Source organism: Chiloscyllium plagiosum, chromosome 37, assembly GCF_004010195.1.
Source record: "Chiloscyllium plagiosum isolate BGI_BamShark_2017 chromosome 37, ASM401019v2, whole genome shotgun sequence".
Taxonomy (NCBI): Eukaryota; Metazoa; Chordata; class Chondrichthyes; order Orectolobiformes; family Hemiscylliidae; genus Chiloscyllium; species Chiloscyllium plagiosum.
In genome coordinates, this window is record NC_057746.1 from 2,270,495 (window position 1) to 2,322,989 (window position 52,495).

General features: G+C 42.8%; 1 protein-coding gene across 4 annotated transcripts; it reads left to right on the forward strand.

Moving 5' to 3' along the window:
* The first annotated feature begins 10,592 nt into the window (after positions 1–10,592).
* Positions 10,593–37,219, forward strand: LOC122541593 (zinc finger protein 271-like). 4 transcript variants are annotated; one of them, XM_043678447.1, is made up of 4 exons: positions 10,593–10,613; positions 19,311–19,451; positions 20,966–22,284; positions 35,369–37,219. In XM_043678447.1, exons 3-4 carry the CDS (start codon positions 21,357–21,359, stop codon positions 36,547–36,549), a joined length of 2,109 nt encoding a protein of 702 aa, XP_043534382.1. In that variant the 5' UTR covers positions 10,593–10,613; positions 19,311–19,451; positions 20,966–21,356; the 3' UTR covers positions 36,550–37,219. The 4 variants fall into 4 exon arrangements, with proteins under 4 accessions (XP_043534382.1, XP_043534378.1, XP_043534380.1 ...); XM_043678443.1 differs by lacking the exons at positions 10,593–10,613; positions 19,311–19,451; positions 20,966–22,284 and adding exons at positions 31,154–31,188; positions 32,363–32,501 and having other exon boundaries at positions 34,751–37,213; XM_043678445.1 differs by lacking the exons at positions 10,593–10,613; positions 19,311–19,451; positions 20,966–22,284 and adding exons at positions 31,154–31,188; positions 32,363–32,430 and having other exon boundaries at positions 34,751–37,213.
* Positions 37,220–52,495: the final 15,276 nt, after the last annotated feature.

The window sequence follows — 52,495 nt, forward strand, 5'->3', positions numbered from 1 at the left end:
TCCTGAGCCTTCCGGATATCACTCGCTCAAGCCGCGCGGGGCGACAAGCAAGGAATCAGGGACTGCCGAACTCGGCAGGGTGCACCTTCTCCGATGTCCTTCCTCAGCCCCCCTCGCGGCCGGAGTGTTGATCGGACGAGCCCCCAAGTTTGTTAGAAACGAAAATCGCTTCTCAATAATCGCTCTCGACAAATTCAGGAAAACAAAGTTTTATTAGCAAGTCTGCAGAGTTGGGCACCCTTGAAAAAAAAGGCGCGCCAGGCTAACAATGTTTCTGATTAAATACAGTACAAGTCCCTCCCCTCTATAGCTCGAGTCACGAGGTTCACATTCTCACAAAGTCTGCAACAGTTTCCCGAGTTGTTTTTCTACCCTGTAGTCTTATCAGTCAAGGACTTATTCTTCTCTGTCAGAGTTAGTGGTCTTATCAATCAAGGACTTGTTTTTCTACTCTGTAGCAGCAGGTGTCTCGTCCTTTATTATAGAGAAGCATGTTTTACCCTACCCCTATGGCTCTATTCCCCTTAGACTTTGGGGTCATGCACATCTCAATTGTTTGTACCGAAATCGTCTCTCACAATCCCTTATCACAAAGTCTGCAGCAGACGTTTCCCGAGTTGTTTTTCTACCCTGTAGTCTTATCAGTCAAGGACTTATTCTTCTCTGTCAGAGTTAGTGGTCTTATCAATCAAGGACTTGTTTTTCTACTCTGTCTCGTCCTTTATTATAGAGAAGCATGTTTTACCCTACCCCCACGGCTCTATTCCCCTTAGACTCTGAGGTCATGCACATCTTAACTATTTGTACCGAAATCGTCTCTCACAGTGTCCAATGTCTATTGTTGTCCCACCAGATAAATTACATCCCTATGCTAGTGGCTCAATAAAAACCAACAACTTGTTGATGAGGTTTTATGCTCAATGTGTCTTTTTAACTTTCTTGTGGAGGGTTTGCACACAGATCACAGAGAACTATTGTTATGTATTATTCAGAGTTTGCTAAGTTCAGTCAGGGTGATTTTTTTTGGTTCTGATGTTTTTAGGTTGATTTCTCAGAATCCAGAAACGTTTCTACATTTGGAGTATCAGAAATGGTGAGTCTGTTGTTAATCGATTCTGAAGGTTTATTCACAATGTCATTCAGAGGGTAAGGTTTGCCAGTCTCTGCTTCTGAAATGTTTATGGGATTGTGTATTGAGAACTTGATGGAAGTCTGTTTTCATTCCTATAGATAACCCTCAGTGTCTCATAGATTAACTCTAGTGGTTCCTATCAATTACAATTAATGTTTCCAACAGACTATCATCAGTGGCTCCTATAGATTCTCACTCTGAGTTCCCATACCGATTATACCCAGTAGTTTCTATAGATTTATCTCCGTGTCTCATGCAGATTTCCACAAGTGGGCCCTAGATTACCCACAGCGGTTTCTATTGACTGAAGTTGTGGGCACAGCTTTTATCGAGATATGGTCAATGTCTAATATCTGTTGTTGCCCCACCAGATAAATTTTGACCTTTGGTGTTGATGACACCTTCTATCACTTTGCTGATGATCAAGAGTAGAGTGTTGGGGTGATAATTGGCCATTTTGGATAGATCCTGCTTTTTTCATGTGGACATTCTGGGCAATTTTCTACATTGTCAGATAGATGCCAGTGCTGTACTGTGCTTGGTATGAGCTTTGGAGCATAAAAGTCTTCAGTACTATTTCCAGAATGTTGTCAGGGCCCATAGCCTTTGCAGTATCCAGTCCCTCCAACCGTTTCCAATTGTAGGCATGCCTGGTGCTGCACTCCTCATTCAACCATGTCTGATCTCCTGGGCTTCCTGATAATAGTACAATTGGAGACATATAGAGACAGAAGGTTATAGGTTGCAATTGGATGTAATTTTGCTGCTGCTGATGGTCCACAATCTTGAGCTGCTAGAACTGTCTGAAATCTGTCCAGTTAAGCATGGTGTTGGTCAATGAGTGTCCTTTTAGTGAGTGCAGACATTGACGAAATTCAGCATTGCCACAGTCTGTCAGCACAGTCTTTGGCCATTTGAGGAACAGGATATTTGATGATAAAGATAACTGGTCTAACACCATGTTCACAGTTTGCAGGGCAGCTTTCCCTTGGTAAATACCCCCAGTGATGCCTTCACAACAGTGTCAATCTACTGGTAAGAAAGGTGCTCTAATGTTAGTGTCCCCTCAGGGTTCCTAGCATCAACATACTGGTTGCAGTCAATCAGTGTCATTAGGTGGGCCACATCATCTGTTTGCCAGACACAAGGCTCCCAAAACAGGCTTTCTACTCTAAGCTTTGTCACCTCAAGCAGTTACCAGAGTCATAGAGTCGTACAGCACGCAGCTAGGCTCTTTGGCACAAATTGGTCCATGCTGACCAAAATGTCCATCCATGCTAACCCCAGTTCCCTGCACTTGGCCCATATCCTTCTAAGGAGAAAGTGAGGACTACAGATGCTGGAGATCAGAGTCGAAGAATGTGGAAAAGCACAGCAGGTCAGGCAGCATCCAAGGAGCAGGAGAATCAATGTTTTGGGCATAAGCCCTTCATTCTTGTTGAAGGGCTTAGTCCTGAAACGTCCATTCTCCTGCTGCTCAGATGCTACCTGACCTGTTGTGCTTTTTCAGTGCCGCACTTTCCGACCCCCATAACCTCTAATCCTTTCCTATCCATGTATTTGTCCAAATACCTTTTAAATGTTATTAATGTACCCACCTCAACCACTTCCACTGGCAGCTCATTCCACATGCATACCACTCTGTGTAAAAAAAGTTGCTCGTCAGGTTCCCTTTTTTGTCCCTTCTAACCTTAATTCCTTGTCCTTGATTCCTCAACCCTGGGAAAAAGACTCAGTGCATTCACCCTATCCATGCCTCTCATGCTCTTATACACCCATGTAAGTATCCCCATCAATCTCCTACGCTGTAAAGTAAAAAGAGCTAGCTTGTCCAACCTTTGCCTATAACTCAGACCATTGAGTCCAGGCAACATATTTGTAAATTTCTTCTGCACTCTTTGCAGTTTAATAAAATCCTTCCTATAACAAGGTGACCAAAAATGAATACTATACTCCAAGTGCAGCCTCACCAACGTCCTGTATAACTGTAATGTAACTTCCCAACTTCTGTACTCAGTGCCCTGACTGATGAAGGCCAGTGTGCCAAAAGCCTTCTTTATTGACCTGTCTACCTGTGACTCCACTTTCAGGAGGGCAGATGAAACACTTCAAGGACATTCAGATAGCCCATCTAAAAAAAAACCAACATCTCCACCAAGTTCTTGGAACCTCTAAAATTGCTCAAACTGAAAAAGAAGCATCTGTAAAGGTGCAAACCTTTTTGAGCTTCTCCAACAGGCCCAGAGGCCAAGTGTGAACATTAGAAGGAGAAGGTGAAAATCCAATCATCCACCCACCTTCAGCAAATGCCTTCAGTAGTATCTGTAGAAAGAAATCATCCTCAATCCGGAAATGCCGAAGAAGAATGATCTTAGAAAGAGACACTTCACAGATGTTGCTGGCTGAATTCACCTTCATGTCATCCTGATCAATGGCAGCATTTTTTAGTATTTGCTCTGGGACATGGGTGGTGCTGGCTGGGCCAGAACTTGTTGTTAATTTCCAATTGCCCTGGAAGGTGGTGAGCTGCCTCCTTGAACTGCTGCAGTCCTTGGAATGTAGGACCCCCCACAATGCTGTTAGGGAAAGGCTTCCAGGATATTAACTCAGCAACACTGAAGGAAAAGCAATATATTGCCAAGTCAAGATGATGAATGAATTGGAGGTGAACTTTCAGGTAGTGGTATGTCTGCTGCCCTTGTCCTTCTAGATGATAGAGGTCACAGATTTAGAAGATTATGCTGAAGGAGCCTTGCTGCAGTGCACCTGTAGATGATGCACACTGCGGTTACTATGTGTTGGTGGTGAAAGGAGTGAATATTGAAGGTGATGGATGAAGTGCCAAAGAAGCAGGCTGTTTTATCCTGATTGTGTCAAGCATCTTGAGTCCTGTTGGAACAGCACTTGTCCAGGAAAGTGGAAGGTATTCCATTACACTCTGGCTTGTGTCTTATAATTGGGAAGTTAGTTGCTCACTGCAGAATTCTTAGTTTCTGATTTGTGCCGTAGCACTCAATTTTAGCTCAGTTCTACTTCTGAACAATGGTAACCCATAGGATATAGAAAATGGGGGAATTCAGCAATGGCAATACCATTGAATTTCAGAGATGATGGTTAGATTCTCTCTTGCTGGTGATGGCCATTTCCTTGCACTTGTGTGGCACAGATGTCACTTGCCACTTGTCAGTGCAAACCTGGATATTGTCTTGGTCTTGCTGCATATGGACACTGACTGCTTCAGTACCTGATTCTCTAGACCTGCATCATATTCCTGTTTTTAATTGGCTTTATAGCAACTGTTGATAAATGTTTGGTTGAGGGTAGTTGAGAGTCAACTATGTTCTGCATTAGACTCGAGTTGCATGTGGACCAGGTTCCCTTCACTGAAGTGGAACTTACATGTTTTGAAGATAATCTAAAAGTCTTCATAGAGCCATAGAGTCATACAGCTTGGAAACAGACCCTTCAGTCCAGCTAGTCCATGCTTTTATTTGAACCTATTCCATTGATTCCAAATGTGTTGAGTTTATTGTCACAGCATGGAGCAGTTGAGGTGAAGTGCAGAGATGCCTTTAAAGGAAAACTAGATAACCTCATCAAGTAGAAAGGATCAGAAGAATCTACTGTTAGGTTGAAATGAAGAGGGGTGAGAGAAAACTCCTGTGAAGCATAAACACCAGTATACACCATTTGGATCGAATGGTCTGTTTCTTTCTGAGATTCTGTATACCTGTATATAATTTTCAATGTTTGGGTTTGAACTCTCAATCTCTGGATTGTTGACCCAGCAAATCAGCTGCTGTCACACGAGACACATTTATTGAAATGTCTTTAAATGCCTTCTTTAAAGGCTTTGGCCTTTCCCAAAAGTCTGGGTTTAGATTTCATAGTACAGGCATTGCTGTGCATGTTAGCTGAATTCGAAATATGTAGTTTGAATGTATCAAAATTCCCAGGATAAACCAGAACCCTTCAATCAGCTACATTAAGCAATGTTTTCCTTAGCTTCTAGCATTTACTGCCCAATGTGTTTTCTAAAAATAAGTTTGAAAAAGAAGGGAAGAAATTTCACAACCTCCAATGAATTAATTAGCAATTTTTCTGTCTGATATTTTTATATAAAATATGTATCCTGAGGGTAAAAATTGCTGTATTTAAACACGATTCAAGTTCATTGTGAATTGAGAGCCTGTTTTACTCTTCTCCTGACTTTCCTCCTCCTCCTCCTCCTTTCACCACACACAACAACACCAAATGGACTTGGAGCCAGGTCACCTATTTTCATTGCACTGAGAGTTGTTTGTGTTGTTTCCCCTCCAGTGCTTACAAATGAGGGAGCTGTCAATCCAAAGCACTCTCTGTCTCAACAGTATCGGTCTCAAATTCCTCCCACCACCAGACTAATGATTTCAAAAAAGTCACTTTAACCTTTGTCATTCTGTATGGTCCCTTAAATGTTGTGGGCACTTATGGGCACTAGAGGTTGTGGTGAATTCCTTTGGTTTGTTGCAACATCTGATCGCTGAAGAAACCAACAATCTGGGTACTGTGTAGACGGTTTTGAGAGATTTGATGGTTGACTTGCAAAGTTCCATTCTTTTGCGAGGTTTTCAGGAGATGTGTCAGCATAGTTCAAGATTGGTGAACAGTGGACTTTAGGCATATGGACAGAAGCAGAAAAAGAAGAAGGTTAATACCTTCAAGATGCCCAATAGCCAGATACTTAGGAGCATAGAAAAGAAGCTACATACTGAAAAGGTCCTACTTCTGACTGTTCAGAGGAGCCATGAGATGCAGCTAAATGTTGGGGTTAGGGGTCAGGAAAAGCTCTGGGAGATGGGGCACTCAGAACACACAGTGTTCTATTCAAAGCACAGTACAGCTGAGAGCAAGGATGAAGGAAGCATGAGCTTCTTTGTGCAGAAAGAAATGTGAGAGCTTGGAGAAAAGCAGTTTGATGAAGTTAGTTGTCTGCAAGAAGATTGGAGTTGTGCCCATGAGTAAATTCTGGAGTACAATTTCAAGGAGCTTCATGAGTGTAGCCCGAGGAGGGGAGGGTAAAACACCAGAACATGAGCAGTCACTGGCACAGTCTGTGGTGGAGTTCCAAAGTTAGGTCTTTGTGAAAGGAGAGGTTGGAATCCCTTGTAGATTTTGAGGGAGATTAGCTAAGAAATCTGTGGGATATGTCTTGACTTCATTTGCTGTTTGGTATGCTTTTTATCTGTTACCCTGTATTTACTTCGTGCTAATTTTGGATATTGGAATATAATTTGTGAAGATAGTTTAGATTGTTTCACTTTTCTAATTTTGGACAGTAACGTTTATTGCTGAAGAATTTATGAAGAAGGATCACTTGACCTGAAAGGTTAATTCTGCTTGATCTCCACAGATACTGTCAGATCTGCTGAGTTTTCCCAGCAATTTCCATTTTTTGTTTCTTATTGCCAGCAGTTCTTTTTTTAAAATTTAAAATGCTGTTCATCCATAACCATGGAATCTTGTGGCTTTATTATTTTAGTAAATATCTTGGGTTTCACACTTTGTAAACTTGAAATAAAGTTAGTTTAAAGTTAGATTGGAGGGAATGTGAGAGGACAACAACTTGCACTCATACCGTGCTTTAATGTAGTAACACATCTCAGTGTTTCACAGAGACATAAGATAAAATGAACACCGAGACAAAGAAGGAGATATTGGGAGGCTATGGCTGTGACCAGAAATAGGTCAAAGAGTTGAGACTTAAGAATGATATGATAGGAAGGAAGAGAAATAAAAAATAGTGTAGTTTAAGGGGAAAATTGTAAAGCATGGAGCCTAGATGACTGTCAATAATCAGGTGAAGAAATGGGGCTAGAAGGTATGCACTAATGGCCAGAATTGGAGGAATGCAGAGAACTCGGGTGGAGATGGACTTTATCAGGACACATCTTATATTTTCCTTTTATTTTGGACTATTGACCAAAATGGGAAAAGGACTTCACTAACACACAATCAGAGCAGTGCGTAGCACCTACATGATGCTTTGCAGTACCTTACCAATGCTCCTTTGACAGTACCTTACAAATTAGAGAGCTCTAACACCCAGAGAACAGGGCAGCAGCTATATGGAAGATCATCACCTGAAAGTTCCCCTCCAGGATACTCATCATCCTGACTTAGAAATGTGTCGACATTCCTTCACTATCATTGGGACAAAATCCTGGAATTCCCTACCTAAGGGCATTGTGGGTCTACCTATAGTACATGAACTGCAGCGGTTCAAGAAGACAGCTCCCACTAACTCCTTAAGAGCAACTAGGGATGGAGCAATAACAACTGTGCCAGCCAGCGGTGTCCATGCCCCATGATTTTTTTTTAAAAATCCCTTAATCTCCTTGCCTAATAATAAACCTATCAATATCAGTTTTGAAATTTTCAACTGATTCCTAGATTTTTGTGGGGAGATGGTTACAGATTTCCAGTCCTCTCTTTGGGAAGAAACATTTGCTGACATCATCCTGAACAGGCTCACTCTAGTTTTAATGCTCTGCCCTTTGACTGGACTCTCCGAGCAGAGGAATAATTTGCAAATTAATGCTTCTCAAACCTTTTTACTCTGCAATCCTATTTTGAGGTGTGAAAATTGTCATGACCCTCTGAGTTAGACCTGTGAGTGTAGGGAGAGGTGGTGGGCCTGTGAAAAGTGGGAGGTCAGCTGTTATAGCTCAATGAGAGCTTTACAGAGCAATTGCCATCTTGGAGCTTGTGACTCCACATTTTCAACTTGTGACACATAGGGTTCCAACCACGACTTTAGGAAGTCTTGCTGTATCAAGTCAATTGATAATATTCAACATCTCAACTAAATTATCCTTTAATTTCCTACATTCAAGGGAATGCAAGCTCAGTCTATGCAACTTGCACTCATAGTTTAACCCTTTTATTCCCAGGAACGTTCTGGTGAATTCACACTACACTCCCTCCAAGACCAATATATCCCTCCTGAGATGCTGTGCCCAGAACTTAACACAGTTCTCCAGATAGAGTCTAAATAGAACTCTGTACAGCTGGAACATAACTTCCACAAGGACACAGTTGATTGTGGGGAGAAGTTGTGTTTTTTCTTTTCAGGATGGTATTCTTTCTTCATCAATGTGTTTGAAATATCCAGATCTCACAAAGAATAAAATTTTCCTTTGAAAGTCAGAGAAAATTACATTAATATATTAACTTGGACAATGTTTTGAAAATCATTGTACTTTTTCATGTATAGTCACTGTTGTAATTTTGGAAATATGGTAACTAACTTATGCACACCAGACCCTGACAAACAGCAAGTCATGATGATCAGATGATCTGATTTTTTTTATTGGCTTCATACTGACAAGAGCATCAGGCATAATCCCCTTACTCTTCTACATTGTAATGTCATGGGATCTTTTACATTCACCTGAGAGGAAAATAGGCTTTGGTTTAATGAATCAAAATATTGGTATCTCTGACAGTGTAGTAATTTCCCAGTGCTACACTGGACTGTCAGTCTAAACGCTCAAGCGTTTGGAGTGAGACTTGAACTAAAAATCTTCTGTCTCAGCGACATGGATGCTAACTAAACCATGGCTGACAATAGTTTCCATAAATAAAAACAAAAAACGGACCCGAAACGTGTGCTTGATTTCTCTTCATAGATGCTGCCAGACCTGCTGAGCTTTTCCAGCAACTTCTGTTTTTGTTTCTGATTTACAGCATTAGCAGTTCTTTCGGTTTTTCATAGTTTCCATATATTGGTTCTACAGGCAGTCCCCGGATTACAAACGGTTCTTAAATTGAGTTGTACGCGAGGTAACACAATGCAAGACAATTTGAAACAGTCTTTCATTAATTCAGTGTTAGTGTTGGACCTATAAAATTACACCCCGTATGGGATTGCAGCCGTAAGTAGGATCGTTTACAAGTCGGACATTGGTAAATTGGGAATCCCCGTGTCAGTTTTCAAGCAGAATTTTAAATATAATTTAAGACAAGTGTATTTTTAACGTTTGTGATCTTTAACAGTTGTTTATTCAACATCAGCCAGGAAGCTGGTATCAATCACAGAAACGAGCACGACTCCAGAGTGGTGTAATGAGTGGTGAGTTTCTGCTGATTGCGCCTGTTTGAGGCGGCTCCGTCAAATTACATTCAGGGGGTTTTGAGGATTCGGGCACCAACTGTCGTTTTCATGACATAAGTATTGCAGTCGTCAATTATTTCAGCAGACTACAGAGAAGAGTTTATTTCTGTTGTCTCACATAGATCGGAGAAATAGTTACAATTAACATTATCATAGAATTCCTGCAGTGCAGAAGGAGACCATTCGGCCCATTGAGTCCGTACCGACTCTTCGAAAAAGCAGCCCACGCAGACTCAAGCCCAACCCAAGACCGTATCCCACAACCCCACATTTACCACGACCCATATAGCAAGCTTCCATATGCCTCGATACAACAGAAATTTTCCGCATGGCCAATCCAGCTACCTTGCACGCCTTTGGACTGTGGGGAGAAAGTGGAGCACCCGGAGGAAGTCCGCACAGATACGGAGGACGTGCAGATCTCTCAGACATCTCTCAGGGAATCGAACCCGTGCCTGACGCTGTGAGGCAGCAGTGTTAACCACGGAACCACTATGCAATCCCAAAAACGTATTTATTAGAATTATAATTTTCCGTTTCTTTTACTCGTCTATCTGCCTCTGCTTTATCATGCTGGAGAAGGAGAGACAGAGGGGAATAGTGAGAGAATCAGAAAGAGCAGTTCAAGAGGAGCACAAACAAATTTGGAAAGAGGAAAGTAAAAGGGAAGAGAGGGGAAGGGAGTGAAATAACCAAATATAGAGGAGGAAGGGGAAGTAGAAAGGACAACAATGAGGATACAGATGGTGAAAGGGCAAGTCGAAAATGTAAAAGGTAGACATGTAGAACAAGTAATTCCCTGTCACCAGTGCTATCATCCCCTGTTCCCCCGACCGTGTGCCAATTTCCCCTGAGCACCTGCTTCCCGTGCCCCGCCATCCTGTTAATGTGCTGATACGACTACAGCACATCATTGGATGCTGTGGGTGTTCTTCTTCTCATCAGCTATTAAATACATCTGAGGATTCACAAGCCCACACTGCTGTTGTAAGTTTGAAAGTCTCCGAAGATGAAGAATGCTATTCCCACACGAGAAATCTCTGTCAAACATTTACCAGGGGAACTGAGACAGCAGCTGCAATAAGTGAGGTTTTATTCAGATGGGACAGTGACCAGTTTAAATCCCCACCTGATCTGCTGCTCAAAGTCACCTCCGTTTCCCCGGTCAATTTCCCAAGTTTCAGGAAACTCATGTTTCTCCAGAAATATTTGGATTGACTGTGAGAGACGTCAATCAGAGAGCCCACCCACTCTGCCCATTGTCTCCTCTTCCTCTTCCAGAGCTGGTTCACTTCCTACAGGGACTGAAAACCAAGTGAGGAGATGGTGAGTGAAGGAGCAGCTTTTATACAAATTGTATCCCATAATATCCACACCAATCTTCAGGCAGTCTGACTATCCTGTGGGCAATCAGGGTTGGAAATGTCCCTTATGCTGTCTGAGAAGACCCAGTTGAGAGAGCTGTTTACTCGGTGCTTTGTGCTGAACTGTTTGACTGGAGCTGTGTGTTGGATATTGTGTGTGTTTTATTGGAAGCATTTCCCTCTGATTTCCAGGCTGAGTTTTGTTAATGGTTCATTCCTGAATATGAGAAAATGAGGTATAATTATCTGGGAGGCGCAGATTGTCTGAGGATTCTTACTGATTTCCAGTTGCTGCGTTCTGTGTGTGCGCTGGAAGCTTGCCCTTGTCCTGTGGACTGTGAATGGTCAGTGTGTTGAGATCAGGACTTTGCTTGTCTTTTCAAATCCATCCAAGGTGTATCTGTGACCCTATATTTGTAACTACCTCACCGGATATTCCGGAATACTTTACTTCCAGTTAAGTACTTTTGAAGAATGGTCATCTTTGTTATGGTCAGTGTTGTAATGCAGCATGTACACAGCAAATTCCCACAAACAGCTACTTCAGAGAGAGCAGAAGGGACATTTTTTCAGATCTTCTTTCAAGCTTGGGATCTCTTGAGAGTACAACACTCACTGTTTCATTCTGTCATCCTGTTTCCGTATCAGTCTAAGCAAATGCTCAGAGACACAGTATGGGTCTACCTTCTTCATCTATGTTCCAAGCCCTGGAGAAAGAGTGATCACCGACGTACACAAAGACATGAGTTCTCGGTCTTCTGTCGAACAGCAGATTCTGAAGGAATTATATAGTCACTTACAGGGAGCAGCATCCAAATAAGAAAACATCTATGTTGATTGGGTGACTGTTACAATCAGCAAGCATCAACAGTAAAGATTAAACCATCTGGCATTACACAGTAGATGTTCTTCACCTCGTTAAACCATCACCTATGCCTCCAGCACCTCATTGTTTACTGTAAGTTCTCATCTGGTCAAAGTCCTGCTAGTCGAGCCTTTGTCATGGAACCCTAAACTTAACTCCTTCTGTACCTGCTCATGCCTTATAGACTTTCTCATTCCCTCCTTTTACCATTCCATGATAACCCCCTAGATGGCACGACTATCTTCTTCATATGAATCTTACTGCCAGTATTTAAGTAAATTATTGACGCACAACATGCAATGATTATAACAACAAAAATTATATGTCCATGCAGTAGATAGGATCTGCAGGATCCTCCCACATTGAAAAAGTTCACTATTAAAGTTCTTAAATCCACAGTACTTAATGACCACTCCGCCCTTTCGAATTTGAATGTAAATGAGCCAGTTATCCAAAATCTCTCTCGGTAAACTCCAACCTGAAAACAAAATCCAGTCTGTCCTTGCACATCACTCCTTGGAGAAATCTGAATTCTTGGATAAGGGCAGTTAAATACTTAACAAAGCTGATGAGACTTCCATCCTTGCGGAGATGCTTCAGATGGAGGATACCAGCGCATCTGAGCATGAAGTGGAGCAGCTGCAGCAGAAGGGTAGGCGAATGCAGCATTCTTTGCTGCTTCAGCTCTCGCTCTGCTGTCAAATGTAACAAAATCATCTGGCTGTTTTGATGTTAGCTTGATCAGTGAACCTTCATATCCCTTAAATGATCGAAAGAGAAGGTAAAGTTCACGTGGTGTAATGACTGTAGGAAAGCCACTGACAAAAAGCATATGGACCTCCTCCTCACCATTGTTAGCTTCTTCACTTTCCGTGCTCATGACTGGGGAGCTGATTGAATCCGTTGGATCAGATTGTGGAGGGGTGGGCGGTGGTCCGAAGGTGTGCTTTACCTGTGAATGGAGAAACTCTAGAGATGATGATAGCTCCTGAAAGTATCTTTGCATTTCCTCTTTCATTCCTTCCTTGCCGAGGTGGGTATCAGTATGGAGACAGTCACACATTTAACCACACTAAATTGTGTCTGCCTATTTCAACATTCTCAGTTGTCTTGAAGTCTCTTACTCGTTCGCTGTTTATGACATTATCAAGTTTTATACAATCCATAAACTTCTAAATTGTACTGCCTAAACAATTCAGTCATTTATAAACAACAATCAATGGTCCTAGAAACAAACCCTCGGGGGACCTCATTCAGGTTATTCAAAAATTATTTTCCTTTAAAAAATGAATACTTGGCTAATGTGCAAGCTGTCAGGAAAATTATTACAAAAATCCAGAGCAGTAAGAGAACAACAAAATGTTTCCTGTGTTTTAACCATTGAAGAGGCAGTTTCAGTTCAGATTTAAATCTTAAATATCTCAAATCAAATTTCAAACAAATGCAGAGTATATTTTAATATGTTCTCCAAATGAAACTTCCCAAATAAGACAGTCAGAATTACAGAGGTTACAGACCAGGAACTGTGTGACTTTGGTAGAGATCAACATTGTTTGAATTTACAATATGAAGGGGGGCAATGAAGTCTTAACAATAATGGACAGAACTGACACAGCTCAGCCTCAAGTTCTAATATTCTCTAAAATCTGAACAAAACATCAAAATTAAAATGGACTCTACTTTTTGTGAACACTCTGCATTAAAAAGAGACAAAGATATTTTAGTACTGGCTAAAGCATGACCACTGACACAATTGTTTTTTTTAAACAGGCATTGTAGAATATCAAACAAATCAGGGGTTCAAAGTCCCCAATCAATTTGTTTTAAGGTTACATGTTTGATAATTTTAAATGGGTCCTTATGTTGTCTAATATTAATGTAAAAACAAAATCTGCTCTATTACATAGCCCACAAAATACAAATCTCTCGACATCTCAATTCAATGTATCATCGATAGTCACAGGTGAGGTGCTGGAAGACTTGAGATTGGCTAACGTGGTGCCACTATTTAAGAAAGTTGGTAAGGACAAGCCAGGGAACTATAGACCGGTGAGCCTGATGTTGTTGGTGGGTAAGTTGTTGGAGGGAATCCTGAGGAACAGAATGTACATGTATTTGGAAAGGCAAGGACTGATTAGGGATAGTCAACATGGCTTTGTACTTGGGAAATCATGTCTCATAAACTTGATTGAGTTTTTAAAAAAAATAACAGAGGATTGATGAGGGCAGAGCGGTAGATGTGATCTATATGGACTTCAGTGAGGCATTTGACAAGGGAGACTGGTTAGCAAGGTTAGATCTCATGGAATACAGGGAGAACTAGCCATTTGGATACAGAACTGGCTCAAAGGTAGAAGACAGAGGGTGGTGTGGAAGGTTGTTCTTCAGACTGGAGGCCTGTGACCAGTGGAGTGCCACAAGGATCGGTGCTGAGTCCACTACTTGGATGTGAACATAGGAGGTATAGTTAGTAAGTTTGCAGATGACCCCAAAATTGGAGGTGTAGTGGACAGCAAAGGAGGTTACCTCAGATTACAATGGGATCTTGATTAGATGGGCCAATGGGCTGAGGAATGGCAGATGGAGTTTAATTTAGATAAATGCGAGGTGCTGCATTTTGGGAAAGCAAATCTTAGCAGGTCTTATACACTTAATGGTAAGGTCCTGAGGAGTGTTGCTGAACACTCTGTTGCACCTTGGAGTGCAGGTTCATAGCTCCTTGAAAGTGGAGTTGCAGGTAGATAGGATAGTGAAGAAGGCGTTTGGTATGCTTTCCTTTATTGGTCAGAGTATTGAGTACAGGAGTTGGGAGGTCATGTTGCGGCTGTATAGGACATTGGTTAGGCCACTGTTGGAATATTGCGTGCAATTCTGGTCTCCTTCCTATCGGAAAAATATTGTGAAACTTGAAAGGGTTCAAAGAAGATTTGCAAGGATGTTGCCAAATTTGGAAGATTTGAGCTATAGGGAGACGTTAAATAGGCTGGGGCTATTTTCCCTGGAGTGTTGGCAACTGAGGGGTGACCTTATAGAGGTTTATAAGATCATGAAGGGCATGGATAGGATAAATAGACAAAATCTTTTCCCTGGGATGGGGAAGTCTAGAACTAGAGGGTATAGGTTTAGGATGAGAGGGGAAAGATATAAAAGAGACCAAAGGGGCAACTTTTTCCACACAGAGGGTGGTATTTGTGTGGAATGAGCTGCCAGAGGAAGTGGTGGAGGCTGGTACAAATGCAACATTTCAAAGGCATCTTATGGGGATATGAATAGGAAGGGTTTGGAGGGATATGGGCAGGGTGCTGGCAGGTGGGTCTAGGTTGAATTGGGATATCTGGTTGGCATGGACGGGTTGGACCGAAGGGTCCGTTTCCCTGCTGTACATCTCTATCACTCTGTGACTCTAAATAAGGCAAAACAGTTACTTAAAAGGATTTTCTGAACCAGTATTTTAACAAACCAAAATATTTAAATAGCAAATGCTTTCAGTAAGGCATAATTTGTATTGAAACTTCCTTTCTCGACCCAAGTTTTAGTGCAACCTTAATTTCAGTGTTTCTAATTTTTTTCTCACATCCTCTTAATGAAATTACATTTACACCACACGGCGCCGCAGTCCATGCCACTTCCATCCCCCAGAAGAAAGACTCACGGAGTCGAGTCCACAGCCCAGAAACTGACATTCCCACAACAAAAACCTGAACCAAGCTTCCCTAGCAGTTAATGCACTTCACTGTCGGGATTCGAGCGGACCAGCTCCATTTGCTGCCCCTTTTCCTGGTGACACCATGTTGTTCTCAAAGTCCTTCTGCGGAGAGGTGTGTGGGGAATAAAGGTGATAACTTTAAGAAGTACCAAATTTTGTTTAGGTGTTTTTCTTTGAAGTTCCTGATTTCTAACTTTCTTTTTTGCTCCGGAGCATCAAACCTCACTACTAGAGGACTTTAACTCAATTTTACTAAGGGGACTTAAAACCCCTTCTCACTTTACTTCACATGGGGACTCTAACCCCTTTTCTTACTGTGTATGCCTGGGGACCCACACCCCAATAAAAACCTGGGGGCTTGAACCCCAATTAAGTTCAGGGGACTCGAACCCCTGTTTGTCAGCGCATTTACGAAACTGTCTCTCTTGACTGACTGTTTACCGTTCGAGGAGTCCGTAGAATAGAAAGCGATTGAACGAGGAGACCGTTTCCGACACACAGGAATATCTAGACGGACCGAGTTTTAAAATCTTACCTTGTGGGCCTGTCTGTCTCAAGATACTGGTCTTCCGGGTGATCGCTGACACCATCCGATCATAACTATAACTTATAGCGGCACGGTGGCTCAGTGGTTAGCATTCCTGCCACACAGCGCTAGGGACCCGGGTTTAATTCCCGCCTCAGGCGACTGTCTATGTGGAGTTTGCACATTCTCCCCTTGTCTGCGTGGGTTTCCTCCGTGTGCTCCGGGTTCCTCCCACAGTCCAAAGATGTGCAGGTTATGTGAATTGGCCATGTTAAATTGCCCGTAGTGTTAGGTGCACTAGTCAGGGGTGAATGTAGGGGAATGGGTCTGGGTGGGCTGCTCTTCAGAGGGTCAGTGTGGACTTATTGGGCTGAAGGGCCTGTTTCCACACTGTAGGGAATCCAATCTAAATCATAACTATTTGTTTGTACTCCTACCTGTCTCACCAATATTATTGTCCTGTTTCTGTATCAATTGAAACAAACACTCAGAGACACAGTATGGCTCTAACTTCTTCATCTTTATTCTGAGCCCTGGAGAGAGCGCAATCGCCCATGTACACAAAGACATGAGTTCTCAGTATTCTCTCCAATGACAGATTCTTAAGGAATTATATAGTTACTTATAGGGAGCAGTATCCAAATAAGGCAACATCTATATTGATTGGGTGACCGTGACAGTCAGCAAGCATCAACAGTAAAGGTTAAGCCATCTGGCATTACACAATTTTTTATTTCAAAAATATACTTTATTCAAAAAATAATTTGATGGTCTGTACAGTTGGTCATGCCAGACATACGTAAACATGTACATACAGAGATCAGAATTTATCATTTTTATATACACGTCTGTACGTTTATCAATCATATGCCCATATATTTAGCTGAGGCGTCAGCAGAGCCCAGTCCATCTGCATCAATGATACAGTTGAAGTCTCCGGCCAGAATGACCGGCCTGGACGTAGCCAGCAACAGTGGAAGCTGCTGCAGGACGGCCAACCGTTCACTCTTACCCACTGGGGCGTACACATTAATCAGTCTCAGGGGAACATTCCTGTGCATGACGTCAGTGACGAGGAGACGTCTGCCCACCACCTCCTTAACCTCGGAGATGGTGAAGTTGCCTCCTCGCAACAGGATACCCAGGCCGGAGGCGCGGCTATCGTTGCCCCCCGACCAAACTGACGACCCATGGGCCCACAAGCTCGACCATCTCCTGTAGCTGCTGAGGTGCAGTATCCCACACTCCTGCAGGAACAGGACGTCGGCTTTAACGTTGGCCAGGAAGGCCATCGTAGAAACCCATTGCGTAGCCGATTTGATGCTGCGCACATTGATGCTGGCAATTCTTATCCCCATTTTAACAGTTTACGAGGTTAACAGTGTCCATTTGCTGCTGGTCTTGCCTCTCTGGGGTAGCTGTGTGCATCCCTGTGGTGATGGCAAACTGCTGGACCCTCCCAGGGCTGAGGTAGCTGTCCGGCTCCACGCTGGAGCCATTTCCCCGCTCTGGTGTCTTCGGGTCGGGCCCAGGGTCTGCACCGTCCAGTTCTCCAACTGACAGCGGGGCTGTCACAGGGCCGCTGCTCCCAGTTACCTGGAGCTGTGGGCCGGTGGGTATCTCTTGGTTCTCACTGGGTGGGGGGTGGCCTTTACCCGTCCCCTCAGAGGGATCATCTTTTCCTGTTTGGGCGGTGCTGCCCTCCTTTTTCCCCACGGCACTCTGTCTCTTCCTCTGGTGATGACCCTCCTTGCCCCCATCCTCACCGTCGGAAGGGCTGCCTGTATCCTCGTCGTGTAGGTGTCGCTTCCCTCTTTGCTGGGTGGATTTGGGGGCCTGATGAGGTTTCCTCTTCCTGCTTTTGACAGTAATCTAATCCTCTGCCTCCTTTGTTCCCTCCTCTTCCATTTCCTCTGTCTATCTTGAAGGAGCTTGGATCGGCTGCTGCACCTCCCCGCTGTTTGCTGTCTGCTCCGCTACAGCCTGCCCTTCCTTCTGGGTGCCTCCAGACACCGTTCCCGAGTTGTTTTGTGGTACTTTGCTGGTCTTAGGCAGTCCACGGCTCGTGTTGCCACCTCCGGCCATCTGTGCATAGGTGGCGGCCCCTCGTCTTGGGCAGGCCTTACATACACAATAGATGTTCTTCACCTTGTTAACTGGCATTACACAATGGGTATTCTTCACCACGTTAAACCCTTGCCTCCAGCACCTCATTGTTTACTATAAGTTCTCACCTGGTCAAAGTCATGCTAGCTGAGCCTTTGTCATGCAACCCTAAACTAACCCTTTCCCTATCTGCTCATATCTTATACACTTTCTCAAGTGGATTTGAGCTCATATCCTTCCGTTCTTTTAAAAAAATTATTCATGGGAGGTAGATGTCACTGACCAGGCCAGTATTTGTTGCCCGTTCCTAATTGCCCAGATGACAGTTAACCATAGTGCTGTGGTTTTGGTGTCACATGTCAGTCAGCCACATAAAGACAGTGTTTCCTTCCCTAAAAGGCTTTACTGAACCAGAAATATTTTATGACAATTGATGGTCATCACTGAATTCCAGAATTTTCATTGAATTCAAATCCACCATCTGCCATGGTGGGATTCAAAGCCAGTTCCCCAGAACATTACCTGGATCTCTGGATTAATAGTTGAGAGTGTGTTGCTGGAAAAACACAGCAGGTCAGGTGGCATCCGAGGAGCAGGAAAATTGACGTTTCGGGCTGGAGCCCTTCATCAGGCACTCAGTCTTCTGTGCTTTTCCAGTGCCACACTCTCAACTCTGATCTCCAGCATCTGCAGACCTCACTGTCTCCTCTACTGATGTTATTATTGGATCGGCTCCCCTAGAAGTGGGTCTTGAACCTACAACCTTTTAACTCAATGGTGAGATTCATACCTCCTGAACTGGGGTTGTAAGACAATGCAGTCCTTCAACCCTCTAAGATATTTCCATCCGTTCAGTTATAGTTTCTTGAGCATCTGTGATTTTGATTGTTGGCCGTGCCTATAGCTGCCAGAGTCCTTAGCTCTGACTTTTTTTACTGATCATCTTTGTCTCCACATTTCTTTATCCTTCTGCAAGGGTGCTAAATAAATGCACAATGTTCTATATATATTAGAGACAAAAAAAACTGTAGATGTTGGAATCCAAAATCGACAGGCAGAATGCAGCAGAGTCAGGCAGCATCCGAGGAGCAGGAAAATCGACGTTTCGGGTAGGAACCTTTCCTGATGAATACCTTCATCAGAAATCAGAGGCGAGTCATAATCTCGACTCTGATTTCCAGCATCTGCAGTCCTCATTTTTGCCTCAATTCCCTTTAATCCTAGAGGACTCATGTTTCTGTTAGTCCATCTCTCCCTGTCATTCCCCTGTCACAGATCTTCCTTTGTCGTTGTCCCACTCAGTCCTCACTCAAAATTTAGTCCATCTCCCATTTTTCCCAGTTGTGCTGGAAAGTCACCGACCTGAAATGTTAACTCTCTGTTTTTCTCTCCAGACAGATATTGGCTGACCACCTGAGTTTTAAAAGCATTTTCTATTTATATTTCATATTTCCAGTACATGTAGAATTCTGCTTGTTGATGATGATGATGGAGGAGTCTGGGATGTTTCAGATTGATATGATTCAGTGAGTATCACTGCCACTTGACCAGTCTGTGGGGCAGCTCTCCTCACTTGGGAAGTTCTCCTCAGACCTTGGTAAGAGAGACGTTTACAGATTTCACTAGGCTGAGATCATCTTCATCTTATACTGACACGATGTCAGGATTGTTTCGCTCTCTCTCATTTTCCTCTTCTTATTGGATTTTGTATTGTCAACCATGTTGTTTTGAGTTACATGAAGACCAGACCAGATAGTTGTAGCAGGTTTCTTTCCTGGATAGACAATATTTGGGGTTTTAGAACCATATGAAAATGTTAATGTTTTGTTTTGAATCTGTTTCCAAAATGTCTCAACAGTCAATAGATGCGAAGCTGGAGAAGCACAGTAGGTCAGACAGCATCCAAGGAGCAGGAAAGTCCTTGGGGAGGCAGGGGGACCCCAGAAGTATGTAGAAGGAATGGGGTGGGGCTGGAGGAAGGATAGGTGGGATAGTGACAGGTGGATGCCTGAAGGGGGTTATTGTGATTGGCCAGTGGGGAGGGTGGAGCAGGTAGGTGAGTAGGAAGATGGACAGGTGAAGTCAGGTCAGGGAGGTGAGGAGGAGGAGTGGGACTGGACGTGGGATAAGGCTGGGGATGGAGGGAGTTTGAAGCTGGTGAAATCAATATGTGGGCTCCCTACCTCTCCTCAGTCCTGACAAAGGGTTTCGGCCTGAAATGTTGGCTTTCCTGTTCCTCGGATGCTGACCTGCTGTGTTTTTCCAACTTCGCATCTATTGACTCTGACTTCCAGCATCTGCAGTCCTTACTGTCTCCAAATTTTATTAAGTTGTGTTTCACAACATGCAATGGTTGAGCTGAGAGCAATGGCGTGTTTCAAAGGAAATTAGATAAACGAGATGAAGTAAAAAGGAACTGAAGGATCTCTCGATAGAATAAGTGAAGAGGATGAGAGGAGGGTCATGTGAAGTCTAAATACCAGCATGGACGAATTGGACCAAATGGCCTGTTTCTGTCTGTAATTCTATCTCTGTAACTTTTTGGGGTTGGATTTGAGTTCTCAGTCTCTGTATTGTAATCTAGCACCATTATAATTCAGCTGCCATAGCCGGAGATGCATTTATTGAAATGTCTTTTTAAAGGTTTTACCTGAAGATCTCAATCTTTCCCAAAAGCCTGGGCTTGGATTTGATCCTTTCTTCCAGTGCTGTGGCCGATAGCTGAATTTGGGGTGTGGAGTCTAATTGAGTGCAGTGTATCTAATATCCCAGAACAAAACAGAATCTTCAATCGGCTACACTGAACTAATATTTTCCTCAGCTTCTAACACTTCCTGCTCAGTGTGTTTTCTTCAAATAAGCTTGGAAAACAAGTGGAAAAATTTCTAAGTCGCTACAGAATTAACATTTCTTTTTAGTGCTTTGTTATATTAAAGAGATATACACTCAGGGTAAAACAGATCGTCTCCAGTTTAACGCAATCTCAAAATGATTTGATAACCAGTGATGTCCGTGTCCTGTGAATGTATTAACATAAAAATTGTGGAGTAAGCCCTAACAAAGGAGGAGAGGCAGCCTGAGGAAATCATATTTCCTTTTCCTGTTTTACAGAAGGATTGCATCATAAAACACCACAGGATACAGAGAGGATAGACACAACAGAAAGATCTTGACCATCACCCAAGTTACAATGGCCAAACTGTAGGAAGACGCCCAGTCCCTTTCCGGCATTGATTTCACAGTCCAACCTGTGTTCTGCAGTCAGATCAGGGGGGCTTGGACATATCTTCAGATCTAAAATTGGTCAATGGCGTGGAGCTGTCCATCAGAATCAGGTTCAGCTGTGAGCGATTGGTCAGGATGCAGCTGGATAGAAGTGTGAGTTCATCGAGTCTCATGGACCACTAACCCACTCTGAGGTGGGAGGCTGTTCATATGTGAGGAAGGTTCCACCAGGTCATTAAATCTCCCTATAGATAAGGAACATCTTTTGAACAACCAGATGGAAGAAAAACAATTCAAATGTGATGTGTGTGACCAAGACTTCACACGCCTATCGTCGCTTGTCAAACACCAACGCATTCACACAGGGGAAAAGCCATTCATGTGTGAAGTGTGCAACAAAGCATTCTCTGATTCATCAAATCTTCGTGTCCATCTGCGCATTCACACAGGGGACAAACCTTTCAGATGTGAGCTTTGTGACAAAGCCTTCATACAGTTATCGAGCCTGCTGGTCCATCAGACAATCCACACAGGGGAAAAACCCTTCAAATGTGAGCTTTGTGGTAAGGTTTTCTCAACATCTACCAGGCTTTTGATGCACCAAAGAGTTCACACAGGAGAGAAACCCTTCAGATGTGAGGTTTGTGAGATGGCTTTCACCCGATCCTCTGAACTTCTGATACACCAGAGGATTCATACAGGAGAGAAACCCTACAAGTGTGAGTTTTGTGACAAATCTTTCTCACAGTCTTTGAATCTTCGCAGACACCAGCGCACTCACACAGAAGACAAGCCATTCAAGTGTGAGTGGTGTGACAAATCATTCTTTGAGTCCTCAAACCTCTGCAGACACCAACGCCATCATACAGGGGAGAAGCCATTCAAATGCGAGGTGTGTGACAAATCATTCTCAGAGTCCTCAAACCTCCGCAGACACTTGCGCCTTCACACGGGAGAGAAACCATTCAGATGTGAGGTGTGTGACAAATCATTCTTTCAATCATCATATCTCCACACACACCAACGCATTCACACAGGGGAAAAGCCATTCACATGTGAGGTGTGCAAGAAATCATTCTCATACTCCTCGATACTCCGTGAACACCTACGCATTCATACAGGAAAGAAACCATTCACATGTGAGCTTTGTGACAGATCTTTTTCACGGTCATCGAATCTCCGCAGACATCAGTATATTCACACAGGTGGGAAACTATTCACGTGTGGTTTGTAACAAATCATTCTTGCAATTATCGCATTTCCCTGTACACCAACCCATTCACATCGAAGAGTACCGTTTTCGTTCAAAGTGTGTGACAAATAAATCTCTCACATAACTAAACTCTTGGATGCACTAATGCATTCATACAGAGTAGAAGTTGTGCCAAGTTTGTGGCAAATTCTTCACACAGTTACTGAATTCCCTGGGACATCAGACGATCCACACACGGGAGAAAACCTTCAAGTGTGTGACTTATATTAGAACTTTCCTGACATCTAGGAGGCTCTTGATGCAGAAGAGAATTCACCTGGGAGAGAGATACTTCTAATGTGAGGTGTGTGATCAGGGCTTTGCATGATCATTGAAACTGGTGAGAAGACAATGCATTTGTACACAGGAGATCCTGTTCATCTGCAAGGCTTGCTACAAAGCTTTCCACACAGTTATCAATGCTCCTGGTCCAAAAGAGAAGCTGGCTGGGAGTGACCTTTAAAATATGTGGCTTGCAATATTGGAGCAATATTGGTTTAGTTCTGCTGCCTCACGGCGCCAGGAACCTGGGTTTGATTCCACCTTTGGACAACTGTCTGGGTGGAGTTTGGACACTCTCCCCCATCTCTATGTAGGTTTCCTCCATGTGATCTGGTTTCCTCCCACAATCCAAAGATGTACAGGTTAGGTGGATTGGTCATGCTAAATTTCCCCATAGTGTCCAGTAATGTGCAGACTGGGTGGATTAGCCATTGGGAATGCAGAGTTACAGGAAGAGGGTGGGTCAGGGTGGGATGCTCTTCGGAGGATTGGTGTGGACTTGATTGGCCGAATGGCCTGCTTTTCACTGTTGGGAATCTTCTTCAATGATTGATCTTCTTAGGATATCAGTGAATGCAAATTGGTGAGAAACCATTTTGAATCAGCTTAATGACAAAGTTTTTTCACACATTCAGCTTAACCATGATCCATCCATGCACTTCGAAATGGAAGAAATCCTCCCAATGTGAGTTCTGTAATAAAGTCTTCAACATGTGTTAGAACTCCTGGAACATTGCTGAACCCACATGGGAGGCATGTGCCACGATTATTTCTTGTACTCTCTGTCTCTCACCACACACCAATACCAACATTGAACCAGGTCACTTGCTTTCATTGCACTGAGAGATGTCTGTTGTTTATTGTCCAGTGCTCAAATAGGGGAGCTGTCATTCCAAAGCACTGTCTATCTCAGTAGTGTCTGTCACAAACCTCTTCTACAATCAGTCCAGTTGTTTCAACAAAGTCAATTTAACCTTTAACCCGATCACTAAATACCTCCAAAAGAAGATATCAGTGCATATCAACACTCCTGTATAAACTCAGTATCCTTTCAGTTCATGTATAAATCACTCACTGACTTTACTCTGACTAAGAGGACAAGCAGATACTCAGTGTTTGGAAAGGCTTCAGCTTCTGATTGACCAGCACAAGGACCTGGGTGTAGCCATTCCTGGGGTAGTATTGGGGTAGTTCAGTTAGCCTCCATGTCTCTGGTTTGTACAAGTGGAGCATCAGCCAGGAACGTAGTTCCTTATCAGTGAGCCCAGCTGGGAAGTCAGGGGGAGGGCAGGATATATCTTGGCTGTGACAGTCTCCACTGTCTCACAACATTCACTGTTTGGCTTTCCACATGCTGAACAGCCACTTAAACAGAGCACCAGAGGCCGCTCAATGTCTACAGACTGTCCCCCAGGTCAGTGCCTTGAGAATTGGAGGGAATGTGAGAGGACAGCAGCTCCTATTTCTAGAGCACTTTGAATTTGTAAAACATCCCAAAATCATTCAAGGACATGTCATCAGAAGAAAAGTGATATAGAAACAAAAAAAGAGATTTTAGGTGGGGATGACAAAAACTATGGTCAAAGGAGTGTGATATACAGAGGGCAGAGAGATAAAGATTAAAAAAAAGTTTAATGAGGGAATTATAAAGTCAAGAGACTGATGTGGTTGCCAATGATTAGTAAATGAACACACTGTAGGGGGAGTGTACTAAAAACTAGAATTCAAGGAGTACTGAGATCACAGAGGGAGTTGAGGCTTAAGTTGCCAGAGATAAGGAGTGGGTGAGGCCACTTGAGCATGAGTATTTTAAATTGAAGAGACTGGGAAGCAGTGTAGGTCAGTGAGTACAGGGATGGTAGACATGAGAGTTAGAATTGAGAATGCAGATTTTCTTTTAGCTCTACTTTCTGCCAATCTTTGAACCCATGTCCTCATGTTCTGGGTTCTGAATTACTAGTTCAATGAAACAACTATTACATCAACACCTTGCGAAGGATATAATCTAATCAGTCAGTTCAGAGATTTAGCAGAACTGAAGTTTATGGAGGGTGGAAGATGAGAAGCTGAACAGGAGAATAATGGAATGGTCTAGTCTAGAAGCAGCAACAGCATGGATGAGGATTTCAACAGCAGATGGACTAATACAGGAATGGGTGGTGTATGGAACAAGTTGATGTAATCAAGGGGAATATTGACAATCTTTGTGATAAAGAAGGTATGGTACAGAAGCTTGGCTGGAGGTTAGAGAAAATGGCATTGATTTTGGGTTGACAGTGGAGAGGGCAGTGGAAGAATTGGGGTAATTTCTTGAACCTGTTACACCATTCAGTTAGATCGTTGCTGATTCTATCTACCTGCCTTAATCCCCTTTCCTAATAATAAACCTATCAGTTTCCCGTTGAAATTTTCAGTTGACTCTGAACTCTTCAACAGGTTTTCGGGGGACAGTTCCAGGTTAACAGTCCTCTTTTTGTAAAGAAGTGTTTACTGATATCACCCTGAACAGCCTTGCTCTAAGTTTAATGCTTTGCCCCTTGTTCTGGATTCTCCCACCAGAGGAATCATTTTTCTCTACTCTGTCAACTTGTTTATTAATCTTAAACATTTTAATTAGATTACCCCTTTATTTTTGATATGCAAGGGAATACAAGCTCAGTCTGCACAACGTGTCCTCATAATTTAACCTTTAAACCCCAGGAACATTCTGGTAAATCTACACTGCACTTCCTCCAAGGCCAATATATCCTTCTTGTGGTGTGGTGCCCACAACTGAACATATTCCTCCAGATAGGGTTTAAATAGAGCTTTGTACAGCTGGAACATAACTTCCACAAGGACACAGTTGGTTTTAGGGAGGAGAAGGTGTGGGTTATCTTCTCTCTTTATGATGATCCTGGATGAATTAGCAGTTTTGGCAGAGGAAAGCAGGACCACTAATGATTGATGTGATCCAGTCAAATCTGGTGATGGATGGCTAAACTTGTTGTGTAAGAGTTCTGTTCAAACCCTGATCTATTTGACCTGAGAATTTGGAGATTGACTCGGAAGGAGGTTTATTTTGCGAACGGGTGGAGAATATGGATATGAGGGAGTGGTTAAGTCATATTGACAGTTACAGTTACACTGTGAAGACTAGAGGGCCAAAGGACAGAGAGTTGAGAATTAGGTTTATGTTTGTGTGTCTTTAGATTGCATATAGGGTAGTATTGGACACTGCTTTAGGTAATGTGAATTATAGGTATTTGACTAATACCATCGGGAATGTTTGTATTCTTCTGCCTGGGAGGACTACTATCCTCAGTATGGTGAGGGAGTCGGGAGGTGAGTCTCTACAGACCTTCATTCTTTCATCCAATCATATTTGATGTAATAACAGTGCTCACCTTACTGTCCTCCAGAATTCATTTAATGATCTGGGAATGATCTTGGGTCAATTTCAAATATTTTGTTGTTTTTGGATTATTCAAAGCTCAATATTGTGTTGTTGATCTGTTGTGTGAATCTTTATAGATTTATGTCAATAAATTAATTTTTTTTAACCCTCTGATTTGTCAGCATGGTGCGCTCCTATTCACTGAAATACTCAGGGTCCTACAGTAAGTGTCCTGTGGATAGTATATTGAGCAATGTCACTGTAGGTTGAATTGCTTTCTTTTTCAACAAGTTCATAATTTCTAGTTTACAGGAAGCAAGATGTTTCCCAAGAAATATAAAATCATGCGTTTATCAAAATTTTTAAAAATTGAGTTCGTGAAGCCCATCCCTGGCTGCTGTTTGTAAAACAGTCCAGTCAACGAGTTTTGAGAAGATTTGTAGCTCAGGTTGAGGTTTTGGATATGGGTTTGCTCGCTGAGCTGGAGGGTTCATTTTCAGACATTTTGTCACCATACTAGGTAACATCTTCAGTGAGCCTCTGAATGAAGCACTGGTGGTGTAGCCCGCTTTCTGTTTGTATGTTTGCGTTTCCTTGGGTTGGTGATGTCATTTCCTGTGGTGACATCATTTCCTATAGTGATGGCATTTCCGGTTCTTTTTCTCAGGGGGTGGTAAATGGGATCCAAGTCAATATGTTTGTTGATAGAGTTCCGGTTGGAATCCTTTCTACTATGAATTCTTATGTGTGCCTCTGTTTGGCTTGTCCTAAGATGGATGTCCCAGTCGAAGTGGTGTCCTTCCTCATCCATACGTAAGGATACTAGTAAGAGAGGGTCATGTCACCGATTTCTCAGCAACAAACCCAAACAAGCAGACAAAACACCCAGAAACCCTACCCACTCTCCCCTGCATCAAAGACATCTCGGAAATGACTGCCAGACTACTCAGACCCCTTGGCATCATGATAGCCCACAAACCGACCAACACACCAAAACAGCAGCTAATGAACTTGAAAGACCCTATACAGTCAGCAAGCAAATTCCCCTGCTCTATCGCTTTTGCTCTGGAAGTTCCTTCAAGTCCCCATCAAATTTTATTTTAAAACCAGTCATTGCCTCCACTTCCTTGTAGGCTACAAGTACCAGGTTATTACCAATCACACAACACCAGGTTATAGTCCAACAAGTTTAATTGGAAGCACACTAGCTTTCGGAGCGCTGCTCCATCAGGTGGTTATGGAGTGCACAATTGTAAGACACAGAATTTACAGCAAAAGTTTACAGTGTGATGTAACTGAAATTATGCATTGAAATATACCTTGATTGTTTGTTTGTTAAATCTCTCATCTGTTAGAATGACCATGATAGTTTCACTTCTTTCATATTTAAATCACAAATTTTTTTTTAAAATTTACATTCTTAGGTTAACTGTAACAATTGGTGTCAGCACAGATAAGATTTTGAGGTGTTGACGGTGTTGGCCCCCTGTGTTCCCTGTCTGTGCCATAATGTTTAGATTGATTCTAATCTAAAATGAGTGTCTGTGAGAGAGAGTGTATATGTGTGTGTGAGTATAAAGCGTCTAAGTCTGTGAGAGGGTGCATGCGTGAGTGTCTGTGTGCATGTCTGTGTATAGGAGTGTGTGTGTAGTGCAATGGCGGTCACCTGTAGTGTTACATGAACCCAAGGTCCCGGTTGAGGCCCTCCCTATGGGTACTGAACTTAGCAATCAGTCTCTGCTCGGCCACTTTTCGCTTCTGCCTGTCATGAAGTCCGCCTTGGAGGATGGTCACCCGAAGATCCGAGGTCGAATGTCCTGGACTGCTGAAGTGTTCACTAACTGGGAGGGAACCCTCCTTTCTGTTGATTGTTGTGCGGTGCCCATTCATCCGTTGTTGTAGCCTTTGCTCGGTTTCACTAATGTACCGTGCTTCAGGGCATCCTTGCCTGCAGTGTATGAGATAGACAACGTTGGCTGAGTCACATGGTTACCTGCCATGTACAAGGTGGGAGGTGTCCCCATGCGTAATGGTGGTATCTATGTCCACACTCTGATGTCCACACTCTGACATGTCTTGCAGTGCCTACCGTGACAGGGTTGTATGGAGTTGTCCTGAAATCTAGGCAGTTTGCTATGAACAATGATCTGTTTGAGGTTTGGCAGTTGTTTAAAAGCGAGCAGTGGAGATGTGGGGAAGGTCTTGACGAGGTGCTTACCCTCATTGATAATGTGTCGCAGGTCGCAAAGAACATGGCGTAGTTTTTCGGCTCCTGGGAAGTACTGGACAATGAAGGTACCTTGTCGGTTGCAGCTCATGTCTGTCTCCTGAGGAGGTCATTATGGTTCCTTGCTGTGACACATTGGAACTGGCAGTCGATGAGTTGAGTATTGTACCTTATGAGGGCATCCTGAGTATTTTCAGGTGCCCGTCACGTTCCTCCTCATCTGAACAGATCCAGTGTATATGCGTAGGGTTTGTCCATAGGGGATGGCTATTTTAATATGTTTTGGGTGGAAGCTGGAAAAGTGTAGCATTGTGAGGTTGTCTGTGGGTTTGCGGTAGAGTGTGGTCCTGAGGTCTCCATCCTTGCTGGAGATGCATGTGTCCAAGAACGAGACAGATAGTAGAGAATAGTCCATGGTGAGTTTGATGGTGGGATGAAACTTGTTGATGTCGCTGTGTAGTTTTATCAGTGACTCCTTGCCATGGGTCCAGAGGAAGAAAATGTTGTCAGTGTACCTGGTGTATAATGTTGGTTGGAGGTCCTGTGTGGAGAAGAAGTCTTGTTCGAGCCTGTGCATGAAGATGTTTTGGGGTGCAAGTTTAGTCCCCATGGCTGTTCTATGTGTCTGGATGAAGAACTGCTTGTCAAAGGTGAAGACGTTGTGATCGAGGATAAAGTGGATGAGTTGTAGAACGGTGTTCGGAGATTGGCAGTTGTTGGTGTTGAGTACTGAGGCTGTTAATACCAGCCCAGTTGGGGAACACTTCAGCGGTCCAGGACATTCGACCTCGGACCTTCGGGTGACCATCCTCCAAGGCGGACTTCGTGACAGGCAGCAGTGAAAAGTGGCCAAGCAGAGGCTGATAGCTAAGTTCGAATAGGGAGGGCCTCAACTGGGACCTTGGGTTCATGTCACACTACAGGTGACCACCATTGCATTATACACACACACACTCCTATTCACAAACACACACACACACTCCCACACTCACACATGCACCCTCTCACAGACTTAGACACTACACTCACACACACATATACACTTTCTCTCACTCTCAAATCCCCACCCCAAACACATACACACGCACAGACACAAACACACATACATAAAAACCCACATGGACACATACACATATACGTTTGTGGGCTGTATTTGTACTTGCAGAGTTACATTGTACTTTGCTCAAAAACTGCATCCATGTAAGACTCTGTTAACTCATTTTTTAGATTAGAATCAGTCTAAACATTATGGCACAGACAGGGAACACAGGGGGCTAACACCTTTAATATCTCAAAATCTTATCTGCGCTGACATCAATTGTTACAGTTAACCTGAGAATGTAACTTTTAAAAAAAGGTTTTGTGATTTACATATGAAAGAAGTGAAACTATTATGGTCATTCTAACAGGTGACAGATTTAACAAACAATCAAGGTATTTTTCAATGTATAATTTCAGTTACATCACACTGTAAACATTTGCTATAAATTTGTGTTACAATTGTGTCCTCCACAACCACCTGATGAAGGGGTGGCGCTCCGAAAGCTAGTGCTTCCAATTAAACCTGTTGGACCATAACCTGGTGTTGGGTGATTTGTAACTTTGTCCACCCCAGTCCAACACCTGCATTTCCAAATCAGGTTATTACCTTTCACTTTAAAAACCCATCAAATATGGTTTGTAAAACAGCAGCCTGGAAGCTGGTACCAACCACAGAAATGACCACGGCTCTGGGTGAGAGTGGTGAGTTTCTACTAATTGTGCTTGTTTGAGATGATTTCAAATTACAGCCAGGGATTTTGAGCGTTCAGGCACAGCCTACAAGCTAATAGTTTAGTTCAGTTGTGTCATGTCAAGTGAAGGAACACTCAAAATTATTAAATGTAGGCTTCATATTATTAGCTCAAAAATATGGTGTGGAGCTTCTGCTTTAATTCTCTTTTCATTTACGGCAGAATTTAAATTCTGCGGATAGATCTAAATGTAATGGAACACTCGGAGTAGAGGTCACGAGTTTTATGGAATCGCTGCATCCTTAAAATGCTGAGAGTAATTGGTCACATTGTTCCCTCTGAACAGCATCAGCGCACAGCCGCTCCAATGTCCTGCACATGGCGATCGGCCTTGTTTTCCAATTTCGGAACTCGCTGCCAAGCACGGACCTCAAAGACATGTGCAGGCGGTAAGACAATGAGAGGGAACATTCCTCACATGGTATTGAAGGTCGCCTGAGGAGACTGACAAGAGCTGTACTTCCTCTCCTTCGTGGTGTGTGTATTGGCCGTATGAATATACTCCATGTGAACCTACTCACTGGATTATCCCACAACGCTTTCATTGACAGACATCACATGCATATCTGGGGAAGGTGATGGAGCTAATGGTTAGCTTGGTTACGGACAAGGTCCATCCCTTCCTTCCCTGGCTGATGTCTCCATTTCAGGCAGCACACACTGAGGGGGGGTTGTTTATTCAGACCGTGTGTCTCTGAGGCAGCTCACCAAGAGAAACGAATGGGATGCTGAGGAATTGTTTCAGTTCCGAGTTACACCTTGGAATGGATCACAGTGTTCCCCAGAGAAGGGGAATGGCAAGAATCATCTTAGTGTTACGCTGACAAATATCGCTCTGTTTAGACAGAGGAGCCCAAGAAAGGTGAATGGGCTGGGTCATCTTAGGACGAGTGAACATCCTAGTGAATGTTGAGCTTCAGAAACTTCGAGCTGAAAGAAGTGATCCTCTAGAGAAGTTAACCCTTGCAGTTGTTATGGCTATCAGACATCAATTCATGAAGCACCTCCATTTCCTCGGTCAGTTTCCCAAGTTTCAGGAAACTCACGTTGCTCCAAAAATATTTGGATTGACTGTGAGAGACGTCAATCAGAGAGTCCACCCACTCTGCCCATTGTCTCCTCTTCCTCTTCCAGAGCTGGTTCACTTCCTATAGGGACTGAAAACCAAGTGAGGAGATGGTGAGTGAAGGAGCAGCTTTTATACAAATTGTATCCCATAATACCAAGCTTCAGGCAGACTGACTATCCTGTGGGCAGTCAGGGGTGGAAATGTCCTTTATACTGTGTGAGAAGATCCAGCTGAGAGAGCTGTTTACTCGGTGCTTTGTGCTGAACTGTGTGACTGGAGCTGTGTATTGGATATTGAGTGTATTTATTGGGAGCATTTCCCTCTGATTTCCAGGCTACGTTTTGTTGCTGGCTCATTCCTGAATATGAGAGGGTGAGGAGGAGGTCGGGTTTAATCATCCGCTTGATATTTTTGAATATTGAAAACACTTCTGTCTGCGTTGAACTCCAACATGGTTAAGAATGAAATAAAACAGAAAATTCTGGAAAAGCTGAGCAGGTCAAGCAGCACCTGCAAGGAGAGAGAAATAGGTTTAAAGTTTTCACCATGACTGGGATAAGTTAAAGTTAAATGAAGTGTGGGTGGGACAGGTGAAAGACAGGAGACATTGAATAACAGACATTATTGGTTCAAAGGCAAATGGGGCAAAAAAGAAACAAAAGATGGACCAAGAGCAGGTGCTGTGGACTGAAAGAACAAATAATATAACAAGCAAAGAAAAGGAACAAAAGGGGACAGAGTTTACGGTCTGAAATTGTTGAATTGAATATCAAGACTGGCTGATCAGATGTATTTAACTGCAACAATGCAGTTCCTGTTTCCAACACATCTGTTCTAATGATTCAACCCTCCACAACATAATTTTCCTCAATTGAAGACTCTGCCCCACTCCCAACATTAGGATGATAGAACTCAATAGTGAGTTCCATAATTTCCGGCTGTGAACTGTGTTTCCCAGTTTGTTTCATTTTCTTTGCTTGTTTGTGTTTGTTCTTTCAGTCAGCAGCATCTGCTCTCAGCAATCTTTTGTTTTTTTTCTTGCCACACGTCCATTTCTTTTGACTCTGGAGGATTCACTTTCATGTAATTCAATCTTGGATGTCTTACCCCCACCTCTATCACAATCCTTCTTTCTATCCCACTCACTTCTCATTTAAAACCTATTTCATCTTCAACTTTCCCCATGATAAAAGGTCGCAGACCTGAAATGTTAACTCTGTTTCTCTCTCTTCATAGATCCTTTGAGTTTTAAATGCATTTTCTGTTTTTATTTCATATTTCTAGCATCCACAGCATCCTGCTTATCAGTGGTAACAGTGGAGTCTGGGATGTTTCCAGATTGATGCAATTCAGTGAGTATCACTGCTACTTCACCAGTCTATGGGGCAGCTCTTCTCACTTGGAGACTTGTCGTTAGACCTTCGTAAGAGAGATTTTACAGATTTCTCTGGGCTGAAATCACCTTCAGCTTATTTTTACATAATGTCAGGCTTGTCCAGATCAATCTGATTTTCATCTTATTGTTGGACTTTGTGGTAATTTCATCATTGTTTGGTCAGCTACTTCAAAGGGCAGTTTAGGGTCAACCATGTTGTGTGGGACTGGCGTCACATGTAGACTAGGCAAACCAATGGTAGTTGTGTCACTTCAATTTTGAATCATGTCGACAAATTGCAAGATTTATTAAATTGCATTTCACAACATGGAGTGGCTGCGTGTTACAAAATGGCGGTGAACCCTTCTGTTAATTAAACCAAACGCTTAGAAAAGCTCACCTCGCCTTGTAATCTGTTAAAATATGAGCAACAGAAACTCCTAAATTCCACTATTTAAAGAAAATAATATCAATTTATTCTTTAACTCTCAAAGTGAACATTAACCAACAACTATTCACAACTCTAAGCCTCCCACTTTCTCTTAACTGCTTATTATCTGCCTCCAACTCTATAACAATATACTGTTCCAATAAAATACTTATTTAAATTACATCAACTCAATTTCAAAACCACACAGTGGCTATCGTCTTCTTCCGGCTGAAGATCTCCCTGGGTCATCATCTTTCTTTTACTGCGAATATATTTCGTATGAAAAGGTACCTTTGATAGAGAGTGCTTCAATGGCAGTTGCTCTGTCAGACTTTCAAAATGCCTGCCTCAACGTCAGATTGTTTCATTGGTTCGATGCTGGCAAAAAAAACACTAAGTTCAAACTTGATTGGGTTTTAGTATTTTGGGCATAATTTAAACTGATTAGTTAAATTCAAATTGTTGTCAAAACAGCAACCAACTCAGCTATCTATTTCACAGCTAAATGTTACATTTTTTTCAATTTTCTAGTGCAGTCTGAGACTGCTCTTGTAAGCTCTTAGTGCAGAACAGCATTCACTCTCTCTTAAAGGTATAGTTCATGCCTTCAACTTCATAACATGAAATAAAGAGCAGAGATTAGAATAGATTAGATTCCCTACAATGTGGAAACAGGCCCTTTGGCCCAACAAGTCCACACCGACCCTCCGAAGATCAACCCACCCTGACCCATTTCCCTCTGACTAATGCGCCTCACACTATGGACAATTTAGCAAGGCAAATCCACCTGACCTGCACATCTTCTGGATAGTAGGGGAAAACTGGAGGAAACCCACGCAGACACTGGGAGAATGTGCAAACTCCACACAGACAGTCACCCAAGGAATCGAAACAGGGTCCCTGCTGCTGTGAGGCTACAGTGTTAACCACTGAGCCACTGTGCTACCTATTTTTCTACTTATCTTTAAGGAAAACCAGATAGGCAGATGAAGTAAAAAGGAACAGAAGGATCTGCTGATAGGGTGAGAGGAGATTCACGTGAAATATGAACACTTGTATGGACAAATTGGATCAAACTGCCTGTTTCTCTCTATAATTCTGTTTGTAACTTTCCATAGTTGGATTTTAAGTCTCAATCACTGGATTAGTAATCCAACACCATAGCACTCAGTTGCCACTCCTGAAGACACACTTATTGAAAATATCTGTTGAAAAGTCTTTAATGCCTCTTTTAAAGGTTTTACCTGAAGGCCTCAGCCCTTCCCAAATGCCTGGGCTTGGATTTGATTGTTTTGACCAGTGTGGTGGCTGACAGCTAAATTTGAGATGTGCAGTCTGAGCGAGTGCAGTGTATCTAATTTCCTAGGGTAAATCAAAACCTTTCAATCAGCTACACTAACCAATACTTTCCTCAGCTTCTCCCACTTCTTGCTCAGTGTGTTTTTTTTGGCAAAATAAATGAGAGAAGTTTCTAAATCTCCATTGAATTAATGTTTATCCTAAGTGTTTTTTAATATTAAGGACATATTCTAAGGGTTAAACTGGTCTTCACCATCACAACATGCAGTCATTGCAATTTGGAGCATGTTTTACACTCCGCTTTTCGGTCTTTCCCTTATGGTGCCTAGGAAGATGGGGTTATGGGTGGAGAAAAGAAAGTAGCCACATTGTTTGCTCCTGATCATTATCTAGTCTCCTTGCCAGAAACAAAGGATGTGTGACAGTCAAGTGAAGAAAAAGAGGGGGCTTGCATCTGATTCTGCCACATAGGGCAATAGCAGACTGGGACTCATTGTGGAGTCAGCCCTTTCAACAAAGCAAAGCATAGGAGCTGGAGGAAATCATGTTTCCTTTTTCTGTTTTACAGAAGGATTGCACCGTACTACACTAGAGAATACAGAGATGACAGACTTTGCTGATAAATCCTGACCATCACCCAAGGAATAACTGCACAATTGTGGGAAGATATTCAGTCCCTTTGAAACATTGATGAATAACTAGAAGATTGGAACAGTAAATCTGTCAGGTTAGGGGAAATTTCATTATATCATCAGATCTGAAACTATCAGTGGTGTGGAGCCTTCCATCAAAGCGAACCATTCTGAAAATGTAACTATGGGCAGTCGATCAAGGAGAGGCTGGGAAAGGTGTGAGCATCTCTAAGTGTGGAGAGCGTTTGAATCATTCATTGAGCCTCATGAACCCCTGACTCATTCCTGCAGTGAGATCGTGTTTATGTAAGAGGCTTGTGAGGAGGGTCCCATGATGTCTCAATATTGTCCAACACCTAAAGTGCATCTTTTGAACTGAGCCATGGAAGAGAATCTATTTGAATGTAAGATATATGACCAAGATTTTGGACAAGCCTCGAATCTCCACACAGATGAAAGCATTTATAGTGGGGAGAAGGCGTTCTCATGTGAGGTCTGCAATAGGTCCTTCTCGCAGTCATCAAACCTCCGTGTACACCAACGCATTCACACAGGGGAGAAACCATTCACGTGCAGGATTTGCAGTAAATCGTTTGGATATTCATCAACACTCCGTGAACACCAACGTATTCATACCGGCGAGAAACCATTCAAATGTGAAGTTTGTGACAAATCTTTCTCCCGATTATCGAACCTCCGACAACACGAGCGTATTCACACTGGGGACAAACCATTTACGTGTGAGATTTGTGACAAATCATTTTCATGGTTGTCGAACCTTCATGAACACCGACGCATTCACACAGGGGAGAAACCATTTACATGCCAAGTCTGCAACAAATCATTCCCATATTTAATGAACCTCCGGGTTCACCAACGCATTCACACAGGAGAGAAACCATTCACCTGTGAGGTGTGTGACAAAGCTTTCACACAGTTATCACACCTGCTGGTCCATCAGACAATCCACACAGGAGAAAAACCCTTCAAATGTGAGGTTTGTGATAAATCTTTCACAACATCGACCAGGCTTCTGATGCACCACAGCATTCACACAGGAGAGAAACCCTTCAAGTGTGAATTCTGTGAGATGTCTTTCACACAATGTTCTGAACTTCTGACACACCAAAGGATTCATACAGGGGAGAAACCCTTCAAATGTGAGATGTGTAGCAAATCCTTCTCACAGTCATCGAATCTCCATGCACACCAACGTATTCATACAGGGGAAAAACCATTCACATGTAAGGTGTGCAACAAATCCTTTTCCCGATCCTCGAACCTTCGCGCCCACCAACATATTCACACGGGAGAGAAACCATTCACATGCAAGGTGTGTGACAAATCATTCTCCCACTCAATGAACCTCCGTGTACATCAACGTATTCACACAGGGGAGAAGCCATTCACATGCAAAGTGTGTGACAAAGCATTCACCCAATTATCAAATATTCTGAGACATCAAGCAGTTCACACAGGGGACAAACCCTTCAAATGTAAGGTTTGTGATAAAGCTTTTACAACATCGACCAGGCTTCTGATGCACCACAGCATTCACACAGGAGAGAAACCGTACAGATGTGAGAGTTGTGAGAAGGCTTTCACCCAATCTTCTGACCTCCTGAGGCACCAAAGGATTCACAAGGAGCACAGTCGATTTAAGTGTGAGGTGTGTAACAAGGGCTTTGAACAATCATCAAGCCTGGTGTGTCACCAGATCATTCACACAAGGTAGTACCTATTAACGTGCAAGTGGGTAGTAAAGCTTCCACAACATCTTTACGCTCCTAGGCTATCAGGAGATTTACATGGGGAGAATCAATCAGGTAAAATGTTGTGATGAGTACTCAGTCCTCTGATCTCCTGAAGCACCAGAAAATCCACATTGTGAGGAACCTTTCAGGTATGAGATGTGTGACAAATCTTCCACACATCCACCAAAACATACACACACGCGTACATTTCCCCTGACATGAATGTGTGTTCAAGAAGTGAGCCAGCTGTCTGGAGTGGATATGGGTTAGAACTGAACCCAGCTTTAGTTGGGAATGTGAATTACAGAAGATCCCCTTCAAGTGATGGGTGTTTGACTAATACCACGGGGAAAATTTGTACTCTCCTGTCTGGGGGGACTACTATCCTGAGTATGGGGAGGGAGTGGGGATGAGCCTCAACAGACCTGAGTTCCCTCAGCCCATCATATGTCGATGTAATCACAGTGTTCACCTTTTAACCAGGCCCTATACTCTTCCAAGATTCATTTCATATTCTGGGAAAGATCTTAAGTCATTTTTAGTGCATTTAGTTTGGTTAAATATTGTTCAATATTGCTGTTCCTTAATCTTCTGTATAGATTTTTAACTCTCAATAAATGACATTTAACATTAGCCAAACTACCTGATGTGTCAGTATGGTGTGTTCCTATACACTGAAAAACTCAGGAGCTGACATAAGAGTCATGTACACTCAGTGCGTGTGGACTGGGATATATTCTGTCAGTGGGTTTATAATTTCTTATTCATAGGATGCATAATCTTTGTCTAAGAAAGAAAGAGTGGCATTAATAAACTTTCACAATCTTGGTACTAAAAAGTACTTTGCAGCCAATTAAGTACTTTTTGAAGTGTGTTCACTGTTGTAATGTAGGAAGCGCAGCAGCCAATGTGTGCACAACAAGCTCCCACAAACTGCAAGGTGATAATGATCTGTTCATTACTGCTGCTGATTGAGGGATTCTTCCAAATAATGCCAATCACCTCGTCTGAAAGATGGCTTCTCTGATAGTGTGGCTCTGACCAACTCCTGTGTCAATCTATCCTGTGGCTTTGTATGATTCTATGAAAGTTTCTCCAATACCATCCATGGCTCAATGTTATTTCTCAATGTTGGTCAGGAACAGGACAACGTGCACAGGAAAGGGACAAGATTCACCCACAGGAGAGACCAGTGACACACTGCCTCAACTCATCTGCTGCTAAGAATCTCATCCATCTTTTATAGGCTCTAGATTGAGTATTCCAGTGATTCCCTGGTTGCTCTCACATCTTGCTCTGTAAACCGGAGCTCCTCCAAAATACTGCAGTCCAGGTTCTAATTGACACCAAGATCCATTCACTAATCAGTAGGCTGCCAATCAAGCAACATCTCCATTAAATCTTGTTAACAAATTATTTCATGGTCATCATCTTCCCTCTCTGAAATGTCCTCCAGCCTAAAAAGCCTCCAAAACACCTGCATTTTGCTAATTCCAAACATGACATCCTTGATTTTATTCTGTTGGTGTAAGCTGTTGAATACCCTCTCTAAACCATTCCATCTTTACATGTGCCTTTCCTCCTGAAGATACCACTTAAATCTACCTTTTTAAATTTTTAGACACCTGCACAAATATTAACTGATGTGCCTCACTGTAAAATATTATTAATATTCTTGCAAAACATCTTGGGATACTGAACTATGTTAACAGTCCCATATCAATGGACGTTGTTGTAAATTACTATTGTGTAAAAAGTCAGGCATTCATTTGGAACACTGTGATTCCTTTCATGGTTCAATATTCAACTGTCCCTCACTGTGAAGCAGTCTCCCAGTACAGGTACAGACTCATAAAGTGAAACAGTGTTTATAACCTCGACCTGGCACCACAGCAGAGTAGAATGGCTATATCTGGCCTTGAACTGTGCACCAAGGAGGATGCTCCTTCAGCCTGCATTTCCCCTCCCTGTGGGAGACTGGCGAAACAGCTTGTAATGTTGGGACTGAGAAATGAACAAGACTTGGTGTCAGTTTAGATACTGTATGGCAGCAGGTTTTGGGGAACTTTTTGATGGTGTCAGATTCTGTGAAAGTTGAGGCTATTGTTTCTCCACATGCAGCGGTCTTCCTGGTGAAAGGCAGATTTTCCAATTGTAGGCTGCTGCAGTGAAACCCATCCAGTGCGGGTCCCACACTGACTGACAATGCTATTCTCCGAGAATTTTAAAGGTAGAATGGGATAATTTGCATTAAAGCTCAACTTGCAGATACCTTTCATTTTCCCTGTAATTCTCTTGCCCTTCTAGATGGATGTGGTCATGGATTTGAAAGGTGCTGTCTAAGGAAACCTGGTGAATTTCTGCAGTGCATCTTGTAGGTGGTATACAATACACATTGCTGCTACTAAGCATTAGCGGTGGAGAGAGTAAACATTCATGGATGTGGTACCAATAAAGTGGACTGCTTCATCCTGGATGGTGCCAAACTTCTTGAGTGTTATTGGAACATCACTTATCCAGGCAAGTGTGGAGTATTCCATCATACTTCTGACTTGTACTGTGTCGATGGTCAACAGGGTCTGGGGAATCAAGAGATGAATTACTCACTGCAGGATTCCTAGTTTCTGACCTTCTCTTGTAGACATGGTATTTAAATGGATAATTCTGTTCAATTTTCTGGTTGATGGTAGCTCCCAGGACGTTGATAGTGCAGGATTCAGTGAAAGTAATGCCATTAAATTCCAAGTGGGAGTGGTTAGATTCTGCCTTGTTGGAGATGGTCATTGCCTGGCATTTATGTACCAAGTTTGTCTCCAATCAGCAGAAAGTTTACTCCCTGATTCCCACTGACTGTTGTTTTGCTCAGGCTCCTTCATGTCACACACTGTCAAATGCAGCCTTGATGTTGAGGGCTGTCACTGTCACCTCACATCTGCAATTCAGTTATTTTGACCATGTTTGAACCAAGGCTGTAATGAGGTCAGGAGCTGAGTGGCCCTGGCAGTACCCAAACTGAGCAGGCTATTGCTGAGCAGGTGCTGCTTGATAGCACTGTTGGTGCCACCTTCAATTACTTTCCTGATGATCGAGAGGAGACTGTTGCGGTGGTAATTGGCCAGATTGAATTTGTCCTGCTTTTTTGTGTACAGAACATACCTGGGCATTTTCCCACATTGTTGGATGTATGCCAGTGTTCTAACTTGGCAAGGGGTGCGGCAAGTATTTCTGGAATGTTGTCAGGGCCTGTATCTTTTGCAGTATTCAGTGGTTCAGCTGTTTCTTGATATGAATTGAATGGGCTGAAGACCAGCATTTATGATACTGTGGAATTCTGGAGGATTCATGGCTGAGTTCTGAAAATGATTACTCCAGTGTTAATGGATAGCATTGTCATTAGATTAGATTACTTACAGTGTGGAAACAGGCTCTTCAGCCCAACAAGTCCACACCGACCCTCCGAAGAACAACCCACCAAGACCCATTCCCCTACATTTATCCCTTCACCTAACAGTGCGGGCAATCTAGCATGGCCAATTCACCTATCCTGCACATTTTTTGGACTGTGGGAGGAAACCGGAGCACCCAGAGGAAATCCACACAGACACTGGGAGAATGTGCATACTCCACCCAGACAGTTGCCTGAGGTGGGAATTGAACCCGGGTCTCTGGCACTGTGAGGCAACAGTGCTAACCACTGTGCCACCCACAATGAATGGCTGGCACCAAGTCAAACTGGTGTCTCACAGTTAGCATGTCAGTATATTAGACTAGACGAGATTCCCTAGAATGTGGAAACAGGCCCTTCAGCCCAACAAGTCCACACCGAGCCTCCAAAGAGTAACCCACCCCCCTCTGGGTAATGCACCTAACACTATGGACAATTTAGCATGGCCAATTCACCTGGCCTGCACATCTTTGGAATGTGGAAGGAATCTCTAAGAAGAGAAACAGCATCCTAGAAATGAAGGGAATTTTGTTTATTTGCCCTTGGTTTTGATATGACCCTGGTGACTTGAACACTTTTCAATGTCACGATCGGCATGTTGTTGAATTTGTCAGATTTTCTGTTCCCATGTCATTTATCTTGTGGATTTGTCTTTGGATGTCAACCTCGTGCTGTTGAAATGCTGAGTTGTTCCTTGGGTCATTCTGCCTGGCAATGAAGGGTGATCAATTCATTCCAGGAGATCACATTTGAGCATCAGGTTCTCTGAGTCAGTCCTGGTGATGATGCTCAAACCCAGTGGTTTGGACACAGGAGTTCAGTCCAGCTGATTTTATATTGATTCCACTGTTTGGGAAATGAGTCTGAGCGTATGAAGATTTTTCTGATTGGGTTGTGAGCTGCACGTAGAATTCCTGTCTTCAGTCAGGCTGTTTTTGGGCTAAGACATTTGGTCGTTTTCCTCTTGGACTTTCTCTTGGTTCTTGTGATGTTTTAGTGCTGGGTGGATGTTCATCAATGATCAAACTGCTCGATGATCTGTCCAGCAGCATCAGTCCCCTACGTGGATCAAGTGATATAGACATCATTTAGAACTTTGACCTGGGTTTAGATCTTCCAGAGGAACCTCCAACGTTGTCTTTGTTGCCAGACAAATCCAAGAAAGATATTGGGAACACCAGGAAGTCTTCATTACATTCATCAATGCAACCATAGTATTTGGCTCAGTAAGTCATAAGGCTTTGTGGATTGTGCTCCAGTGATTCGGATGTCCCAGAAATATCATTGCAATTATAGGAAATTTGGTGGTGAAACTTAGCTTAAATATCTGATACTAACTGATTGTTTGATCAATAATTTTTATTCTATATCACTGATCAGTTACAGTTAACCTTAATCCTTTGGTTTGAGTTCTTCATGTGTTGACTGAGTTACAGTATTGATCAGCTTTCAGGCCTGGAGGTTAATACAGTTGATTCTTGATCAAAGAACTCAATAGACACTTGAACTTCAGGCAAAGGAGCATGGTTAACCAAATAGCACATGTTTGACCATTAACAAGGTCAGTATCTGGGTAGTGGTGCCAGCAGGTCAGGAAAAGAACGTAATAGTCAAACAGAGGGAGGAGCCAAAGGTTTGGGACTATTTTGAACTTGTGTTCAGAATAGGTTCAGAACTGACAGAAGAGGTTTAGCTGTTGGTGCCACCATGTGCCTAACCTCCCATTATCAGTTACTGGAAGTTCAAAGAATAGAAACTAAGTATTACTCAAACTTCCTCAAAGTGAATTGAAAAGCTGGTTCAGAAATGTTCAGAAATTGACCAAGAAACAACCATATATGCATTTTGAAAATTTCTTAAGTAGTCTGGCCCATTTTAGAGTCATAGCCTCATACAGGACAGAAACAGACCCTTCGGTCCAACTTGTCCATGCCAACAAAGTTTCCCAAACTAAACTAATCCCACTTGCCTGTGTTTGGCTGTATCCCTCTAGGCCTTTCCTATTCATGTACCTATCAAAATGTCTTTTAACTTCCTCTGGCAATTCATTTCACACATGAACCACTCTGTTTGAAAAAGTTGCTTCTCAGGTTCTTTTCAAAATTTTCTGCTCTCACTTTAAAAATATGCTCTCTAGTTTTGAACTCAACTACCCTTGGGAAAGACCTTTGCAATTCACCTTATCTTTGCCCCTCATGATTTTAGAAATCTCTATAAGGTCATCCGTCAACATCCTATGTTCCAGTGAAAATGTCCTAGCCTATCCATGCTATCCTTACAAATCAAACCCTGCAATCCTGGCAACACCGTGGTAAATCGTATCCACAGAATCCCTGCAGTGTGGAAACAGGCCATTTGCTGAACCCTCTCCAACTTAATAATATCCTTCCAATGGCAGGGCAATCAAACTGTACACAGTACTCCAAAGGTGGCCACACCAATGTTCTGTACAACCTCAATATGACTTCCCAACTCCTATACTCAATGGTCTGAGCAACGAAGGTAAGAGTGCTAAATGCCTTCTTAACCACCCTGTCTGCCTGTGATGCAACTTTCTAAGAATGATGTACCTGAATCTCTTGGTCTCTCTGTTCAACAATGCTATCCAGGGCCCTACCATTACCTGCTCTTGTATGTTTTACCAAAATACAATACCTCGCATTTATCCAAATTAAACTCTACATGCCCAATTGATCACTTTATAATCTTTGAAAATCTTAGAACTCTACCACCAATTTAAGTGTCATTGACAAACTTACTAACCATGCCTCTTAAAGTCTCATCTAAAAAGTTTATATAAATTACAGATGAAAGTCGACCCAGTACTGATATCTGCTGGGGTGTTCGCCTCTTTCTTGCTTCCAAGCTCTTGTATTAGTTTAAAAGACCCTTTAAAATTAGAATTGTAAAAGGTCTTGGTTTTTGAAAGACCAAGTCTAGGAGGGGCCCTCTCCTTAGACTGTATCAATTCTTTGACTGGATTCTCAACCTCATTTAAATTGAGTTCCCCGTGCCTACTCCAAGGAACTCATATTGGGAGAATATCTGAGGTCTCTTCCGTCTGGGTGTAGACGGACGACTGAGTCACATTATGGTCACAGGCCTTCAGTCCGGGAGATGGATCCAAATACACCTCCTGCAGACATAGTCTCCAGGGAAAATAAACTGTTCCCGAGACTCCCACATCCAACTGGGGGAGCATACCACTGCATTAACTGCCATAATTGTCCTTAAAATTCGCTCACTTAAATTTTCCCCAAAAGACCCATACTTTTTTCAAATCCAGTGTTTATAGACTGATTATTGCTTTTGTTTCATTATGTTCTTTTTTTAATTCATCACTTAACTGTTTGTTTATCTGTCTACCTTTTACATGAATGGGGCTGAAAACAAAAGTTTAAGTCACAGGCTAAATGTTTTAAGCTATAACCCTAGTGTTTGGAATCGATTACTTATAAATTTATTCAAGAGAGTTTGGTTAGGATCCACTTAGTCAATTTTGAGGATTGTTGAAAGTTTTAATTTTGCTGTTTTGTGAACAGAGGGGTAAGTTTGATTTAGTTGTCTGTCTAAGTCGTAATACAGCCATCACTAATCAGCTTCACTTATCATATGTCGAAGAGTGTGGTGCTGGAAAAGCACAGCCAATCAGGCAGCATCCAAGGAACAGGAGAGTCGGTGTTTCAAGCATAAGTTCTTCATCAGGAATTCTTTCATTAATCATATAAAATGATATGATTTTAGAATTGTATGAAATGAAATGGGATCAATGAGAATGAATAAGGTTTTATGTAAAAAAGACATCATGTCAGGGTAAGAGAATGGGGCTTTTGCACAAAATGAACATGAAATTAGTGGAATTGAATGGTGTTTTTTTAAAAAACAAACATGGGATTAGTGGGAGTCAATGAGTTTTGTGTAAATGAACATGGGATCACATGAGTGTAAATATGGTTTCGTGTAAAAAGAATATTATGTCAGTGGAACAGAATGAGTTTTTAAATAAAATGAACATGGTTTCAGTGAAAGTGAATGGTTTTGAATAAAATGAACATGGGATTAATGGGAATGAATGAGATTTTGTGTAAAATGAATATCATATCATTGGGAGTGAATGGGAGTTTTAAGTAAAATGAACATGGGATCAGTGTACATAAATAGGGTTAAACTTGATGTTGAAGCACAAACTTGAAGAGCAGCATCTCATTTTCCACTTGGTGATGCTGTAGCCTCTGGAACTCAATGTTGAGTTCAATAACTTCAGAGCCTAATTCATCCTTCCATGTTTTTTTTACCCAGCCCCACACCCAGTCATGTTATAACTTGGATTGCTTTGAGCACGGCCAATCCATTTTCACCTATGTTCAGGCCTATTATCATATTACATTGTTTGCTTACAGTACAAACTATCCTTAGCTCTCATTATTACTTATTTTGCTTCTCTTTTGTCCTGCCATCTATAATCCGCTCATTTACTGACCCCTTTCATATTTCTCTATCCATTTCTATCTATCTGTTCACCTCACTTTCCCACCATCATCAAACCTCTCCTTCAGCATAACTAGCTGCTATCAGTTCTGATGAACAGCGTCTGAACTTGCAATCTTAACTCTGCTTTCTTCCCACAGAGGTGGCCAGACCTGCTGAATTTTGTCAGCAATTTTTGTTTCTCTTTCAGATTTCCAGCATTCCCAGTTCTTTATTTTATATAACGTCTGAAAATACCTGGTTTTCCTCAAATAAACTGAGCTGCAGTGCCCCTCCCATCACTAAATGCACTGTGACTAGAGTGCTTCCAGCTTGACTGGGTCCTGCTGTCAAATGCACCATTCAATGACAGTAAGGTGATACAGGACAGTCCGAGTGACTGAGGCGAGAGAATCTTGATCCTGATCCGGATATGAGTGATCCAGGTTAATCCAACACTCCGGGCAAAGTTTAGATGGAGCTTGACTTTTTATCTAACCCATGCCAGAACTCCTTTGTGAGTATCTGATGGGACAGTGCAGATGTGGAGATTATAATGGAAATGTTCATATCTGAGTGTTTTTTAAAAGATGTTGAGGACTTCAGTAAGGCGTTCGACAAGGTTCCCCATGGGAGAGTGATTAGCAAGGTGAGATCTCATGGAATACAGGGAGAACTAGCCATTTGGATACAGAACTGGCTGAAAGGTAGAAGACAGAGGGTGGTGGTGGAGGGTTGTTTTTCAGACTGGAGGCCTGTGACCAGTGGAGTGCCACAAGGATCGGTGCTGGGTCCTCTATTTTTTGTCATTTATATAAATGATGTGGATGTGAGCATAAGAGGTACAGTTAGTAAGTTTGCAGATGACACCAAAATTGGAGGTGTAGTGGACAGCAAAGAGGGTTACCTCAGATTACAACAGGACTTGAACCAGATGGGCTAATGGGCTGAGAAGTGGCAGATACGAGTTTAATTCAGATAAATGCGAGGTGCTGCATTTGGGGAGTGTTGCTGAACAAAGAGACCTTGCAGTGCAGGTTCATAGCTCCTTGAAAGTGGAGTCGCAGGTAGATAGAATAGTGAAGAAGGCATTTGGTATGCTTTCCTTTATTGGGGTAAAAACAATGACTGCAGATGCTGGAAACCAGATTCTGGATCAGTGGTGCTGGAAGAGCACAGCAATTCAGGCAGCATCCGAGGACAGGCAAAATCGACGTTTCGGGCAAAAGCCCTTCATCTTTATTGGTCAGAGTATTGAGTACAGGAGTTGGGAGGTCATGTTGCGGCTGTACAGGACATTGGTTAGGCCACTGTTGGAACATTGCTTGCAATTCTGGTCTCCTTCCTATCGGAAAGACGTTGTGAAACTTGAAAGGGTTGAGAAAAGATTTACAAGGATGTTGCCAGGGTTGGAGGATTTGAGCTATAGGGAGAGGCTGAACAGGTTGGGGCTGTTTTCCCTGGAGCGTCGGAGGCGAAGGGCTGACCTTATAGAGGTTTATAAAATTATGAGGTGCATGGATAGGGTAAATAGGCAAAGTCTTTTCCCTGGGGTCGGGGAGTCCAGAACTAGAGGGCATAAATTTAGAGTGAGAGGGTCAAAGATATAAAAGAGACCTAAGGGGCAACGTTTTGACGCAGAGGATGGTACATGTATGGAATGTGCTGCCAGAGGATGTGGTGGAGGCTGGTACAATTGCAACATTTAAGAGGCATTTGGATGGGTATATGAATAGGAAGGATTTGGAGGGATATGGGCTGGGTGCTGGCAGGTGGGACTAGATTGGGTTGGGATATCTGTTCGGCATGGACAGGTTGGACCGAAGGGTCTGTTTCCATCTTGTACATCTCTATGACTCTATGATTTCTGCCTCTATCACCCTTTTAGACAGAGTTCCAGATCTTCACCACATGCTGGTGAAAAGAATTACTCTCAACTCCTCACTAATCCTTCCACCCATTACTTTAAATCTCTGCTCCATTTTCCATCCTTTAACTAATCCCCCGAGCAATCTTCCATTCATGCTCCTTCCCCCCAAGCCCTAAACTGTTTGTCTCATTTGTCTCCTATCTCCCTTTACTCTCTCTATGAACACATCGTGTCCATGTGAACCATCGCCTGTTCCAACAACTCTGCTAATCAACCAAATTTCAGTCGTGGTCCAATGTTTGCTGATATTATTCTCATGTTCGTCCTGATTAGATATTGTCCTGCTCTCCTTTCAGTCTGATGTGATCGTCCGCTCTTCAAAAGAACTATTCCATCCTTGCAATCGAATGATTGATAAATTAGCATTACCAGATATCGTGTTCTGCTTTAAATACTGCCATGAGATCTTTTACACTGAGCTTAGAGAGAGCAAGAGTAGGCATGGGGTATGGCATCAGCAGATGGACAACGGAGAGGTGTGGCAATGAATGAGAAATCACTCCCCAGGTCTCACCTGCAGCCATAGAGTCCATCTCTGAATCTCAGTAATTCTTCAAGCACAGGTACACTTAGGAACAGAATCACTACCGAGCCCTCAAAGTCACCTCCATTTTCCCGGTCAGTTTCCCAAGTTTCTGGAAACTCATGTTGCTCTAGAAATATTTGGATTGACTGTGAGAGACGTCAATCAGAGCCCACCCACTCTGCCCATTGTCTCCTCTTCCTCTTCCAGAGCTGGTTCACTTCCTATAGGGACTGAAAACCGAGTGAGGAGATGGTGAGTGAAGGAGCAGCTTTTATACAAATTGTATCCCATAATATCCACACCAATCTTCAGGCAGTCTGACTATCCTGTGGGCAGTCAGGGGTAGAAATGTCCCTTATGCTGTGTGAGAAGATCCAGCTGAGAGAGCTGTTTACTCGGTGCTTTGTGCTGAACTGTGTGACTGGAGCTGTGTGTTGGATATTGTGTGTGTTTATTGGAAGCATTTCCCTCTGATTTCCAAGCTGAGTTTTGTGGATATGAGTTTTCTCATATTTTCCTGAATATGAGAAGGTGAGGTGTAATTATCTGGGAGGTGCAGCATGTCTGAGGATTCTTACTGATTTCCTATTGTTAATTTCTGTGTGTGATACCAAAAAAATTGTCTTTGACAACCACATAATGTCCCAAAGCAATGTGAAGTCCTTTTGATGTGTGATCTCTGTGGTGACATGAAAAATATGATTGTCAATGTGTGCAAAACAAGCTTCACAATCAGCAACATGAGAATGACCAGATAATTTGTCTTTTGGTGGTGTTGATTTGTTGAACTAACACTCGACACCAGGGACCAGGGATAACTGTCCTGTTTTGCTTTAAAATAGTGCCATTTTTAAAATGGGGCCATTGGATCTTTTAGATTCAGGTGAGAGAGCGAGAGAGATAGAGAGCAGAAGGGGCCTCTGTTTAACATTCCCTCTGAAAGATGGCTTTCATTATTACACTGGAGTGTCACTGTGTCATGCTCAAATCCTGAAGTCTCCCATTGGGATAGTTTGGATGTTGAACTTTTTAAAGGTGTTATGTAAATGCAAGCTGCTTTCTGTTGTTCTGTAAGATGTTAGACAATGATTAGGCATTCAGTCAGAGCAGTGTGATTTCCCCCTCACCGTTTACCATCAAACTGTGAAGTAGTCTCTCAGGCAGGCTTACCCTCAAGAGAGAGCGGGTTATAACCTCAAAATGGTACCAGAGTAGAGTGGCTGCACAAGAGTTCATAGAGAGAAGCAAGTGGCATAGAGGGAGCAGGGATCTCTTCAAGGTGATGTTATTCTGACCAATCTGGTGTTGAGTCGTGCGAGCTCTATCCTGTCTGCTGTCCAGTCAGTTCTGCCATTACACAGTAATTCAGTTCTTGTGCAATCCTGTGTTATAAGAAAAATATGTAATAGTAGCACCATTTAAACTAATGGCGCTGGAATTGCATTATAAGCAATATAGAAACAGCGTCCCCAATTTGTCAAACGCTTGTTATAGCAGAATGACCTATATTTCAGTTCATGGGTATCTCACTAGACCAATATACTGTGGTGTTTGCATCATCTGCTCCTGCAAACATATTTTTGTCTGAAGTGAAGTTAAATACTCAACAACATCACTTCTGAGTGGACATGGAGGCTTGAAGAGACTGTTTGTTCTTCTATGTTGATACAAAGGTCTGGGCTCCCATCAGCTCGATGTTATTTCACTGAAATCTGAAAGCATCTACTGATTCACATGTTGGTGGGGGGTCCATTCATCATCTACTTCAGACATTTCATGGTGGAGGGTGAAAAGTGGTAAGGACATCAGAATGATGGAAGAGTGAGCAGGTAATACATGGATCTGGGGGTTTAGCTTGAATAAAGAAACCATTAGTAACAGAAGGAGAATTAGGAGTGCATAGTATTTTTGGTCTTTCTTCATCTTTCCAGCTTGTCTTGTTAATTACTATAGCTCTTTCTTCTTCCTTCCCTGGTACTCGATGGCTTCTTTGACCTGTTGATGATAAGATTGCATTGCTTTGGTTAGCTTAATCAGGTACCTGTGCATCTCTTCTGCCATGATATGCACATCAACAGGGTGTTTAGCAGTTAATGGTGCAGACCAGGGAGTCCTCAGGGGCTTTCTAGACATTAGTTCAGCCGCCGAGAATCCCGTCTTTTTCTGTGTCATGGTTGTAATATTAAAAAGGGCAATTGGGAGTACTTGCATCCAATTAAGGCCTGTTTCTTCTACCAACTTGCCTAGCTGACCTTTTAGGGTACTTATTGGCTCTTTCTACAATTCCTGCTGCTTGGGGATGATTGCACAGTGGAATTATTGATTCATATTCAAGCTCTTACATAGTTTCGTGTTTAGCTCCGCACAGGAGTGGGGGCGATTATCAGCAGAGACCCGTTACTGGTATTCCAGATCTGGGTATGATTTCCCTTGGTAGAATTTTACAGCAGTTATTGCTGTGCAGTCAGTACAGGATAAGCTTCAATCTATTTACTAAATATCACTAAGCAATACTTGTAACAATGGCATCTAGGTAACTCTATAAAATCTAACTGGATAGTATCAAAATGTGCACTTGGCAAGGAAGTTTCACCTGGTGGACACTTTACTCCTTTCCCGGGATAATGTTTTTGACAAATTAGGCAATTTGCAGCTGATTGTTTTGCTTTTTCTTGCAGGTGGGGATTCCACCAAGTTTGGTGATTTCTGTCCACCATTCCCTCCTTCTCGACATGCGTATGTGTGTGAACATAATCAACTAGGATAGGCAGAAGTGAGTCAGGCAGACATGTCTGGCGTAACCCCAAAGCTTATTGTAACTACTTTCATAACAACCATGGTTCATCCATCCTTGTTTTTCCTGATCAAAGGCATCCCCCTGATAGGTCTGTATTTGCTCTAGGTGAGGCATGGTCAGGTTGTCAGAAGAGGAAATAGGAGAGTCTCCCTTTGGTTTCCCATTCGTCATTTGAGTAACCATGCCTTTTTGCTCAAAAGCTGCTTTCTTAGCAGTTGCCTTTAGTGACATCGGAAGCACCAGAGGAGTGAGCAGAACATTGGATAATTACCAATTGAGAGAAGTTGAATAGCACTGAGGAGATGAGCAACATAGGCAACATTGAGGATAGGGTTCCTGATGAGGTAAGGAAACTGCGCTGCTGCCAGAGTTGACCAAAATCATGGGCACATCCAAAGGCGTAGCGGGAATCAGTATCAATATTAGCTGACTTTCCTTCAGCAAGTATGCAGATACAGATGAGAGCAAGGAGCTCAGCTTGCTGGGCAGAACAGGGTGGGTCAACAGAATAAGCTTCTGTTATAAGGAACAAAGTGACAATCGCATATCCTGATATGTGTTTGCCCTTTGGAGAGATAGAAGAAGAACCACTGACATAAAGTGTAAGGTCTGGGTTAACAAGAGCCAGATCCGTAAGATCAGGATGTGGTTTAGTAACAAGGTCATTTATGAGGACACAATCATGGGAGGATCAGGCAGTTCAAGAGGTTATTCCTGCAGGAATGTAGCGGGGTTAATGTTAGAGCAGTATTTAAAGGAGAGAAGCGGATACTGAGTGGAGTAAGTTTAGAAGTAAGCAAGGATACAGTAGCATGGGAGGTACAGACTTCTACATTTTGATGTAAAGTTATATTAGAGGCAGCCAATACCATAGAATGGATAGTTAGGAGAACCTGGGTGAAGTTTTAAAATAATCGTGTAGAAGCCATGTGTACTTTCATCCTGAATTAGATTAGATTCCCTACAGTGTGGAAACAGGCACTTTGGCCCAACCATTCCACACCGAGTAACCCACCCAGACCCATTTCCCTCTGACTAATGCACCTAACACTATGGGCAATTTAGCATGGCCAATTCACCTGACCTGCACATCTTTGGACAGTGGGAGGAAACCGGAACACCCGGAGGAAACCCACGCAGACACGGGGAGAATGTGCAAAACTCCACACAGACAGTCGCCTCAGGCTGGAGTTGAACTTGGGACCCTGGTGCTGTGAAGCAGCAGTGCTAACCACTGAGCCACTGTGCCGTCCCAAATTAATTAAATGTGGTACCAGTAGAATGCCACAGGCTGTCTGTAAATACTAACTAGGAGGCAGGGTTGTAACTGCCAACCTGTACAGTGGCCTCATCCTTCTAATCGGAATTTTGAATTGTACTAGTTTAAATTTAACTTTGCACCTCTGGTTGTTTTAAAGTCAAACCGAAATTTATTTTTGAAAAACTAGCATGATTTCGGTTCTTTCAGCAGTACATCATTTTCTTTCACCGTTTGGTTAAAGAGTACGCACTGGTTTTAAAAGCAGCAGTTAGATTGATCAAAATCAGTGGCCTTAACTTCACTCATCAGTGCAATTGTAACACTCCGAACACAGGGAAAAATGATTCGTTGGGGGAAGGGCATGGGCCTCAGCACATTTGGTCCTCAGAGTAGGGAGAGGGAGATTCAGGCGATGTTTTGTTTTATGAAGGGTGTTCTCTTTGGCCGTACTGTGGGAGAGTTTTGAGGAGTTCAGCTGACAGCAGGAGAGGCATAAGATATTTCCTTCTCCAAATCAGAATCCCATTCCTCATCCACAGATGGATCAGGATACTTTAGTAATAGGTCTTTGGGAGAAGGGAGGGTGGGGTATAAGGAACAGTCTCTGTCATTCGTCCGGTCCTGTGCAGCTGCAGCCTGTTCTTATTCACCGGTTTTCCTTTTCATTGAGGCCCCTGATGTTTCAGCTGAGGCTGTGATTCTTTGCTTTCCTTTTTTTTTCTATTTTCTCCCTAGCCAATTTCAATTCTGCTTCTAAATCATGTGCTTCACATTTGTGTTTTAGTTCTGTCCAATCTAGTTCAGTTCCTTCCTCAGTTAATGGACTAGTTCCCCTTTTAATACAGTTTTGTCTCCATGATGATTGCATGGGTTTTTCCCACTTTTCCGAGCTACCTTTTCCATGCTGATAAGGCTTCTTTCTGCTTACTTCCCTTTCTTTTTTCCCCAAATCCCTTGTTCAATTTTAATGAGTAGCGTTAAATCATGTGTGCTTCCAAGAGGCCAATCCTTATTTTTGTTGAGTAGCTGCAGCTGATATTTTCCTTAATTGTTTCTCATAATTAGGATACAGACTTATTATTTCTGTTACAGGCCATTTGTCTTTCATCTTATCTCGGGTAGTACCCTTATTTATCTTACCTACATTAAATCTTCACAAAACTACTGATCTATTAGGGCCTCTAACCCCACAAAGCAAAGCACAGGGACACCAACCCCACAGAGCAAAGCACAGGGGCCTCTAACCCCACAGAGCAAAGCACAGGGGCACCAACCCCACAGAGCAAAGTACAGGGACACCAACCCCACAGAGCAAAGCACAGGGGCCTCTAACCCCACAAAGCAAAGCACAGGGGCACCAACCCCACAGAGCAAAACACAGGGGCACCAACCCCACAGAGCAAAGCACAGGGGCCTCTAACCCCACAGAGCAAAGTACAGGGGCACCAACCCCACAGAGCAAAGCACAGGGACACCTAACCCCACAAAGCAAAGCACAGGG

What these genes read in the sequence shown, in the direction of transcription:
- LOC122541593 (XM_043678447.1), top strand. Translation starts at nt 21,357, where the DNA reads ATGGAAGAAAAACAATTCAAATGTGATGTGTGTGACCAAGACTTCACA. An exon ending in ACATCAGTATATTCACACAG is followed by an intron (nt 22,285 to 35,368) that starts GTGGGAAACTAT and finishes GCATTCACACAG; the next exon opens with GGGAGAAACCATTCACGTGC.